Below are 71,205 nucleotides of genomic sequence, written 5' to 3' on the forward strand. Positions count from 1 at the left end.
GTTTTTTTTTTCTAACTATTATTCGAAACAACTTTATTGCATTTAAAAAAACTCACCAAAACGACATTATTTTAGGATTTACTTGGTGAGTTGCAATTCTGATAACTATATTCTACATTAAAAAAAAAACACCAATACTTTAAAACTACTTAGTCTCAATATTTGAAAAATAGCTTAAAAAAAATCGTTTTGATTGGAAAAGCACAACAATGAACTATGATGAGTCACGCAAGGTATGAAGCTCTAAGAATAGCATGGAAGGTTATTTGGATCCAATCCTTATCGTTTCCATTTTGAACTCTAAGAATAAGTGGGAAGAAAGAAACTATAGATTATTTTATTTCATGTTATTCAACAAAAAATAGCCATAGAATACATGATTTAAATAAAAAAAATTAAGGAAAATCAAAATATTGTTTCTATATTTTTTCAAGATTTACTTCAAAATGGCAACAAGTAATTGCCTCCATTTTCTAAAATTAAAATTATTTATGGGTTTAGATCTACTATTTTAGACAAGTTTAAGAAAAAACAAACACCTTTTATAAACTGCACTTATTAAAAGGAGTCCATTAACATCAAAACCACTCATTTTCGTGGCTGAAATTGGTCTCAATCGAGACTTTCTCTTTTCACCACCAGAATCTGATAACTTTATCTCTTCTTTTTCAAATCAAGAACAAAAAATAAGAAAAATAAAATTTAGGATTAAAATTAAATGTCATAAATGTTTAGGGACTGAAAGTGTGTAATTTAAGAAGTTGGAGGACCAAAGTATATATATATTTAGCTCCAAGTTTAGAAAAATCCTCTCTTTTTTTATTTTTTCATCTTAGTCCTCTATCTTTGAATCTTGTCATTCCTTGATAAATGTGCTTTAATTGGGTAATAATTTGGACCTATAAGGGTATAATAAAAAAAAAAGACAAATCATTGTGGCAATCCATAGTGATTTGTTCCTTGATGAACAGTAATAGAGAAAATTATATTTTTCCCATTCCTATTAGAGTATTTGTTAATGGCACCAACAACATTGACATTAGACAAGTTTGTTTTATATAGGAAATTTAATGTATATAAATATTAAACTAAACTAGATTAGGTAATTGAGTTATATTGAATTTTTTTGTTAGCCAAGATAGATTTTAACCTGGTCAAACTTGAGTAATTCAATGAATCAACATAAAACTCGACTGATCTAATAAAATTCAGACGAGATCTGATTATATCAACTCCAAGTTTTTTTTTCTTCTAACTATTATTCAAAACAACTTTATTGCATTTAAAAAAACTCATCAAAACGACATTATTTTAGGATTTACTTGGTGAGCTGCAATTTGGATAACTATATTTATATGTATTCTACATTAAAAAAAACAATAATATTTTAAAACTACTTAGTCTCAATATTTGAAAAATAGCTTAAAAAAAATCGTTTTGATTGGAAAAGCACAACAATGAACTATGATGAGTCACGCAAGGTATGAAGCTCTAAGAATAGCATGGAAGGTCATTTGGATCCAATCCTTATCGTTTCCATTTTGAACTCTAAGAATAAGTGGGAAGAAAGAAACTATAGATTATTTTATTTCATGTTATTCAACAAAAAATAGCCCTAGAATACATGATTTAAATAAAAAAAAATTAAGGAAAATCAAAATATTGTTTCTATATTTTTTCAAGATTTACTTCAAAATGGCAACAAGTAATTGCCTCCACTTTCTAAAGCACATGGATGGAAGATTGTTGTTTTCATGTGCAAGAAAAACCACAGGCAAATCGCCAAGAAAGAGGACATCGACGAGTGATCTTGACGTGAAGGACTCGGATGCTTCAGCAGAGCTTCACCCAACTGTAATATATTTTTATAATATAGTTTGTATTAATGTTACTTTTTTCTGTCTGATCCTTGTCTTGTCAGAAAACAATAAAGTGACGTGGATCTTGATTTGGAGATGGAGTTTTTTGTATTATTTATTGGAAAGATGCAAAAAATCGATCTGATAACAGCTAAGGCTCATGGGATGCCACCTTCTTTTTATTACATTAATTGCCAATCCTCATATCTCAATTATGGAACGGTGAGTTGGTGCCATAACTTAATCGGGTTTGATTTAAAAAAAAAATCATTGGGAATTTACTTGGTTAAATTTTAATATTTTATTTAAAAAAAATCAAAACAAAATATTGTTTTTACTTAGTTGAAATCGTAGCTTAAATCTTGAACTAGATGATAAACCGAGCTAAAATTAATAATTTTGTCTAAAATTAGATATGAATCATGGAAGAGGTTAGGTAAATCTTTTACCAAAATCATGCTGAAATTTTTGAAAGAGAAAACATAAGCATATTTTTTTGTCAACAAAACCAAAAACGATGCTTATTTTTTTTCTCTCAAAAAAAATTTTAATCAATAAAATGAGTTGATTTAACTTTGAAAGGTATAATTCAATTAATCAGATTTTAGATTTGCTTTTTAAAAATCACCGGTTTAAATTTTACAAACTTCAGGGTCATTAAAAACTTACATGGTTGTTAATTTCAGAACCTATAAAATTAGTTGAAGTACATATAAACTAATCTAAATACTCATATTAATAATAAAAAAAAAAAAAGTTGGTCTCTCATTAAAGGAACAAATATCAGGAGCAAAAAGTCTTGGTAATTTGATGAAATCGTCGAGGAGCATCCTCGTATCATAAATGCTCTGCCACAACACACTTTTGATAAGAAGATGGGAGTCTAGACATTATTATGTATTTGTTTTCACTTAATCTTTCCCTTGGTGATTTAACCCTCATTTTTCATCTCAATATGATTAATAAATTTTATTAGATGAGTGTCCAGATCTGAAATTTTCTCTTCGTTTCGTTTTTCTCGTAGTTCTCTTGTTAGAAAAAACAAAAACCTAGTTATCGCTAGTGATTTTTCATTGACGATCATCTCCATTGTTTTTTTGTTCTTTGTATTTTTTTTTTTGAGCGTTCACAAATCAAATCTATATGTTAAATAAATAAGAACTTGATTAAATTTATTTTTTAATATTAGGTTTATTAAAAATTAATTTTTTTCATTTTTTCATTTTATTTTTTTAAGAGATTATCTCAAACTTATAACCTGAATTGTGAGTTTGGCAGGTTAACTCGAGTTTTTTTTCTCTCTAATTCATCTTTTAATATTAGATTAATCGAGAATTAAGTTTCGTAGTTTGTTATGCTTTGATTTTTATAAAATTATCCTCATTTCATGACGTAAGTGATGAGTTTGGTTCGTTAACTTGAGTCGAGTACTTGAGTCGTTTTTTATGTCTTTTTTAATCATTGTTTTTCTATTTTATCTTTTAAAAATAGGTTGATTGGGAATCAAGCTTCATAATTTATTTTTGTTTTCATCTTTCAACATTGAATTTATTAAAAAATAAGCTTCATAATTTATTTCGATTTGTTTTCTGTGAGGTTGTTATGATCTCATGACTTAAAATGTAAATTGGTAGGTTAACTTGAATTGATTTAAATCGATCTAATATATTTTTGTTTTAATATTTATATAAAAAAATCTCATATTAAATATTTATTTTAAATCAAATTATATTTTTATTAATTATCCAGATTAATTTTAGATCGACCAAGCATATCAGTATATATATTTTTTGTCAAAAATTTTTTGATCCCACCATCCATATCAATAAAGGGTGGGCCAAAATCTAGTATAACACTAAAGTGATTCTTGTTCAATTGGGTCGGCCTAGGGCACAAACGAAACTTGGGCTCCATAATTTTATGCCACGTGGCTCTTCTTCAAGGGCTTCAGAAGATTGGGTTTTCTGTCAATAGCTCAAACCTGATGTTAGGGGATGCTTAGGCCTTCCCAATCCAATAAATGTTCGAGTAATACTTCATGCTCTCACAGAAGCCTACCCACCAAATAAACTACACTGTTCAGTGTCGAGTTTTCTCATCTTGACCCCTAAAATTGTTTGTTTTGTGCACTTCTGTCACTAAACTTCTTTCCCTTTTCAATTTAGTCCTTTGGATTCATTTTCCACATTGTTTTGTGAGCTTAGATGTTTTCCAATTTTGCAGCTACCTTGCCTTGCATCTCATTAGATGTTCTGTCGTTTAATTGATGAGTGATTTTCTGCACGATTGATTTTTTTTAGTATAGAAAAACAATTGAAAATTTGAAAGGTGAAGGGCCAAAATTAATATCAAGGATGGAATAGAGGCTTCTGTCATAGAAGACACGCAAAACTATAAATTAGGTCCCTTAAGTTTAACTTTTTCTCATTATTGATTCCCTTTTTTAGCCCTTGTCGTTCAAGTCTTAAAATTTTTTTTATTTATGTTTAGCCCCTGGATCCTAAAAGAGAAGAGTTTAAAAAAAAAAAATTAGGAGAGAGAAAGCTCTCTCTTGGCTGTGTTCTAAATACCAATAATTTTGATTTTGATGCTTATGAATTTCTATTTTAGATAGGATCTCAATAATTATTAATTTTGATTACAGGTACAGTCATGCCTGACTCTTTATATATATATATATATATTTTGATTAGTTTTTTTATTTAAACAATTGATATCCTTTCTCTTATTTTTTTTATTTTGTTTATTTTAACTTTTTTTATTTGAATTTTATTTGATACTCTCTTTTATATTTTTTTAGATTGTTAGGTTCATTTTTTTTATTAATAATTAATCTTTTTAATTAATTTTTCTAATTTGTAATACTCCAGAGAGATTATTCACAACACATTCTTCATCATGTGTGCATTACAGTATGTTATATACGGCTAAACATAAAATTTTAAGGTTTTGCTTTCAAAGGTTTTAAGGTTTTAGGTTTTTATACTGGAACCTACAGTAGTGAATCAATATTATGTTTGGTAATGTTATGCTTTTAATTGAATATTTATTAAAATATTTTATTTTTTTTTTTTTAATTTTTACATTAGAAAATATCTAGAAAATATTAAATTAATAATTTTTTAAACAAAAAATATTTTTAAAAACAAGCTGAACCATATTAAAAAAATCATAATTAAAAATCACCTTCATTACTTCAGAAATTAAACTCTTCACTCTATCTTACCAACATTTTTATATTATTCGTGACTCGATTATTGCCTGTATCGATTTCTTGAGTTTAGTTTTGAAAGTATGATAATAATTATTTACATCCCTGCATGTCTTAGCTGGACAATTTTAAAATTAAGAGTTTTTTCCAATGATATTTTAGAAATTAAAAATAATAAATATTGTCTCCGAAAACATGTTTTTTCTATACTTTTTATTTTGAAAGTATAAAAATTCACTCAAAAAATATTTTAAAAACATATTTATTTTTACATATAGTAAGAAAAATAATTAACATCCAAGATTAACTAGTAAAATAATTAAATCAGCAAATACTTTTTTTTGGCTTAATTTGAAAGTCTTCTTGACCACCTCTGGTTAATTATAACCCATTTTTTTTTGTAGAAATGAGCATGTAAAATCTCGTGAATAAGTTGGAATTCAATTTAAAATATAAAGTTATAATTGTTTTTATTAGTTTATACATTGAATAAGTTCAAGCTTTTTCGCAAACTTAACTTTATCCATATGACTGTTTAAACACATCCACGACATGTTAAAAGTTGAAGAAACACATTAAATATACCAAAATCATTTATATATATAAAAAATGCATATATTAATTATACATTTTGGATTAAAATGTCCAAAGTATTAGCTGTATATGTCATGAAAACGACGTTCCAGTAGCAATTTGCCCCTGGCTATGGCCTGTCTACCACCTATGCATGAGCTGAAAATCACTTTAGGAAAGCAATGGCGCATGGCATCATCCATGATGACTAGCAACTTGTTCGTTGCCTAGTGGCGAGTGTACTCACGTGCATGCACCCAGATCTTGATTAAGATTTTTGCTGACTCGTCTTATACTTTATTACCCGGATTTTGTGGATCGAAGCTGTCCAGAAGCAACCACTTCGGCTCCCAAGTATATCCAAGTTCCATTTCTACTACAAGTGTCAAATCAATCTTCCTCTGTGGATGGCAAAGTTTTCTTGCAAGTTTCCATTCCTAATGGAACACATTTTCGGGACTTTAAAAAAAAAAAAAGAAATGGCGCAGTGAATTAAATTTTAGTTGAATAATATTATTTAAAAAATTAGAAAAATAATACACTTTTATCTTGTCACTTCTTTACATGAGATTTACTAAATATCAATATTTTCAAGCGTGAAAAATAGTTGTTGCGCTTCTTATTAGTTATATTTATATATGTTGTGTTTTAGAAATGTGACAACTTAATATGTAGTTTCACACTTTTATTATTAATGTTCTAGCTCAATTGGTTAGTCAGTTAATTTAGTTTTATGAACTGATCAACCATTTCATATAAAAACCATAGTTTTATGAATTTTTTATTCTAAATATATTTTATAAGTGTCTATGATATAATTAGACTTGTGATAACGGATGATTTTAAGCAGTTGAGTTTGAGTCTATCATAACTAGATGAGGATCTACCATAAACAAATTATGTTGATGGCCTATGAGATGTATTTATTGACCAGTGAAACAAGTCTAGGTCTGAGAGAAGTTCTGATTGCGTCAAACTAAAATAATGACTCAAAATGACTATAATTTTTTATTCGACCGTTGAATTATGCTTTAATTTTTTACAGGAGTTTTCGAAGGTTTTTTTTCTTAGTATAATAATGGGATCATTACTTCGACTATCAAATCTTTATATTTTAAAAATATCACCTCGAGGTAACGATTTTGATAGTTTTATGATTTTTCTTATTATTTTTAAATTGATATACCAGTTTAATTGACTATTATAAACTGGTTGGCTGATTAGTTTTGAATTTAATTGATGTCATGGTTATGAACTGCGACATCAATTAAATTTTTTTGTTATTTAGAATTGCGACATCTAAAAATATGTTATTTCACTAAAACTTTTTACTGCAATGTTGCTATGTTATTTTTTATTTTGTATACTAATTACCCAATTTATCCACATTTATGTGAAAGATAATTTGGATAAACTCATCTCAAGAATTTAAACAAGAAATTTGTTTATTTTCCTTGGGAACCATGGACTTAAATTCAAAGGTAATAAGTTCAATCCAATGAGCCTTCCAATTTACTAGCAGAGAAAGAGAGGAAAAACTATAATATTTATGGCCTGATATGATAATGTATCTCTTTGTTGCAACTCCTTAAGTAATAACATGGTGCTTGTAGTCTATGCAATAATTAGAAAAGAAACATGTTATTCAGTGATGTGAAAATTGTGCAAGATTCTTTCATTATGATATCAACTTCCTTTACCATGTGGAGTGAATTTAATTAAATAAACACCTAATCTACACCTAGTCTGGTTACATCAAACCATAATTATAACTAGAAAAGATTATAATTTGTTATCTAACAGTTGAGTTCACTTAAATTTTTATAGAAATTTCTAGATACTGTTTTTCTTAGTATAATAATGAGATTATTATTTTGATCATCAGAACTTTAGATTTTAAAAATATCACCTCGAGGTAATGATTGTGATAGTTTTATGATTTTTTTGTTATTTTCAAAATGATCATCTGGTTTAACTTATTATTACAAATTGATTGACCGATTGGTCCTGAATTTAATTGATGTTATGATTCAGGTTGTGAACCGTAATATCAATTAAAATTTTGTTGCTATCCAGTACCGTAACATCTAAAAGTGTATTATTTCACCAATTTTTTTTTATTATTATGTTAATTTGCAATTTTTTTATGTTAGTTGCTTAATTTATCCACATTTATGATATTAACTCATAATTTAACCATAAAAAAAATTTATTTTTACACATGATGTTGTAGCATCATCTAAAATATATAGTTTTCGAAAGAAAAACAAAATAATCTACCCGATGAAACAATTCCCAACGGACAAATCTTCTACAGATTTCGATAAACTCGCAGCCCAATATTTTATCACATTGCACGTGGAAATTAATGGAGCTGGATCTGAGATCAGTGTTCTCTAACTCTCTCGTGCACGCTTTTAGCTAGAAAGTGGAGAGGGCCCACACACCCCCCTAACGAGAGTCTACGTGGCGATCTAAAAATAGCTGGATCTGCTCACCCAAAATAAACGTGACAATGTGTCATATAGAAATTACGAACATGCAGGGACTAATTATGCACAAAATTCCAGCAAAATTAAGAAACACACCATAGGAAAAATACTGTTTTATTAAGGATCGAATAATTAGGGATTGCTACAGTGATTTTTTTTATAAAATTGTTGCGCTTTTATAAGCAAAAATTAATGCTTAATTAAAGCATCTTTTATTAAGGAATTTTATTAACAAAGTGTAAAATTAAAAAAAAAATAGAAAACTAATATGAAAAATAGAAAAAAAGGGTTTTTCTAGGCTAAACATTTTCGACATTTAATCTTAGTACCACCCTCTTTATCCAGGTTAAGTTTAAAATTAAACCATATAAAAATTAATTTAATATAATCTATTTATCTTTTTCAATCTAAAAATAAACCGAATACAATAAAAAAAAACTTTACAAAACATTACACTTCACTAAACATGACAATAAATTTATGATTGGAGGAAATTTCTTTTGAAATACAGGTATAATCCTTGGTTGTGTTTTTAAATGAGTGTTTTTTTTTCTTGTTTAAATATTTTTCCTTCCTTTTATTCGCTACCCTTTTGGTGCCCAATATTTTTTATCACGTTATTTTAGTGACATTATCTTGGATAGAAGGAAATTGACGCAAAAATGAGCATTTAAGTTTAATATAAATTAAAATTCTCAAAGATAAATAAAAAAAACACTATAATTATAGAAAAAAATCTTCAAATACTTAATTTTATTCTTTCATATATTCACTTATCAAAATATTATTACAATGTTGTTATTACAACCTATATATAAAAAAAAAACTAAAAATTCATAATAATACTGAATATAAAAAAATAAATTTGGAAAACAATTCCCTAGAAAAACATTATTACGATACAAAATAGAAAAATAGAAAAAATAAAAATAATTAAAAAAATATTTATCTCCGTAAAAAACCTTTACATTAGAAATTATTGTAGAAAAACCCCTAAATTATCAATTTGGCAAGAGGTTTCTCACGCCTTGATCATATTTGTAGAAACATACCAGTTACACTTGTAGAATGTATTGCTTTATTGAAGAATATTTTATTTTTTAAAATAAGTTAGTTAAGGTAATATTTGTGATTGTAGTGTTAATTTTTTTTTAGAGTATTTTTTACTTGAAAATATATTAAAATAATATATTTTTATTTATAAAAATTAATATTTAATATCAGCACAATCCAAAATTATATAAAATCATATAAAAATCCCAGGTCCTGGAAATGTCTTGAGACCATTGGATAATGCCTACCATGATTAGCTCTTCCAGAAGCAAACAAATATATATATATATATATATATATATATATATATATATATATATATATATATATATATATATATATATAAAGGTGCAAAAATAGAAATGATATAAAAAAAAATCCTCTCATTTCAAGAGCAGTTTCACTGCTTGAATGAACAAAAGCTACAAAAGCTTCGGATAAAGAGAATGTACAAATGAAAGAAAATTCCAAAAATATGTTCCCAGCCCAAAAAGTTAACTGGGCATTCGGGTCAAATCACAAGTCCACTAAATCGGATCTTGGATCTTTGCATACAAAAGGGTGAGACAATAGTTGAGATGTCGTCCACCTCTTACTAGACTCCTTCTGCAAGCAACACTGAATGAAGTCCCGGAACTCCTCAGATGCTCCCTCCGGCAAGCTCGGCGGATCGCCGAAACAAATAGCACACATAAGAGTAGCCCAATCGGGTCTTTGACCCGGTGGAAGAAATGGAAAATGACCCAGATAAAGTTCCATCAGAGTAAGTCCCAAGCTCCAAATATCACCGGCATAACCATCGTAATTCACACCATAGGTATCAGGATCAAACCTCTCAGGACTCATGTAAGCACAGGTACCAACATAGGAATTACAAGCATCTAGCGTGCGTTGCATGATTTTACTAACACCAAAATCAGCAATCTTCACTTCCATGTCCTTGTTAACCAGCAAATTCGAAGGCTTGATGTCTCTATGAATGATCTTCTGGCCATGTAAATAACTAAGACCATGCAGAACCTGCCGCGCCACATGTGACAGCTTGGACTCATCAAACGCACCATATTTTTGCAGAATTGAATCAAGTGTCCCCAATTCCATGTATTCCATCACAATCCCGATGTCCCCAGATGGTTTTTCATAACTTCCATGGCACTGAACAATATAGGGAGAATCTGTACGGCGCAGGATCTCGATTTCTCTGTAGATCTGGCGGCGGACTAGTGGGTCACTATCTCCATGCACAACTTTAAGTGCATAAATTTGCGAATTCCTCTTATGCCGTACTTTATAGACCGTGCCACCATTACCATGGCCTAGCACATGTATTTTCTCAATATCATTGCACGATATGTTAGAGGAGTTGTTGCTGGTGGTGGTGGTGGTGGTGGTGGTGGTGGGGGGTAAAGGGAAGCGTGGGCGGCAGTCTGAGAGTTCGGGGAGACGGAGGTTAATCTGTCGGCGTTCACGGACAAGGGCCATGTGGTCAGGGAAAATGTGTGATGTTTTTGGAGTGGATGAAGGAAATGAGGAAGTGGCGGACTCTTATACAAGTGGAAACAAGAAAAGCACGTGGATGATTTATTTTATTTATTTATTTATATTTTGTTTTTGGAAGGATGGTGGAAGGAAGGGCGTGGTGGGCGTATAAACATGGAGAAGAGTTTTGTTTTCTAGGAGGAGTGCCGTTTGATTGATGGTGGCTACTTTTCAGTGCATCCCTTTAATAATAATAACCAGCCATTACAATTAATTTAATTTAATTTATTATCATTTTATAATGCTATAATTAAGTGTTATAAGTAAATGGTAATCATATATAATTATTGGTGTTGTGTTGTGGTTATCGAGTCATAAAATAGTCATGGTCCTAGAAATTTGTTATTTTTTAGTAAATTATTATTATTATTATTATTATTAAGATTTCTTTATTTATTTAATTATTCATAATTAATACAGGTAAATGTATATAATTTTGTAAGTACTAATCTTAATATACTGATCATATTAGTTAATTCATGTGCATTTATAGATATTTAAATTTTAAATTTTTTGCACATTACGCAACATAATTACCTTTCATAATTATAATTTTTCATTAAAAATTGATCAAAACCGTTTTGATGCCATATATTTAGTTTAATGCACCAGATTCAAAATTAAAAACTTCAAAATTAAACGAGTTTAAACTAAAATAACACTTTAAATTAATATTTTTAAAAAATACTTTTAAAATTTAAAAATTTTTATTTTTTTTATTTTAAATTAATATTTTTTTAGTATTTTCAGATCAGATGCATTCATATCAAAAAAAAATTTTAAAAATAAAATAATATTATTTTGATATATTTTTAAATGAAAAACAATTAAAAAAACAATTAAAATCATATTCCTAAACATATTGTAGGATAAATAATTTTCTATAAATGACTCTGCACCCCAACTCAGGACTCTCTTCCGTGACTCGTGATCTAAAAATATATTATCCACAATACAAATATTATTCACGCCCATCCAAATTGCCCACAATATTTTGCATAAAGTGGTTATAGTCCATAGTACAAATGTTACTACGCCCATCATATCCATTCTAAGCAGCCATTGTTCTTATCTTTTCTTCATTTTGTATCCCAAGATACTTTGCTCTTCCCTTTAAGCTTCAAGCTATGAGTTAGGTTAGATTTGTTGACCTAGATTTTGAAAGAATGGAATCGCTCTGCGCAAGATCGAGCCGAAGACATTTCAACTATATATTCCTTGCAAATGGTTATGGATTGATATTCTTGCAGAATAATATAAATCATAACCTAACCTGGATCTTCACTTAATAGTTTAAACTATTGGGTTGAGATGATTTTTTGATATGGTATTAGAATCTTGATGATCAAGCGATCACGAGTTCGAATCTCACCATTTATATTTATTTGATAAAAATTAAGTACAAAGTAAAGTGAGTATGTGCAAGTTTCAAGCATAAAAGACTTTCATTTGAGGAGGTATGTTAGAGAATAATATAAATCATATCCTGTAATCTTACCTAATAGGTTAAATTATTATGCTGAGATAGTTGTTTGAGATGTATTTATATAATGATGATTATAATTAATAACAAATAAAATAATGCAATTGGCCCGATTTAATCGAAGATAGGGCCTCTTGTTGATATTAATAATGTGGGATAGAGCTGGGATGCATGATTCTTTATAATATCGTGAAGCCAGCAGCATCAAGTGGCGCCAAAGTAGGAAATTAATGCAATGAATAAGGGATTAGGTTTAACTATTTTTTTCACTCTCAAATTACATAATCAAAATCTCTTTTTTTAATTTTTTACTGTAGCAGTTACTATATTCGTGAGAAATATGTGATTTTTAGCCTTTTGTTAGACAAAAACTTTCTTAGATTTTTTTTTAAATTTTACATATTTATCTTTATTTTCTTGTAATATATATATTTTTTATTTTTTATAATTGCATTATTTAGAAAACTTTCTTAGATTTTTTTATTTTTGTTTTTAAAACAACTATTTAGAAAAGCCTGTACATTTATTTTTTTTACCAAAATAATTATTAAAATAGCTAGTATCTTTCAAGTTGTAACCAATAGAACACAGTTTCCAATGAATATAATTAATTTTAGAAAATATCAAATTAATCTCATATTCTAAACTGATTCTCAATGTAGTTTGCAACTAAACTTTTCCCAATTAATCACTAATATTAATGCATGATGCATTCTACATGTGCGTTATATATAAGACGTGTTTGTATAGTAATTTTAAAGTATTTTTTCTTGAAAATTTATGAAAATAATATTTTTTTATTTTTAAAATTTATTTTTGATATTATCATGTCAAAATGATTCAAATACATAAAAATAATTTAAAAAGATTATTTTTTTTGAAAACTGTAATTGAAATACATGGTCAAACACCCCGTAAATCTGAAAATTCTTCCAAATTGGAGGATTAATTTGGGGTTTGTTCTAATAGTTTTCTAGCTATTTAAACATGGACAAGAAGATTCACGTTTAAGTGAATTTAACATCTCCTATTATAATTTTAATTCAAATTCAAAGACATTGATTGCATAATTTTTTTTTATCAATAAACATATTCAAATATAAACACTAAATTCTCTAGACTTTTGGGATCCTTGGAAATAATTAATAGTGTTCTTCCTCATAATTTCCGAGCTAGAAATCTAAACTAAAGACTCGAGATGTAACTGTTGAATACATTTTCAATAAATTCTCATCTCTGAGTCAACTCTTTGATCCATCCCAGTTGTGACTTACACTAGAGGAATCCGTGAGATCAGGTCGGACCCAGATTTCAGTTCAATAAAATTTAATAATTCAATTAGATTGAGCTATCAATCAAGGATTAACGAAGCCTGTACACAAAGAACTGCTTTGGCAAGGAAGAGTACAAGAAGCTGCTGCATCAACAATGGAGGGTGCTGCTAAAGGCGGCCATAGACATATACAAGGAGTCACTTGAATCTAGCCGTTTTTACATATCTTTCAAGACTTTGGAATTTCGATTATTTAAAATCCACCATGATGGTGATGATGCACATCGGCATCACCATGGAATATTTTATTTTATTTTTTTATTTTTTTTATGGTAGCATACAAGCAAAGCTAGAATTATTTTTGTTTGTTTTCAGCTTATTTTCTATGTGGTGATGCTTCCCTCTATCTTCCTATTTCTATTTTAGTTAGTTGATATTGAGTTCATAGTGTGCGTGGCAGACTAAATTGATGTAAATTAGGCCTTCATGCATCGTCTCCATCAACATCCATCAAATGGGAATATATGATTGATTTTTATTTTTTACATTGTCTCCATCAACATCCATCAAATGGGAATATATGATTGATTTTTATTTTTCTTCGAATCTCATGATTTATATATTTATCTCGTACAAGTTTCCAATGTAAATTTATTTGTTTAATAGGTTTAAAAAATTGTGAATAACCGGTTTTCATTTTAAAAATTAATAGTGAATAATGAAATAGAAAAAACAAAAAATAAGACAAAAAATAAAAAAAGATATTGGGTCACGTCAACTTTTCAAGCTCGTAACTCGAGTTATTAGATTGAAAATATCATACATGAAAAAACGATGAAACTCAATTTCCAACAAAATTAATATTAAATAATAAATTATCACTATTATTACTATTATCATCTTTATTATTATTATTATTATCTATTATTATCGCTATAATCATTACTATTATAAATATTATTTTAATTATTATAATATCATTACTATTATTATTATTACTGTTATTATTACTACCATTACTATTAAAAACATTAACACCGTTACTACTACTATTATTTTAATTATTAATAATATTATTTTCATAATTATTAATATTATCATCACAATTATTGATACCATAATCACTATTATCATCATAATAAATTATTATTATTAGTACCACAATTATTGATATCATAACCACTATTACCATCATAATAAACTACTACTATTACTATCATAATTAATTATATTATTATTATTGAAAAAAATTATAAACTTGATTTAAATGATAAAATTAAAAACTATAAAAACTTTGATATAGAAGCTAGGAAAAAAAATAAAAAATTAAAATTAGAAAGATCAAATCGAAAAACATTATATATATATATAAATTAGAATTGAAAAGTTAAATTAAAAACAAATAAAACTTAAAAAAAACTAAAATAAAAAAATAAAAATCAAAAGGATAAATTCTAAAACACCAACAACAACAAGGGCTGAATTTAGCGTTTTAAAGGTCAAAAAGAAAATGAAAGGAAAAATAAAAAAGTCACCGGTAATAAACTGGCCATGCCCGGTGTTTTGGCTTGTGGTTATGGTCTCGAGGGACCCGGAAGAGGGAATTTGAAGGCCGCGCGTGGGAGGCCAGAACGACTGCGCTAAGCAGATGGTGTTCCATTGCGAAGGCTTTTAAATGCGAAAAGTCCTATAGAATTAAAATTCTAATAAACGGTGCCAAACTGCCAACCATTTGAATATTCAGGCATTCGCATTTTCCTAGAAAAAAAAAAAACGTGCCTGTTATCATTTAAACATGTGATCAATAAGGGTCTGTTTCCCCTCTTTCAGTTATCCTCTTCCTTCTTCTAGTCTTGGGTCAATTTGACTCTAACTTCATACTATGTTAGAACAAAATAAAATAAAATAAATTATAAATAATAGGAAGTCGTATTTGTTTAATAGTTTTGAGCTCATCCTTCCGGGGAGCCTGTCCCTTCGACTCACCTTCCTAATTTGGAATTCTATTTTAATATTCAATTGTTTATTGCAGAGGAGAAAACAAAAAACAATTCAATCCGGTTAGCAGTTGCGTTTATCTTTGCTGTATGATACAATCTTCTACAGCACAAAACAAAACGCAAACATCGAAAGTATTATTTTCATATATATTTTTTTTAATTTTTAATTGTAGATCTCACCACTAAACGGCAAACGCAAACCCCACGGCTAACTCAAACATACTGTATCATACGCAAAGCATTTAGAAAATGAAAAGAAACCTTGAAAGCAATCCCCACCAGTGAAATTAAGCACTCAAAGGCTTCTTCACTGCAAAAATAATCTTCAAGCTAATAATGAAATAATGACAAATCAATGATGACGTATTTAAGCATGTACTCATGCTTTAAATTCTAATATTTTAAAATTGATTGTCAAATAACTATCTCAAAATCTTAAATTTCAAGAATGGTTTCGACTTCCATTACCCATCACTATTTTATAATTAATTTTGTTAATTTAATTATATGAAGTAACTGTTGTACCTGACATTATGATGGCAAAAAAAGAATAAATTCTAGAAAAGAATATAATTTTTAACATATTATTTTTTTTAGAGAAATATCTCGTTTAAGAAGTCATCATCTTTTATTATGATTACTATAAACCCTAACTGGTCAGTAGAGATTTTATGGTACGAGACTAGATATATAAAAAGAAAGATATTATCAACCGTTAGGCGTTCTACCCGAGATAAACTGCATCGCTGATTTTGTCTTAAATTGCCAAGGGCTTATTGTGTTTTTATATTTGATGGTTTGCTATAATATTTCTGACTCTGGTGTTAGTGAATATTCAGCTACGGATATTTTCAACTCTAGCGTTTATAAATATTACGTAGCCAAAAAAATATAGTATTCCTAACTCTGGTACCAGTGAATAAACCATAAAATAAATTTAAAACAAAGCATGCATATTTTTTATTTTAAAAAGAAAAAAAAATATACCAAATATCAAATATGCATTTCATATTAAAAATTCACAAATCAAATATATAGTGAAATACCTTAAAAAAATACATAATAAAAAAAGATTTATTTGATTAAATATCAAAATAAAAATAACTAAAATAAAGGGGGATTGAAGCAGCTGGGCCTGAGATCCAAGCTAAACTTTTTTTTTGAGCTAGGTTTGGACTAACTTATACGGGCTGGGTTGGATCTATTCAGCTCAGCCCAATCACTAGCCCAAGTCACTGACTTGGCTGGGCAGAGAAGCACGCATGACGCGTGCAGCACAGCAATGAGTTAATTAAGTCAAAGCTACAGTGCTAAGTGAAATTAAAATTGTAAAAACGGGGAAAGAAATGCATCAAAAATGTAAATTTTTTGAAAATTTTTTTTTGACCTTCAGACGCAGTTGGAGGACGAAGACATGGGGTAGTGCTGGTTTGGGTGATGCTCCCTCCCTGTTTATGTCTTGCCTTGTGTGATTTATGGTTTCGTGGCCTTTCTCTGCCTGTCCCTTGTTTCTTGTTTTTGTTCTCACTGGTTTTCTCCCTGGTTTTTATGTTCTTTTCGTTCTCTCAGTTCGTTGTTTTGTTTTCTGTTCTTCACGTTCGTCTTTGTTCTTTTTGTTCTCTCAGTTCATCATCCGGTTTCCCTGTGTTGTTCGCCCTTGGTCTTCCCCTCGGTTCCTTCTCTCCCCCCTGTTTGCGTCCTCTGATTTTCCTTTGTCCCTCTTTCTCTCTACTGGTTTCTTTCTTCCCCCCTGCTTTTCTGGTTTTTTCCCCAAATCGTCCTCAGTTCTTTATGGGTTCTCCTCCTCTGTCTACCGTTTTTTCGTGTTTTCGGCCTCCCTGTTTTCGCCTGTCCGTGTTCTTCCTTTTTCGTCTGTTTTTCCTGTTTTGTTCCCTGTTGTGTGCTCCCTGTGCGGTTCTCAAGATAATGGGGCACGTTCGGTCGTGTCTTTGAGAAGAGTTAGGACTGTTGGCCACGATATCGTGGCCTCCGGAGAGGGCGTCGTGGAGGACAATGGGTAGCTGTACAATCCCTGCAAAACCGGTCCCTGGGATGAGGAAGGAGGCGATGAACAGTTTTATGACACGGCGCCGTTTTCTACTCTGCAGTGGCTATTTAAAATTTGGTCACTGAAGTTCAGAAAGTTTGTAATCAAGCCCCTGGATAAATTATAATTGGAACCCTGCATTTTAGCATCATTTACAATATCATTATTGGATTTTAATTTCTTGCAATTTTAATCCAAGTCATCCTCAAACTGTGATATTTCTTCAATTAAGCTTCTCATTTCATTTATTAATCTAATTTCAAAACTACAATTTTGATTAGTGATTGGGAGTGAGATTTCCAATTAAACATGATAAATGATCAATTAAACTACAATTTTGATCCTAATTCTGCTCAATTCTGGCTTCTACTCTTAAAGTCTCAGTGACATATGCCACACAGCAACTGAATTTAACTTCCGAGGATAGATGACCTACCAATGCCTTAATATATCATAATATTATATTTTCTAAAATGAATGAAGAATATGATTCACTTAACATCATTCACAAATGCTAGGTTATTTGTAGTTGGTACAAAAACCTCAAACATTTTATATACACAATTCAATTAGAGATCAAATCTAGTAAAGTGGGTTATATTTTATACAAGATTAATTTTCGTTTCTTTTGATTCCACCATGGCCACCAAGTTCTTCTCCTCTTCATTTTCTTTCCTGGAAAATGTTCCTTTGTAGCCAAATAATGAAAATCTAGTTGCTCTTTATGATGCATCCACCTATGTAGATTAATCGGGGAATTCTTATAAAACAATATAAATAAATAAATTATGAGGTGTGTGATTCAATTGGTCAGATCTTGAGTTTGCTCCCTAAAGATTATCAGTTCGAGTTTTACAAATCTCAGGACCATTATAGACTTATATGGTTGTTAATTTTATAACTTGTGAGATTAGTCGAGGTGTGCGCAAGTTGACCCGGACATCCATGTTTAAAAAAAAAAAAAAAAGAAGAGGAAATTTAACCTTCCATAGAATATTAACCATAAGAATCAATTTTGGCAAGCCTTAACGATAAAGAAAGCACCAACCTTCCACGAGGTGAGCTCCAAAGTCAACAGTCCAACGAATAGAACTTCTATTTAACACCACAAAAACCAAGTGGATATGTCACTTCCCTTCTACTTACGCAACTTATTTTTTCTCCTCTGCAAGGAAAAAAACCGATGGTGCAGTTTCAAAATGAAAACGGCATGTTGTTTTAGGAAAGTGAGGATGTGGGGGAATGTCGCCTGACTCGATACAACGGGTAATCTGAAGGAATGGCCGGAGTTTAAGAGTTCTCTCGGACCAGGCTTCATTCCCCTCATCCACACCTTCTCCTCCTCCACCTTGATGTCTCATCTCTCGCCATGCTTGTTTCAGGTATTCTTTTACTGTGTCTTTTCTGTGAAAGAATTATTGATATATAAGCTGCCACATATATCTAGTTTTCCGCATAGAATAAACTGTGAATGCTTTGATTTTATGGCTTTTTAAAAACAATATTCAGTGAATTTTTTTTAGATTTAATTTCCAATCTGGGAATTATATTGGAAATAAACAGCTACACATGATCATGAGCTAACATTTGTGACTATTAGCTCGGTATTAATTTGTCATAAAGGAAGTAAACAGCACTAATTTAAAATCTTCAGTGATGGAAAACAAAAAAGCTAGTCGCTAATTACTGAAGATCCGATCAACAGACACCAATTTCAAATCGATCTTCCAACAAAAAGAGAAGTCTATAAAATATTTTCCAGGTATATATAACTTCAATACCTGAGTTACTTAATTTAATGCTTTGGCCTTTGTAATGCCAACCTTGATAGAAAGCCGAAGTGCATGCAAAACACTTCGAGGAATAACAAATGGTGATACATGAGGAAGTTAAAAACAGTAAACAGACACAGAATATAGAAATTCAATAAGAAAAAAAAGTTGTAGATTTGATATCTAAATTCGCAGTTTTATTTTATCTAAAAAAATACTCAAGAAGTTTTTCTTTTTAAAAGGTTTATAAAATCCTAAATAGATCATAAATCCTACCTTAACTCAAAAACAAAATGAAAACATGAGAATATAAAGGAAATAACCATAAAATCCAAAATAATTTATGAAATAAAAAATAACAAAAAAATAACAAAACTATCAAAAACCAAAGGTTTAGGAGAGATTTTTTATATTTAAAGATCCGACGGTCATAATTATGAAATAAAAAAATAACAAGAAAAATAACAAAACTATCAAAAAAAAACCAGGAGTCTTGATGAGATTTATGATATTTAAAGATCCGACGATTTGCGTAGCGATGTAGTAGCTATAATAGAAAAAACAACATCCGTAAACTCCTCTAAAAATTTGAATTCGATTGAATAATTAGATAAAAAATTATAGCCTTTTAAAACTATTATTCTGATTTAGCGTGACTAGATCTCATCTTGAACCTCGACATATTCCATTAATCCATAAATAATTTTACTAGTTATCAATATAATATAATATGTTTAGGCTAAATTATGATGTAGTGATGATAGAATTACACCTAACTACTTGAAATCACAGCCTATCTCAGTTCCGGCCTCATCAAAGAGTCAGTTCTAACTCCTGTCACGGCTGGGGCTGCAAACAATGCCAAAACTGGGTCAGGCTTCAATGGCTGATCTCAGCTTAACAAAAGAAGCATCAAAATTATAAAAAAGGAATGTAGAAAATAAATATAAAAATCTTCATTATTGCTAACATTATGTACTTTTTTAGCATCTGAAATAAGAAGTGATCTTGGAATATCAAGAGGGCAAGAAGCTCAGCATGGTGAGTGAGAAACCCATCTTCGAATATCCACTAGCAGCACTGCCGGAAGTGGACCAGGATATTCATGGCTTCCACAAAGGAATCAAACTAGCATGCGGCCATGTCTACTGAGCTTGTAGTGATTATAATAAATATGGATTTCTGAATTTCCATGTCCTTTTCTCCCCTTTAAGAGCATCTCCAATGGAGAAGCTAAATGGATAGCCAAAAATTAAAAACTAATATTTTGGCTTTTCTTTGCTTGTTTTGTATACTCCAAGGGGAGAGCCAAACAAAATGCTAAAATGGCTTTTCTCTTCCACAAAAGCTATTCCTACATATCTCTTCAAAGAGCCAAAACCAACAAAGTAGGGCCACTAAAAAAATAAACCAATTAAATGTAGCCATGTGGAAAAAAAAATAACATCAAATTTATTAAGAAATAATAAGACACTTGTTTCTTTCACTCCAATATAAATGGCTCTTCAAATGGCTTTTTTCCATTGGAATAAATATGGTAAAAAAAGCTATATTTACACTATTCAAAATGCTATTTTATCAATTTAGCTTTTCAAAATAGCTTTTTGCATTGGAGATGCTCTAAGCCATGCTTTTAACAGCTATAAGAGCATCTCCAATGGAGAAGCTAAATGGATAGCCAAAAATTAAAAACTAATATTTTGGCTTTTCTTTGCTTGTTTTGTATACTCCAAGGGGAGAGCCAAACAAAATGCTAAAATGGCTTTTCTCTTCCACAAAAGCTATTCCTACATATCTCTTCAAAGAGCCAAAACCAACAAAGTAGGGCCACTAAAAAAATAAACCAATTAAATGTAGCCATGTGGAAAAAAAAATAACATCAAATTTATTAAGAAATAATAAGACACTTGTTTCTTTCACTCCAATATAAATGGCTCTTCAAATGGCTTTTTTCCATTGGAATAAATATGGTAAAAAAAGCTATATTTACACTATTCAAAATGCTATTTTATCAATTTAGCTTTTCAAAATAGCTTTTTGCATTGGAGATGCTCTAACAGTTGTTTAATAAATCTCTTGTATTTCATAAAATAATACTAATAAATAAATAAATATCAAAATCCCAGTTGAAAAATCCTCTTCTTTCCACTTTCCAAAGTCATTAATTACTTATTTCAGGTATTCTTCTATATATATATATATATATATATATATGGAAGTACATGTGTGTGTCTATAAGGTAAATTACAGTAGTTTCTTGGAAGTTTAAAAGTTTAAAGATTTAATCAAAAACCTCACTGCATTTTAAAAATATATTATAAAACCTCCTTTTATACCAAAAATACCTTTACTATTTATAAGAAAATTAAATTAAGAACTTAAAAAAATAATGCTATATAAGAAATTGGACTTGATTTGTTTAAGTGCATGAAGAATATTTATTTTATTATTTTATTTCATTCATTTTCAGTTTCCTTTTTAATAATCCTTCTCCTTTTTCTTAAATTTCTTCAGTTAACTGTAGTTTTTTTCTCTCTCTAAATAATAATTAATGAAGTTTTTGATCTAATAAGTATCAAATATTCAATTCCATGTTACATTAGGATGTTATTGTAATATATGTAAGAAGTTACCTTCTTTAGTTTTCTACTTAAAATGGAACAAAAAATGCTTTCAAGTGCCCTTCATTTTTTATTTTATTTTATTTTAATTTAGAACTTTATAAGTTACATTTAAGGAGAAGAGTTCATATTAAATGTTTTTATCTTTACAAATATTCAATTCAAGTTGTTTTTTTTTGTTTCAGGTTGATTTTTGTTTTTGGAATGATTTTTGGTTTTTAGGTATATATATGTTTATCATAGTTTCTAAGATGTTTTTTAGGCGTTTTAAATTAAAAAAAATGAGTTGAAAAATAAGTTTTCAGGCTAAAAAACATCATGTACTGATTTTCTAGCCACCACAGTAACCAAAATCTAGGCAAAACTAGATGACGCATCATTTGTTGTCGTCCGCTGCAAAAAAAAGATAATAAAGGCCCAATTGTGTGGGCCCTAACAAATGGGTTAGATGGAATGGTCTGGCTTCCCAGGGCCAGTAGCACATGACATTTTCTTTTCTTTTTTAAATTAATGCTTCTTTTTATATGTTTTTAGTTCAATTTTTTTATTTATATTTAGAATGATATCGCTTTCTCTCTTTTATTTTGTTTAGAGAACCTCTTTTAATTGACAATTATTTTTTTTATTATGCATTTAATTTTTTAAGAGGTTTTTCCGTTACTTCTATAAATCTTTCTTTAGCCTTGGTGTCTGTGTTTAACTACGGGGCCAAACTATTTTTTTATGCAAAAAATAATATTTGGTTGTTGAAATAAGATAAATAATTGACATAGAAAAAACAGTTATGAAAAACTTATAATCTCGGTAATCAGGGTCAAGCTAACACAAAATATCCCGTCAAACCCGCAGTCTATATTATGATATTCTAATAACCCGATAAAAATAAATAAAAAGGATGATGTCTTTAAAAAAACATGCTCATGACTCGAGCCATTAGACTCGAAACACCTAATCTAGAAAAACTGTTAAGTTCAATTTATAACCAATCAAATATTAAAGGACGTAATTGAAAAAAAAAATTTAATTATACAAAATGATTTTAAAAAATAGCTATTAAAAGAATGAGGATCAAAATTGAAAAAAATTAATTTTTTATTTGATTGAAGGGTGAAATTAAAAATAAAAATCAATTTAGCGAGAGGGCAAAAAAGAAAAAAAAGAATCAAATAATGAGGATCAAAATTGACATAAAAATCAATGTTTTAATTGAAGGGTGAATTTGAAAAGAATAATAACTTTTACAAAAGGGCCAAGAAAAAATTTAAAAATCAAAACAATGAGGATCAAATAAAAAAAAATATAATACCATCAATTTGAATTGGAAGATGAAATCGAAAACCATAAAACTTTTACAAAATAGCAAAGGAAAAAAATTAAAAATCAAAAGAATGAAGATCAAATTGAGGAATATAATATTTGGTAAATCGGGATTAAATGATGAAATTAAAAATAAATAAAACTTCTACAAAAGAGTCAAGATCAAAAATTAAAAATTAAAAGAATAAGAACTGGAGTAGAAATACAATTAATAAAAGGGCTAAGTTGTACTTTTCTGGGGAGGGGAGATAGAAGAAGAGGAAAAAAAAGACTCACAGACAACAAACCGAACCACCAACGGAGACACGCACCGTATCAACAGGAAGAGGAGACGGAGATGTTTCTAACAACATGGTGAAAAGAGGCGCCACACATGCCATCTGAAGGGTATGAACGCCTCCAACGCGCCTCTAGGTGCTGTACACACGCGTCTATTTTTTTTTATTTAGCCAAATATAAAATTACCCTTGAGTTGACGTTGTAATGACAAAAAAACTATTGTGAAAAACCAAAAACACCTATTAACCCTAGACTTAAATTTTTATTTTATTTTAAGTGTATTTTTGTAGTTTTACTATGCATTTTAATTGTTTATTGCTTTTTATATTTGGTGAAAAACCAAAGTTCATCTTAGCCCAAATTATAACAACGAAAAAACTATTATAAAAATACAAAAACACCTTTTAATGTCAGGCTTAATTTTCTTACTTTCAATGGTATTTTAGTTATTTCACTGTGCAATTAATATTGAAAAAGATTTATATATCCCTAATCAATTTGAAAATAATAAATAAGCCATGTGGAAAGATTTTTATACCCTTGAAAGCCATTACTAAGTATTTTGGGTAGAAAAGCGAAAAAAACAAAAAAACATTACACTATTCTAAATATTTCTATAGCTTCAATGTTTTTAGAACACCAATTAGCTCTTTTCAACAAGAAGAATAAAAGCCACAGACAATGCCAATAACAATTATAAATTTTATGTGCATAACTCTTATAGTCATCATAACATTAAATTAAATATTAGAAAAACCTCAATTTAATCCTTAACTTACATACTCATTTTAAATTAGATATCAAACCTATAAATCTTATCACTTTGACCTCAAATTACGCAAACAATTTTGTTAATATTCATTAACTTTTATGTTGATTTTTCTTCAAAATGACGTCATTTCTTGGCATAAAATATAAACATTAGACGAAAAGAATTAACAAAAACATTAAGAATGCACTTAAAGAGAAATAAAAGATTAAAGAAATTAAGAACACAATGAATACTCGTGGTGATGAAGGAATGCACTAAATAAGCGAGCCCAACCAAAACACGGGTAAACCAAGAGAAAAGGATCCTAACCTGAAAATTAGGATCGAAACAAATTCACTTTGTGGTTTTTGTTTTAAATTTTTTAATACTAGATTTATCATGGATTGGATTTTATAATTTTTAAAAGGTAAAAATATAAAATAATTTATTCTTCACCTCCTCTTAAATAAATAATATATATATATATATATATTATTTTATCATTTAATATTAAATTTATTAGGAATAAAACTTTATAATTTATTTGTTTTATATAAGATTATCCTATTCTTATAATAAGTAATAAGTTTGGATGGTTAACTCGGTTGATTTGAGATTTTTAAGGATTTTTTTAATTGATTTTTTTATTTCATCACCCAATATTATGTTGATTGAAAATTAAACTTTATAATTTGTTTTAATTTTATTTTGTAACTTTTTTTATGATCCAGGTTATATATTTGACGAATTAACTATGATTGACTGATATTTTTTTAATTGATTTTTTTAAATTTTATTTTTAATATTTAATTGATTGAAAATTAAATATAAAAAATATCTTTTAATATTTCCCAATCCAACGGCCCATAATGAAAATAACAAAATCAAGCTTAAAAGATCTATAAAAAATATATATAAAAATAATAATTAAAAAAAACCTTGCTTGTTAAGCAAAACCAGAATAAAACCTCTACAGTCGGTCCCTTGAAGGAAAAAGAAAAAAAATCAAAGAGCGTGCAACAAAAAAAAGGAAAATGGCGTTGCAATGGATGATACTGACGTACGTGGTGGCAGCAGAGGCAGCTATAGCGGCACTCTTAACATTACCCTCGCCTAAGCTACTTAAGGACCGATTGGTTTCCCTCATCTCTCTCCTACTCCAGCCGGCTCTCTTTATTGTTCCTTTTGCCGGATTTCAGCTCCTGGGTTTGTTTTTCTTTTCTCTTTGAATCCTTTTGTTTTCTTTTCGGCTTTCTAAATTTTGGGTTTGGTTTTGTTTTTGTTGTGGATAGATATATATTGGAAGAATGAACATCGATTGATGTGTGCCGGTGAGAACTGCACTGCTTCTGAAAGAGATCGTTCTGAGAAATCTGTAAGTTGTTTTGATCTGATTGCTGATTTCTTCTTCTTCCTCTTCCTTCTCCCCTCTCTGTGTAAGAAACATTTCATGGGTTTGTTGCGATTTGCGATTATTAATAAACTTTATCCAGGAACCGTTAAATTCATTGAAGGAATTAGAGAAAATGAATAGAACAGGGACTCGGGACCTGGCAAATTACATTTTTTTTAGCTGGGATTGTGGAGGTTGTCTTAAATGGGTGGGCAAATTGCTAAGAATCTTATGGTTTTTTTGGGTGACCAGGGATGTGTTGCTTTATGTTATGGTTATAAAGTGTTGGATGCTATTCGTAACATCTGTTATTGCCTCCAAAGTTTTGTGTATATACAAGTCTTGTACTGTTAGTTTATTGCAACCTCGCTTGAACAGTTAAATGAGCCATTACAAGATGTGTCAAGCTATCAGAATAGAACAAAAGGTGTTATTTGGATTAAGCGGTTTAGTTGTTTGTCTTTCTCATATGTAAAATGATTGTATGATTTGGAAGATATGTAGATTATTATGTCTAGCATCATGAATGTCCAAACAGCTTGATTGTCATTGACTGCAAAAAAGAGGTATTGCCTGGGAGTCTGAAAGTGGTTGGTACATGCCACTGTTTCTGGAAGAACAGAATTGAGCCAGTAATCTCTCTCATTTAGGACTCTCCACTATGTGTATGTTGGAGATAGGGGCCATAGGGCAGGGTGCAGTATTGTTGTGAATGCAGTTAGTGTTAGAAGAAATAACTGCATGCTCATTTGAAATGGAAGGAACATACAAAACTCCCCCCCCCAACCCACTTCCCCAAGTAGAACTTTGTCTCATAAAGTTAACTTTCAAATTAACCACTGGAGGTTTATTGCATTGCATTGTTCTGAAAACTTCCAGTTCAAGTGGGGATATGCATCTCATAAGGCTCTATGTTAGGAGAATGTATTTGAATGAATGTTGCAAACTGCTATTCTTTATTATATTAGAATCTACATAAGCTTATCATTGAGGTTTTCTGTGCAGATTTACAAAGCTCAAAGGAATGTGATTCTCTGTGTTTCAGCATGCCTTCTCTACTGGTATGTCTGGTTTGAAAAATGCTTGATTTATTTATTTTCATTCATGTCATGTCATGTGCCATTATATGTGCCTGCAGGTGTGTTTATCGTATATGCAAATACTACAAGGAGATTCAGAGTTTGGAGGAAGTGGAGAAAAGGTACAAGAACCAGTAGCCTTTCCTCAGCTATCCATCCCCATTTCATTTCTAGGGGCAGAGAAGTAGTTATGCTGTATTTTGTATTGAATATTGACATTACGTCTATAAATATGAATATCATGTATTTGCAAGTTCCATCTCTTATGCATGCCGGGCATGTATTTCTCCTAGCATTAGGCTACTGCATTTTCTCTTGGGAGAGGACAGTACGATTTACGAACACTACTGGTTGGAAAAGTGCACCTTCTATTTTTGATATTGTTTTTGTTCTAATTTACCAGACGTTTTCCTTTTTGGTTTTACATTCTCCTCGTGTCCAGTCAGGGAAATGACTTCCATTGTGTTTGTTTCAAAAATCATGAAAACCAAAGTTCAATAATCCTCCCACACGTTTTGTATTTTTTTTAAATGATTTTGGATATTCTTTCCGTGAGAAACATCTGACTTGAGTTGATGGTTAAAGAATTTTTGGGCAGAAGTTAAAAGACAAGACCTATAAAAAACTACCTATATATACTAATACCAGGTGGTCTCTCCATGAAGATTTGCCCCAAGGAATACCAAAAAGTATATCCTTCTACGAGAAGGAAAAAAAATTAAAAAGGAAAACAACTATGGATCAACGGGCTAAAAAACTGAAGCATCCATTATGGGGCAACAGTAAAATGACGAAAAAATTCTAGCTAGCTTTTCAAGGATTGAGAAGTAGTTGAAACTGTTGCTTGGACAGTTTGGAAGGCACAAAATAAGATGATCGGCATGGATATGCTTCAAAACAACTGCAGCAGAACACTAGAAGATGGACCTGTGAGAAATCCAGAAGAGAAGTGGCAGATGGAAGCCAACGCAACAAGGCTATTACAGATTCAGTTCAGATGCTACAATGTTAGAAGATGAGCATAAAAGAGTTTGTATCGTTGTTAGACTCAGAGTGACAACCAATGGTTTCTGCATATAAGAGAATACAGCCACGAAATCTGTGAATGAAGCTGAAGCAGCTGCGTTAGTTTATGGCCTGCAGGTGGCACCGATTCTAGAATGGGAAAATTTAGTGGCTGGAACTGACTGTAGCTCTACAAACTGTTAGCAAGTTAAGGTCTCTTTCATCGGACTTTTCTTTTCCAGACACCATTACTTCCGACCTTATTGGTATTGTAAATGAATCTCCTTATGCCACATTCTCAGATCATGTAGATATGCTAGCTTGTGTCATCCTCACTCCACATGGCACCAATATCAACCATAAGCCAAAGCAGAGGCCATTTTATCTGAGGTGACCATTCTTTGCCATAATCGCGAATGCTTTGCTCATCCCTCTCACTGTCACCTATATGAATTCTCTCAATGCTGGAATTGAAGATTCCAACATCATCCTCACTATCAACAAAGAAAATAGAATTACTTTTGGCTTATGGATAGTAACGAGTGCACAGAGCAAATCTATCGCTGTCACTCAAAAACAGAGTATGATCGTCTAAATATTTTCCTATAATCCGACTATAGTCTGGTTTCCGATGCCTGAAAAATGTTTTCATCATGGTTCAAAACCACAGCAAACCCAGGCTTCTGATACACTACCTCATCGCCATAATCATATATCCCTCGCGCAAACCAAAGAATTGTTCTCGTTAGCTGAAATACATTATGTCCGAATAAGAACCACCATCAGGATTGAAACAAACTCTCCCGTTGTCATCAATGTAGACACCATGTGCATTGAAGTCGAAGGAATGAGATAAGAATTCTTGGGCATTGGACCAAGCAATCTTTCCCTCCACTATAATATTTGCCTAACCAGGAAATCTTAGAACAGTTTCAAGGAAAGGAGGGATTTGTGAGATAAATATCATTACGGACAATTACTGTCATATAGGTCACTGGACCTAAGGTACGCAAGCCAGCTATAAGAAGAAGCAACCAAATCAGAGTCCTCTGGCAACAGATTCTTCATGTCGCGGGGGAGAAACCACTTGTTTTTCTTTTCCTTTGCATGATCCTTTTCTCTTTAAGGTTGTACAAGGTGTAGGAAACTTAGTTTTTGGTGCCATCATCACTGAATGGCACTAATTCGTTTGACAGCAACAAGTATGCTTCATATCATTGTCGTCAAGACCCAATCCGTAGACTAACCGAAAGAGCTCGAGTTATTAAGTAACGAATCAACTTACAACTTACATGTCATCGGAAATTTTATTAAAATGACACTTTTTTTTTAATGTTTTTCTGATAAAGTTTGATCAGGTGAACTAAATCACTAAAAACTCGGCCAAATAAATATAACTTTTCAGGTTAATATTTTATCTAGTTCAACTAAAAGCCAAGTCCGAGCTTAGCTTTAGATCCTAAGTTTTCTGAGTTAATTTACTAGCTAAACCGAGTTTAATAACTATGAGTTATATGAAATAGAATGTTAATTTTTTTAGTAGAGGAAGAACATATAGGTAAAATAAGCATTGCCATTTCCAAATCTCTTCTAACAATTAAGAGATTTAGCTTAAGCAATAGTGGTAAGAAGATGAGATTTATGTAGATAACAACATGTTAGGTTTCTTAAAATGCATACACATAGCAGAAATAGTAAATTTAAAATTTCTCAGGGATCTTTTTAGATAGATTTAGAGTTGTTTATGATTTATATAAAGATTACATAAAAATCAGATGTTTTTTTTACCTTAAATAATTGCTTTAAAGTTTGGTTGTCATAAATCACAAGCCATCCAAGTATCTGGTCTCTAATGGTAATTCACACAAATCACTAGTAAGAAATCTCCTAAACCCTTTTAGAAGAGAGAGATTGTTATACCTTTAAGTGCTAACTCTTTTCTTTTATGCTTAGGTGTTTCTATATTGTATTATCTTGTTAAAAAAATAAGAGGCATAACTTTCTATTTATTGGGAAACCTAAAAACCATATAAATGGTAAAATATCAATTTGCCCCCTTAACTAATATCACATATATTATTTTATGATAATTTTAGAAATTTATTCAATCAATTCCATACTTGATTGTTTCTAGATTTAGAATTGTAATCTCCTATATTAATTATATTATAGTCCTCAATTTCTAAAACTTATTTACAATTAAGTCACTTAATTAATCATTTCATTTTAATTTCTTACAAATGGTTCTTATGTGAGTGACCCATTAGGTTTCCTAATAAGTTGGCCTAAATATAAATCATAGTTCTAAATAAAATAAGATTAAATAAATTAAATAATTGAAGGATAATACAATCTTAAACACTAGACATATCTAAATAATTAATATCTAATGAAGTTGCGAAAAAATCTCACACAGAAAATGGGCTTTCCACGGCTGTGATGTTAGGTCAAGATGTATGAGTTTGATGTTTGTGCTTAATTAGTTATGAGCTTGATTGTTCCTTAAAAAATAAATCTCTCATGGAATAAAAGACTCTCCGATGCTTAAATAAGTAAAAGTATAAAAGAAATAATATATGAGAGAATTGAGAGAAAACTTACAGAGAAAATATTTAGTGAATTTGAAAATGTTCAATATAAGAACACTCTTATTTACTTGATAACCTTAGGTATTTATAGACCTGGTTCATATCAACTCACCTTGGGACATGGAGATTTGAATGACAATATATTGGTGGAAATGTTGATGTCTACCATCAATTGTAGTGTGTAACCCTCTATTGGTAAAGAAGTGAGTGATCGTCAGTGATTCATTGGCTATAAATAACTAATAATCAAGACCAGAGGTTCAATTTTATATAAATATCAAGTTGCTATTCTTTATTTTTTTCTTTTGTAAACATATACAATATCATTTGCCCGTCAAGTATTTTAAATAGACATTTTTGAAAGATTTAGCTAGCAAATTTGGAGGAAGAAAATACTTATAGCAAATTTGGCGGGTAAGGATTTTGTAGCTGGCCTTATTAGTAGTGCCGGTTGTTAACTTGTCAGACACGTTTTGGGGCCATGCGTGGTCACCAAGAACAAATGTGTGAGGGCAAGAAGGCTCAAAGCGAACAATATCTGGCAGGTTGGGCCGGACTGTTACATTTGATATTAGAGCCAACCTCACTGGTTGTCCAATTATGCCAACGGGGTTGTCGGACTCCTTAATAGGGGTGGATTGTAATATCCCACATCGACGAGTGAGGACTTGGTAACTGGTCTTATTAGTAGTGTTGGTTGCTAACTTGTCAGACACGTTTTGGGGCCATGCGTGATCACCAAAAATAAAACCGTGAGAACTGTAAAGCCCAAAGTGAACAATATCTAGCAAGTTGGCCGAGCTGTTACAAAATGTCACCTGTTATGGCTAAGAGCATGTTATGGCTAAGAGCGTGTCACTATGGTTTGGCATATGAATGTTTGCGGCTAAGAGAATGTCATCATATAAATTGTTTGCATGAGAATTCTTTTCGTGTAAATTTTTGTCATTATTTCCAGAGAAGGATCCTTGATCCTTTTAGAGACAAGCAGTTGTGGAGTCTTAAAGAAGAATCCCTAATCCTTTTGAAGATAATTAAGACACATATAAAGATTCAATGGTGACACGTTTGGAGACATGAAGATCTCACCATAAATACTTTTATGGAGATACATTCAGAGACATAAAGACCTGGCATGGGTAATTTCTTGTATATTTTGATCTTCCTTAACCAGTTTTCGATAATTTCCTGGATGTTTTGGTATATTCTTTTTATATTTTTGTGATTTTCTTCTAGCATTTTTTTTTTTGCATTTTCTCTTTTCTTTTGATTTTTTTTTGGGGCTCTAAAATGGGCAACAACAAATCTTTGATTGAATCCTAGCATGAAACCCCGTGGAAGATAATAGTTGGTGACTCAACCCCACACGCATCGTCTATCCGCTAGCACAACCAACTTTTTTTAAATAATATTTAATAAATATTTAAATACAAAAATGCTGTTAAGTATCATTGATATTTACAAAAAAAAATATGGTAAAAGGATCAAAAAGCCATTGGAAGAGAGTTTAGTGAAATTTGTCTTTAGTGCTAATAAAATCATTTAACTGTTTTAAAAAAATTCAAAAGACTAAAATGCTCCTAATATAAGTTATTTTTTTATTCATGGGGAAATTATGTAATTTTATTGTGTTAAAAAATATAAAAATACTAATTGCCCCATATATAATTTGAAGAGGACAATTGGATCACGATGAAAAGACAATTTTGCTCTCCTTACCTATATCAAAGATTTTTTTGTTCAAGGAAAAATTTATAATTATATTATTACAATGAATATTCTTCTAAGTCTTAGCCAAAAGTAACGTGCTTAGAAGATTTAGGTTTTTTCTTAAAAATAATTAACAAGTATCTAGTTATACATAAATTTTTATATTATTAAAAAACTATAATTATTATGACTCGAACCTTACTTTATTAACAAAAAAATTAGATAGATATACAATTACTAGGCTTAGCTAAACCTATTTGTGTGACAATAATAATGGAAACATATTATTTAGATAAACCTTATTTTTATCATCCTCAATATATACTTGATTGATAAAAAAAAAGGTTATGTACTTATTTTTTAAAGTATTACGAGTTTTGATTCTTTGAGAAATTGAGGTTTTTTTTAATGCAAAATCTTATATTTATTAGAATGTGATTATTTGTGTTTTTGTTAATAAAAACTACTACTTATATATCTTTATTGCATTCAATTCATGTAATTCATGTAAGACTAACTTAAGTTATTGAGTGAGATAGATTTTGGTAACAAAAAAATAATAATGTGGAACTCATAATGATTTTAAACCATTTTACCATTTGAATATAAAGTATCGAAGATCCAATTATAAAGAAATATTGGGGGAAAAATGCTAAAATATGGAATTAAATTAAATTTAAAAACTCAATTTTTTTCATGATTTATTGTTTTTCAATCTAAAATTATCATCAACAAACTCTTATAACGAAGACAAACACATCAACACCAATATTATAAGATAATGTTACATCTCATCAAAGATTTCTGTGTTTCCCTCACCTTCCCTCAATATTCAAAGTGGAAAGAAGTGGAAAAAATCACTAATTTCTTTTTTGAAAATTACATCGTTTCACACCAAAAGACTTAAAATGAAGTCGTTTAATGAATAATATACAACAGTGCTTGGAACAGTGCATCTGAGTTAGGAAAACATCATTTTGCTTTAGTCTTTTTTTTAATTTAATAATATAATTTTAATTTTTAATAATAATTAATATTTTTCAAGGACGAAAGCTGCATATATCGTTTTGATTTTTGAATGGAAAAATTAAAACTTGTCCATGCATTTAGCTAGCCAGCAAATGTCAGTTTCAGTTCAAGAAAAAAGTTATAATGGTTATTTTTTAAATTATATTTTATTTAAAAATATATTAAAATAATATTTTTTAAAAACTATTTTGAAGAAAAAAAATTAAAATTCTTAAAAACACCTTTTAAATATAAAAATAAACACACTTTAATGTCATTTATGGTACAGCCAGAAAAAAAAAGAAGAAGAAAGTGGGGGTGGAAAACCCTAATTGACTAACAGTTGGGAATTTGCATTATTTCTTAATTTCCTTAATTCAACCTTAACACATTCTTCATTTTAATTTGACCATTCTTCAATTAAGGAAATGTATTTCTCTTTTCAAAACATTAAAAAAAAAAGAGTAAAAATAATTAGTAAAGGCTGCTGGAAAACGATGGTATGCATGTCCATAAAAAACGAGTAACAAGTAAAAACAAACGTGCTCCAAATTTAGGAAACACTGAAAGGTAGCCTTTTGATCATGTCATTTCTTTTGGTTACTTGGAAGCCAATATAGTGTATACCATAGTTTTTAGATCCAGCCTGATTCAAGACCCGAGTTTCAGATTTTAACCAGGTTATCAGGTTATCTAGATCAACTTTTTTTTTAAAAAAAAATCAAAACGCCGTCGTTTTAGTAAAAAACAAAAGTCAACTGGTTGCAACCGAGTTTTTAACCGGGTCTTGCTGGATCAACTTGCCGAGTCAGCTGGGTCACACTGGATTTTTTCTTCACCTGTTTTTTCTTCAACTCAACCCAGTTCCAATCCTGGATCAGTTTAAAACTATGTTATATACACTTGATCTATCTCATTTCATACGTGGATAAATTCACCTTTCAAGCCCGATCTTAGCCAAATTATTAAATTTAAACTGAATCAAGAATTGATTCATGAATTGAATAGGTTGATCTGATAAAGTTTAAAGCAATATATTTTTAAAATTTAAAAATAATTCAAACAAAATCTTGATTATAACTATAAGTGAAGTTAAATTAATTTTTTTTTTAAATCTAGTTTAGATCAGAGATAAAGTTTGCTTATCAAACCCAACTTAATTATAGTAAGATTAACTTCGTCAGAAATCCAAATTATCAATTACCTAATTGTCTTTTTTGAAACCACGAATGCAAACTACCTACATGGTATCTCTTCCGTGTCAACGTTCACCCACGAGCATATATCGATGAACATGTTCACATAGTGCTTAATTACATTGAAAATTATTAATTAATTTGGTTTTTTAATAACAAAACACTAAAAGAGAAGGGTTTTTAATGTATCCTCCTCACAAATCATTATTTCAATCATTGAAATAGTGATTTATTTCATTCCTTTGGTTTCTTTTTTTTCCCTTCAATTTATATTTTATTTTTTAAATTCAACTTCAACTTCATCATTCAATATTAAATTTATTAAGGAATTGAATTTTATATTTTTTTAATTTATTTTTTATGAGATTATCTCAGTTTCATGACCTGAACTGTAAATTTAACGGGTTAACTCAATTGACTCAAGTTTTTCTCCCTTTTTCTAATTTTTTTTTTAATTTCAACCTTCAATATTGGGTTGATTAACACCGGGTTGATTTGAAATTAAGATTCAAGATTTATTTCAATTTGCTTTTTATGAGTAGTTAACCCGGGTTGACTCGAATTGTTTTTTATCCTTTTTTATTGCTTTTTTTTTCCAATTTCATTCTTCAACATTGAGTTTATTGGAAATTAAACTTCATAATTTATTTTGATTTACTTTCTATGAGGTTATCATAGTTTCATGACCCAACATGTTAATCCAGAATGACCTGATTCGATCCAATATGTTACTGTTTTAATATTTATAAAAAAGCATCTTGAATATTTATTTTAACTCAAACCACTTCTTACAGGTCGTTCAGATTATCTTTATACCGGACAAGTCATCCTAATCATATTAAAACAATTCGAATATATTTTCTACTACAAAGACATATTAGCAATATTGAAATATTTTTTTATATTAATTTTTTTTACATGACCCGCAACGCAACATAAATTGGCCACATTATACAATTATATCTAGAATTTAATCGAATCTTAATGACTAATATACAGTTATATCCATGTTTTGTTTTTTTGGCTACGTAATATTTACCAACACCAGCATTGGAAGTATTCGTAGTTGAATATTCACTTACATCAAAGTCAGGAATATTACAATCAAACTATCATAGCATAAACTAACAAACTTTGAGCAATTTAAGATAAAACCAGCAATGCAGCCTGCCTCAGGTAGGACGTTTAAGAGGTGATAATATCTTTCTTTTTATGTAACTAGTCCCGTACCAAAGAATCTCTGCTGGCCAATTAGAGTTCCTAGTGACCATAATACTAGGTAACGACTCCTTAAATAAGACTTTTTTCCACCAAAGAACAAGATGCCAGAAACATGTTCTTTTCATCAAAATATTTAAAGCTGCTGCAATGTCGGGTGCAACATAAAGTAAATCAAAAAATTAAAAATTTTTAAATTTCTCAGGCCTAGCTTGTCAAAAATTATTTCAAAAATTACAAATTCAAAAAATTAACATTGTTGGGAGGTAGGACCCAATGCTTTGGCAGTTTTTGAAAGTGTTTTGGATCTGGCTTGAGCGTTGGGTCTGCTGTCAAGCCAGACCCAACAGCTTTTGGCAAAGAAGGCAACACCCCCAACTCTTGGGTCCTGCTTGGGGCAGGACCCAACTTTAATGGGTTGAGCAGGACCCAACACCATTGGGTTCTGGTGTCAGCAGGACCCAATAGCCCACAGTCAAACACTTTGTTGGGTCTCCCAACAACTCTAGGAAGAGAATGCAACGCCCTCAACCATAATCCTTGACCAAAAACATAGCAAGGAACACCCCCCATAGTGTATGACTGCTGGGTCTAACTACACAGCCATACCTAATATCCTTGAGTATAGTTGCGCAGCCAGACCCAACACCTTTGAAAGCGATTTGGCTTTGGCTGTCAAGCTAGACCTAGCAGCTCTTGAAAGAGAAGACAATGCCCCCAACCACAATCCTCGACCAAAACTAAGCAGGGAATGCCCTCCAGGATGCTACAATATCGTTCACAGTACAAAGACTCTATTGCTATAGTGTTGTTCACAATGCAATGTGTCTGTGTCCATAGTAACTATACATTGTTTGTATAGCACTTTTTCAAAACGTTTTAATATGTAGTAAAGCAACTGTGCGAGTTCACAGTTAATTATCTTTTGGTCTACAGTGCATGTGTATATAATAAATCTACAATAAATTATCTTTTAGTTCACACAATACATTCATAAATAATAAAAATTCCACGCGTTTTAGAGTTCTCTTAATTTTCTACAACAAAAACATAATAGATTTTTTTATATTACATTTTTTTACATGACCCGCAAGGCAACATAAATCAGCCACGTTATACAGTTATATATCTAGAATGCAAACGAATCTTAATGACTAAGAGTCAACTTCTCTAGAACGTCAACCTTAATTTGAAACCACACAAGTCCCCATTTCACTTTTGGAAAGAAGAAGAAGAAGAAGAATTAGAATTTTGGGCCCAACATTTGAATTTATACAGCATTTATTCAATCAAGCAATAAATCAATCATGTTTAATAACGCCTAATATGTAGGCAGGACTTTCTGCTTACAGACGTGATGAAGTGGTAACACAAGGCCTAGCCAATCAAATTATCTGCGAGAGCTCGAAAAGGATTCCAACCTCGTAGCTAGCTAGTTCGTACAGGAGAATGAAAAGAAGAACATCATTGTAAACGTGTAACACGTTTTAATTAAGTTTGCCACAAATTTGTATTCACAAATTATGAAAACTCATACTAAAAGCACAATCATCATTTGATAACACGTGTATATAATCTTGTAAGGAACAGTATAGTATATATTGAGGCCCTGTTCCGTATCGCGAGACAAGTAATAATACACATTATAATTTTGCATGGTTCTATGAATTTTTTTTTAAAAAATCTTGGTTAAAAAAAATTACAATTAATGATTTTTTTAAAATTTATTTTTTCAAACTGTAACCATAAAAATTATTATAATTTTAAATAGCAAAATATAATTTCAATCATGCTGCACCGTACTCTCATGCTAACCCTTAATTTGGTTCAATCCGTGAAGTGAGGTTAGTTAGTCAATGAAGTATGAAAAGCAAGGGGAGTCTAGAATTTCAATGCTCACAAGCATGGTAAAATATTACCTACCATAATTTTAAATTGTTTTGATACATTAATTTTAAAAATAATTTTATTTTTAAAAAAATATTATTTTAATATATTTTAAAAAAATAATTTTTAAAATAATTTTCATCGCCATCGTAAACACCCCTTGAATGGTTTTAAAATGCTTTTGTGCCAATTGTTCAGTAGGACGACACCCATTTAAAAATAATAAAAACAAATTTATTTGATGGGTTGATGACCTTTTCTAAGTTATTTACGTATTCAATGGCAAAACGAGTTGAATCCTTAGTCCCTCCATAGTTGTCTCCTAGCTTCTAGCTAGCTGTGAACAAACTCACGATTTGACCCGTTAATTAGTTTGAACAGATCAAAAATCCCCAGTCTTCTAAGTTATTGTAGGTTTGAACGTGCAATATTTGTCTGCGTAAACAGAAGAACAGAAACTAGATGCCGGTTGAAGTTGATTTATGTGTATGACAAGTTCAAAAAACAACAGTGAAATATTGTGCACGCTGAATGATTAAGAAAAGAGAAGAAACTCCCCGTGAAAGAGTTGACAAGGAAAATAACATCCAAATTAATTTTGATTAGGTCAAAAAGGTGGTATGGTGGCCTGCATTTCTCCGTCCAGCTTACAATAATTTTTATTCTTTAATGAATATACTTCAATATAATAATAAATACATACATTTGTAACCTTAAAGAGTATAATTTAATTGATCATATCCTGAATTTATTCTCTAGATATTATCCATTCATATGTTATGAATCTCAAAATCACTAAAAAATTATATAAACTTTAATTTTAAAGTCTTAAAAAATTAGTTAAATATACAAAATTAAAGATTTTAATGCAACGCGTCCCATTAACAAATACATCGGTAACAAGTCTCAAGTTCAAATCTTTTTTAAGCAATAAATAAATAAATGTATTTAAATTAGTAGTTATGTATATACTATGTACTATATTCTAGAAAAGGAGTAAGGGATCGAAGCAGATTCTGTTAATTATGTAGTCAAGTCCAATCATTCATACAATAAACAGGAAAAGAAATTATAGTGTATAATGTTGAATATTTTACCATTTCAAATTACAAAATTGTTCTGAAAAAAAAAAGAGTTTGAACGGAATATTCCAAAATCTTCAGTGTTTCAGAATGACCGTTTTAGATTTTTGAAATCAACTGAGTCAATGCATTCCAATCCAGCTCTGTAAGGATTCATCAGTTTCAAAAGTTCTGTCGCCTTCTCTTTGGTCTCACCACCACAGCCACACTGTAAGAGCAACACTAGCTTCTGAAATATACCTACTTGAAGAGCCTCAACCAGGACATTCACTTCGTGTTCCTTTTCATGCTTGCTAAGCTTCCAAATGGCGGAGACTGAGAACTGGGTTGCCAATTCTGATACCCTTAAGATTTTCTTCACCAAGACTGGACATGTTAAAGCATTCCTAGAGGCCTCTTCTTTACCTTCTTCACAATCACAAAGTACGTCAAAGACACCTAATGCTGTCTCACTTGTGCTCTTTTCTGAGTCTACAATAACTTCTAATAACAAAGAGACCAGGCCCATCTTGACGAATTCTGATTTGATCTTTGTGCTAGTGGAGGGAGGAGATGAGAGTAGATAGAATATTACCATAAGAGAAGCTTTGGTGATTGTAGGGCAAATTGGTTCCTTAATGAACCTAAATAGCACTTCATTCACCTCTTCAATGGTTGCCAGTGCTTCTGCATGCTTTTGGTCTGAAGAAGCAAGTTCTTTCAATGCAATCATGGAGTCTTGCTTCGCCGAAAGATCTCTACATTTCAAGAACCACACCAAGCAGCGTAAAGAATCTTGCGATCCTAAACGTGCTTGTGCTTCCGTATCAAGTGAATGTTGGAAAAAAGGAAACATCCAATTCATGTTGGATAATATCTCCTCCAACAAAGTAGCATTGCTTTCAAAAGAATCCCTCGCAAACGCTTCAAATGCAGCTGCAAGCACACGAATTGCTCCATTCGCTACAACACAACGCCTATTACGCTCGCTTTCACTGCCCCATTTCTTGATTTTGTGCACCAACTCTAGGCACCGTAGTCCATTCAAACTCTTCACTGAAACCTCCAAACTAAGAAGAACCTCCGAGACCTGAATCCCCGAAACCGGAACTCTAGGTGTTGGGATTCGTTCGACGCCGTAGTTCCGATTCGCCACACCCCAATCTTGAATCATTCTCCTAAGACTATGATTAGGAATCTGATCCAAACTCCTTAGCACTTGATTTGTTGCCGGGCACGTAAAACTCCCACCTTCAAGCCACGCTTCAATGCTCTCCCGATCATACGTTATCCCAGAAGACAATGTCACCGGATCTTTCATAAGATCTAGAGATATTGGGCAAAGAAACTGTTTTGGTATCACCAACTCCTCGCCTTTCTTCAGCTTTTCCTGAGCAGCTCTCTTCCTTTTCCAGCTAAAAACCATTTCCCTTAGCTTGCAGAAGAGATGTGAAGCTCAGTTTCCTTGATGTTTAGCTATTCAAAAGATGCAAAGGTTTTTCTTGACAGTTAAGAAAACTATGAGATGGGGGTTGGTTGAGTTGGGTTTTAAAGAAGCAAAGAAACACGGCATGAATGCGCAAAAAGTGTAGCTTTCAAGCCGCGTTTAAGGTTTTGCGTTCATATGGATGAATAGAGTACTGTAATGGTAGTATATGCGGATACTTCATTATTTATTTGTGAAGGATATTTTGAATATTGAACGTTGACAAGAGAGGGGAAGACCATTGTTTATCGTTTTGACGCGGTGATGAAGATTCTCCTCTTCTAATTTCTTTTTTATTTTGTGATTAAAAGAATGTTTATTTTTATATTTTAAAAGTATTTTTAAAAAAATTAAATTTTTTATTTTTTATTTGCTTTAAATTAAATTTTTTTTAGTGTTTTAAGATATTTTGATGTGCTGGTATTAAAAATAATTTTTTAAAAATATAAAAAAACTATTTTAATGTATTTTCAAGAAAAAAATACTTTAAAAAATAATTACTACTACATTTATAAACACTATCTAAAAAAATAATAATGGCCTTGTGGTCCAATAGTACTAGGTTTATTTATATAAACTTTTATAATGATTAAAAAAGTATTTTTATAAATTGAATTTTATAATTTATATTTTATAAGATTATCATAAACTTGTTAAATTTGACTATAATTGAATAGCTGAAATAATCAAATAGATTTTACTCTATCAATATATGAACGGGTTTAGCCCAAATCAAGTAGAGTATGAAAAGGTTCACAGTCGGAAGACTGAGGCACCTACATGAATGAATTATTATAAAATATAAAGCCCAGCTTTTTACCAGACCACTTATCTTTCACAATACAGAGCCTCTTTTATTTTTATTCATTTGTAAAATAAAAACTTATTTAAAATTTAAGAGAGGAAAATATTCAACCAAATGAATGAAACTCAAAAATATTCTAAGCTTGCAAAAACGCTTAGCACTACTGATTATGTTTGTTTTTCCCATACAACCATATTTTTAAAAAAATTTAATTTTTTTTACTTCAAATTAATTTTTTAGTGTTTAATATCAAAAATAATTTTTTTTCTAAAAAATATTATTTTAATAAATTTCTAAAATTAACACTTTGAAACTAATATCTATCATAATATCAAACACAAAATAAAACAAAGAGAACTCCTTTGAATATTACAAGTAAAGAATATACAAAACTAGTAAAAATATATTCGAAAAGAAATAATAATTGTTGTTCAAAGTGTTTTTTTTTATAAATATATTAAAATAATATATTTTTTTTAATTTTTTAAAATAATTTTTAATATTAACATATTAGAACAATCTAAAACATAAACAAATATATAATTTTTAAAAAACACAATTTTACACGTTAACAAACACTGCCAATTCCCATAGAATGCCACAAACAGTCACATTATTCACAAAACTGGTTTTATTCGGAAACTATATACAAATGGGATAAATCCCCCTTTCCCCCGACCCAAAAAAAAAAAAACACAATTATCAGCTCCCCAAATCAGATTGTGGTTACTTATGAATCAATCAACCCTGATCCTAACCAAAAAAATCACACTGCAATGTCAAATTCACCTCGTTGATCTCCTGGTTCAAACAGAACAGTTGGCTTATTCCTGTCTGATAAATGGAGAAGAGCTCATTTCCGTGCTATAAAACGAGTCATCCCCAGTGATTCCATACATGTTATCATTCTTTTCTTCATCCCATTTGAGGACCTCCCTTATGTACTTGAATGCTTCGTCCACTGAAGCACGTTCCCTAGCTCTGGTCTGCGTTACAAACAACTTTTGGCCACTAATTGAAGAATATAACTCCTTGAATTTCACTGCCACATAATAGTAAGCTTGCTGAGCCAGGGATTGGCTCTTAAGATGGGGCCTCAAAGGGCTGAAGTCCTCAAACCACTCACAGGTAGACAGAGGGACCTGGCTAATCTTGTCCTCGAATGCATCATACTTGTTTAGCAAGAGCACAAAAGGGGTGTCCCTGAAACAAGGATGCCTAACCAGGCTCTCAAACATGTCTCTGCTAGCAATCATTTTGTTACAAAGAGGACCTGCACCATGGGCCCACATCTGGTCGTAGTCGCTTAATGCAACACAGAAGATAATTGCCCTCACATCTTCAAACATTTCCAGCCACTTGCAACCATCACGCAATCCCTTTGAATTTATGCGAATTAGTTGGTACCTGAGGCAATGGGAAATTCCCAGAGAGATGACAGAAAATTACTCTAAGCAGCGGTGAAGGTAATAGATGATGCAGAAAGAAAGAAAGAATGAGGATTTTTACTTGGTCAAGGGAGGTGGATAGTCAATGTTTTCATTATATATCTCAGACATAGGGCTTCTATCATCAAATGAAAAATCCATAAATGCAAGACTGTTATTCTGTGTGACTCCTTCAGCATATAAAATGTCCTTCTCTGAAGGTTCGTACTCGTTGCTCGATATCTCAATGGCCTGCAAGAAATAATATCATAATACGTTACTTTAATATATTACTGAGTAATATATTTGACACAGCAAAACATTGGGCATCTAATCTACAATGATTATACTCCCATTCCAAAAATTCCAGAAAGGATGAGATAGGGGGAAGAGACAATATAAGGAAGAGCTGCACAAAAAAGAACATGGACAACTTCTAACCCTTATAAATAAACAAAGCAAGAGTAGAGATGCTTGAGGCATACCCGGTCTAAGAAATATTTGGCAACATCGAGAAGATGATGCAATTCCTCCCTTCTCTTGTACGTTTCCTGAATAGCATGGTCCTTCCAGATCTCATCCACAATAGGAGCATACTCACGTGTTGCAGCAGGAAAAAATGCATCCAAGTCTCCCGTGGCCATGATATCCAGTAACCAGTCAGAAAAATGCTTGAAGCGTTGATTAATCGAGTAGATGCAGTTCTCTCCTGGTTCAACTTCTCTTTTACCTGAAATTATTCCAGGCTGAACCACTTACTAAGGTTTATTAAGGCTGAAGGCAGCATCTACTTGCATGTTATGCATATTCATATCATTATGGAAAGCAAGGATTTAACATCTAGCATATTGTTCGCAATCAAATGAATAGTAACTGTTCAAATATTTATTCAAAACTAGGAAAACTTCATGCAAAAGTGAACAGGGTTCTGTGTTTTATTATAAATTAGAAAGAATAAGATGACAAAATACTAGTATAGAGACCTGAAGCGCATTCTTCAGAATTGATTGTAGCAGTACTCTTCTCCAACAAAGCCTCCTCTTCAAACCTCTCTCGTCCTTCAAGCAATATGCTAAGATATCTGTACATATTGCTTTGAATCATGAGTTTGATGTCCTGCAACTCTTTAGGAGTGAACTTATTCCCATATAAGAACTTGCCCTGTTCCATTGAAAGAGGAAATAATATCAAGATCACCAAGAGAAATACGATAAACATTAAACCAGCACCCATCTCCGTGCAAAGAATTATCACAAGTAAAGCAGGAGTTCAGAAGAACAATGTGCCAAAGACCATTAGGAGTAACAACATATTTACTTTTTCTAAACAGCTATCACATTAATAGATCACTAAGGATATCATATATGAGGCACCCCAATAGACAGTTAAAAATAGCCCAAATAAAGATAATTGTTTTCAGTTTTGCACTGATAGCTTGTATCTATCTTAAAAATTTAAAAGTTAAGCAATAGCGTAATCACACCAACTACTCAAATTACATGAATACCTGCTTTAGCTTCCAACAAGTGAGAGGAAGTAATAGGTATCGATTACATAGAAGAGAGGGGTATAGTTAACCGTGTTTTCCATAATAATAGCAGCAACATGAAATGATGAAAATACTAAATAAAACCTAATAAAATGAATGTGTGCAATAAAATCAAGTTGAAACCTAATAAAATGGATGTTTGTGATAAAGAAAGTCAAAACAAGAGTGATAAAACATGAATGTACCTGCTTGAAAATGGTACTCGTTCCAGATCCTTCCAGCCCAAATAACAGAAGTTTCTGGATCCTTCCTTGTTCCAAATACTCAGGCATAGACCTTCCTGAAAATGTAGTTGGATCTTCTTTTGGCCTGTTAGGATTTCCAGGCGGCACAGGCAATGAAAATATTGAACAGATGAAACGAGTAGATGCCTGCCTACCAAAAATCAGATGACAACTGTATAAAATTCATTTCAAAACCGTTGGTTGAATTGAAACTTAAAAACTGATGGGAGGGATATTATCCACAGATTAAGAGATAACCTTTCCCCATATGTTTCCCTTTATGTTATTCTGGCCTTCTTCCTCATAAGATCCATCATCATACACCCAGAAATGAGTATCCCTTGGGCACTGTACGTTTGCAAGCTGAAATGAATGTCATCAGTTTAAGCAATGAGACCAAAGCCTGACCTCAGCCAAACTATCAGAATTGAATGATGCAGCCAATGAAGCATAGGCAAACGTATCATAAAACTGCAAACATATCACAACTGTATAGACATCAAGTATAAAAACTAAAACAGCATGTCATCAGTTTCCAATGTTGTGCCACTTTGGAAATGGACAAGAACTAAAACACCAAGGGCATGTTTGCTTGTGCAAAATTCTCAAATCTTCAGATAATTTTCAAACAAAAAAGAATTCTTTTAATAGTTAGGAATGTCAACAGTTTTTTGCTAGCCACCAACAAAGACTAACATCTCACTCTGTCTCCCCAACACACACACACACACACACACACAACCATTTCTCCCATCCAAATCTCTCTTCATTGGTAGGGGAATATCAAAGTGGATTGTTTGATGCCCTAGAAGAGTGAAAGTCTTGAAAAAACACTATCACCGCACTTGGCACCAAATGAAAAAAAAGGAAGTTCTAGCTCCATTACTATAATGTGCTGGCACATTAGCAGGTATTTGTTGGAGCAGGTTCTTCCCTGCAGTAGTTCATAGATGAAATTCTATCGTTAATTTTCTATTTCCACTCATGGATTCTATAATCTCCTTCCTGATTTTTATGAACCCAGTCATCATCTATCTAAGATCAACCTCCTCCCAAGTTAAAAGCTATCTTCCATGTTAAACTTTAGGTCAACTAGACTCATGAACTTCTATAAGACTATTCCTTGCATCACACTAAACTTCATGCTACAGTTTTCAGAACTCATACAAATCATGACTATAATTATGCATTTCTAGAGTGGACTAGTTTCAAACACTAGATTCATATCAGTCATGTATAGTATTTGAATGTAGGATCCAGTCACCTCATCCCCAGCAAAAGCACTAGGCTTTCTAACTTGGTTTTGGCACAATTACTAAGTCACTTGTACACCATGATTACGAAATGACACACACAAACAAGGAAATAAAGATACCTTCAACACTCTGAGCTCAATCGTGGTAATTTCACGGCCATTAATATAAACCTTCGTATTTCCATTACTAGCATCCGGCCGAAGCTTACCACCAACATTCAATTTGGAACTGATAATCCTATCCGGTTTCTCTCCCTCCTGAAATCCAATATACAAAAACAATTAACACAATATAAACCCATTTCAAAAACCAAATAAACTTTAACAGTCTTTCTTTCACCTTCCCCCAAAGCCCCGAATCCTTATCATACCAATACTTTCCAGGCTTCAACTTCTGCGGCGGCAACGCACACCCCAAAACCTCAGCCAATTCCTCTTGTCTCAACTGCCTCCCATTCACAATCAACTGCTCCGGCCTCAACTGATTAGCAGCACACTCCTTCTCCGCCTTCATTATCTGCCTAACCTCCAAAGGACTACAAACCCTCGCCAAAATCCTCGAACATTTGCCTAAACTCGACCTCTTCGATTCCTCAATTGGTTTTCCAATACAACTCACACATTTCCTCCCTTCTGGCATTGATCCCATGGCTTTCAACATACAATTGCTACAATACCTCTTCTCACAAGCCAAACACGTTTCCCTCTCCTTCAATCTGTTCTTCTTACCACACCTACTACAAACTCCACCCTTCCTCTTCACTCCTTTACTCTCTTCCCTCCCTGTCGTTGTCAAATCAGATTGCGTGGAGGAATAGCCATCCTCCTCATCTTCTCCTTCCTCGGTCTCCGAATCTTTCGGCGTATTAAACGTAACAACATTCCCTCGCCTTCCTCCTTCACTCGTCCTATCATTTTCCTCTTCATAATTTCCTTCCTCTACTTCTACTCTCGCTGGATAAAATCTTCTAGCGTTTCCGTTGTGGTTGTTAAATCTGGTGAATCTTGAAACTGGAGAGGCGACAGGAATGCTTGGTCTTGATTTCAATTCTTCGGTGGAAGCGAGAGAGGAAGTACGAATCGATGATGAATTGAGATTTAACGGATCGACGCGAGGGACTTCGTAAGAAACTGGAGGGCCTTCGTATTCGATGGCGATTGAGTAATCGAGATGATCTTCGTCTGGTAATGGTGCTCCTGCTGGTAACATCCTCCGTATTACTTCTTCCCACGCGTTTTCTTCCCCTCCTTCTGGTTCTATCGTCGTTTCCATCAGAGATTTTGTTTGTTTGATTGCTGAGAAAATGAGAGAAAGTGGGAGAAAATGGAAGAGAAAAGGAGGAAGCGGTTAGTGAATCTACAGTGGAAGAAGAGTCAAAGAAAGAGAGAGAGGAGACGGAGTTGGGTAACGGAAGAAGAAGTCATGTCAGGTGGTTGCTTCTTATTCCGTTAGATTTGACGTAACTAATGATGGATAAATAAGAAATATTTTTGTGCAGGTATGAATAAGTCTACAAGCTATGTTCAGGATTTCAAATCAGTACCCAAATTATAGATTCTGTCTACTTTACTATCTACTTTTCATGGATCTGGCAATTATATCCCTCGATGACGTTTTATTAAGAAAATCTTTAGGAACTTGGTTTTATTTAATAACATGCATCCAATCAATCCAAATAACGAATTAATTTGTATTTTAATTTTCTTACTTAATCATGTTGACGTAAAATCTCCACGACTAATTTTTTTCTTATTTAGCCACAACTAACCTCCAATTATAGCTAAACCACATCGCTGACTTGTTTTGAGGAAAAAAAAAATAACAAGGCTAAAATTGGAAGATTAGTAGTTCTAAGGGTAGGTTTGATATTTCATCATAGTTGGGGTATTGAATTGTAGTTAGCCCAAAAGTTTTGACTGAAGTTAACAGAGAGTTGGCAGCCCGAAAGTCTTGGTGCAAGCTTGAAGCGAAAAGTCAAAAGTAGTTCAAATGTGAGCAAGTAACAAACTAACAAGTGTTCAAGGCAAAAATGTTTTTTCGTCGGTTGACGTTTGCTGTTAACCCGCCGGCGTGTCGTTTTAGTGAAAAGTCAAGTCAGGTGCAATCTTCGTTAGTTTTATTTATATACTAGTACTTGCTACTTGGCGTGTTTTAGAGCGCGACACAACATTTAACTATCCTATTTGATCCAACGACTGATAATTCATGGATAGTTTTAGTATATTAATATTTTAAATATTAATGATTTCTTGGCGTTTTATCCTAAAAAAAACATATTAAAAATAAGGATACTGATAAATTCATTATAAAAATTGTTATTCTAAGTTCTAAGTTCTAACTACTTTTTCAAAATGACTATTAAATATTTAATTATTAAACTCATCCCAACCTCCAAGATAATTTGAAATTTAAATGATTTAGAGTTTGATTGGTATTATAGTAACAATTATTTTACAAAGTATTTTTTGTTTGGAAATACTTTGAAATAATATTTTTTATTTTTAAAAATTTATTTTGATATCAGCGCATCAAAATAATTTAAAAATATTTAAAAACTTAATTTAAAATAAAATAAAATATTTTTTTTATGAAAATGCTTTTCCATCGTGAGCCCTAATCCCTTATCTAAGTTGAGTTTTAGAAAAATAAATAAATTTAAGATTTAACAGGTTTGACATGATCAACCAGTTAAGATATAATTTGATTTTTTTAATTTTTTTAAATTAAAATAACATTGTTTTGCTTTAAACTCATAACTTGGATCATATGTCTAAAATGAGATACTTAAGATTGAAAAGGAAATATTAGTTATTTAGAAAAAAAAATCATTAAGTGGGACAACAAATTCATTAATAAATTTAGCAATACTTTTAAATTAATTATCCTACCTTCAGGAGTTGTTTTTTAAATAAAATTTATATATTTTTAATAAATTATAAGTTAACTATCTAGTAGGTGGTCTAGTGGTAAGAGTTTAGGTATAAGGAATTTGTTCTCTCTATGATCTCAAGTTTAAGCATTGTGGTTGTTAATATAATGGCTACTGGAAGTTTACATGGTCGTTAACTTTAGAGCCCGAAATTAATCGAGATGCACGTAAACTAGCTCGGACACCTACGTTAATTAAAAAAAATACATTTTATGTTTATGGTTTATTGTTTCCTTATTTTGTAAGTGTAAAGATTGGTAAGTCTTCACTAGAGAGAGAGGGAAACAAAAAAAAAAAATCAATCTTAATTAGATGTTTCAAGTTCCATATGTGTCGACGGTAATCCTAAATCGTCGAATATTACTTCTGTTTTTTTCTTCTATCTTTACCAATTATATGTTTCTGATGAAATTTATCAATAATTTGCAAACCCCTTCCTTAAATGCCAAATGAGGCCTTATGAACAGGGGGAGGAGTCGTGAATTATTTTTAGGGAGCCAAAAACTAGGAAAAGTTTTTGGGAGGTCAAATTTTAAATTTTACTGGTTTTATGGGGGGATATTATTATTATTATTATTATTATTTTATTTTATTTTGCAGGGTCAGGGCTTCACTAGCCTCTCATCTCCGCCACCTTTTTTTTTTACATAAAATGTTAAAATCTCTGTAGGCTTTGGTGGTATAAAAAATGTTAGTATTATTATAACCACAAAAAAAACATAAAATAATATAAAAATTGTTTTATTTTTGAAAATCATTGATGTATATTATTATCCGTACTCAAATCTTAAACATAAAAGATATGAGATGACTAAGACTTGTTAACTTCTAAAAACTACGATAAAAATTTGATTATTAGATTTAGTTTAAATTTTTTTAGGTAATTTTAAAAATAATTTATTTTTAGAAAACCACTAGATCGTTGGCTAGACTATCAAATCTTTTATAATCACATTTTGAGTCCTAATGCTCCTTTTATAACATATTTTCTTATTTTTCCTATATTTTTTTGATTCTATATTTTGATTTGAATTTTTTTATATTTCATTTATGTTTTTGAATTTTTAGTTGTTTCCTAATAAATCTCATAAATCTCTTGAGAAGACAACCATCATATACTTTATTTTTTGGAGAATAAAACTACAAATTCAAGATTCATATCTACAAACTATCTTTGCTTATTAAACCTTCTTTAGTGATTCTTGTGTTGTTGTTGTCCTACTTAATTAGCTTCTACCCGCATCAAAAAATAAAATAGACCATTACAAAGAAATGGGAAGTAATTGAAGTAATCATACAATAATTTCATCTTTGAGTTGTCATTATATCTATACCTTATTCGTTATTTATCAAGTAAAAAATTAAACTATTTATAATATATTCATTGAACATTGATTAATTGAATTTTATTTATTATTTCATATAAAATAATAGAGTATATATAGAAAGAGGATTAAAAAATATAAATATTTTACACGCACTTATATATAATACTGCATATATCCTGGATTGAGTTTAAATTAGATTTTAGATAGAATTTGATAATATTCATATTATTTTCACTATTAAAATATCTATTTTAAAAAAATCACCCACTTGAATCGGTTCAAGTCAATATTCATCTAGATGGGGTTAAATTAAGCACTCTTAAATTGAAGAAGGCTTCAAGTCCAAAAGAAATTCTTTGGAGGAGCTTAGTTCGGACTATTTGGATGAAAAGAAATTTAAATCTAATATCATGAGACAGTAAGAAAATAAATTATTATTAATTTATAAGAAGGATATAAATAGTTTATTTCAAACTCAATTAATAAATTATTCAATATCTGTACAGGAAAGTTGATGAAAATATCATTAACGTAGAATTAAAAAAAGAAAAAAGAAAAAAGAAGGAAATAATAAATGAAAGAAATGTAAAGCCACAAAAGGATGATAGGCTCAAAATGAGACGCGTAAACTCATGACAAGGAGATCTATGATTTTGAGCTTTCATGCTCACCACAAGCACATTCCACAAGCAAAAATATATGTGTTAGGGACGGTGGACATCTAGCCCCAAATTGGGTCCCATATTTCAAACCCTAGATTGGTCTGCCCTTCTCACTTTTTTTTTTGTCCTCCTCTAGTACATGAAAAAAAAAAAATCTCTACACCCAAATTACCTAACAACCCCTTTATTTAAAAGATATATTATTAGCTATCCAACAAATATTGGGCTGATAAAATATAAGTAGAATAACTAGTGGGAGTATCTTCCTTTTGAATGATTGATTGTCTTGACAAATTATTATTTGTAAATAAAATATAATAATGGACCTTCGATTGATCAGGGATATTTGCGTATAGTTTGTACATGATTTTTTAAGTCCTGTTTATTTTTGTATTTTAAAAATATTTTTTAAAAAATTTAAATACTTTTATTTTTTACTTCAAATTAATATTTTTTTTTGGTGTTTTTAAATAATTTTGATGTGCTGATGTCAAAAATAATTTTTAAAAAATAAAAAAAATATTATTTTGATGTATTTTTGAGTGAAACGTACTTTGAAAAGCAACTATAATCACATTACCAACACAAGCAACATAGTTTTTGTTAGGTTTTGGAGTTTTGGTTGTTGGAATTTTATTCATAGATATGATTTTCAAAAAGATAATATTAGAAATGTGAAATGTGAAATAAAAAGAAAGTCTTTTCTTTTTATTTACATTTCTTTTTTATATATATAAAAAATGTTTTTTTTTGGCAAAGCTTTTGCTTGCCACATTAATTTCTATATTTTAGATTAATAATAATAATAATAAAACATTACTTGCTGATTCATTAGCTAAAAAGTATCTTTATTATGAAAATAAGCAAATCATTAAAAAATCTATTTGAAGATTGGACTAACATTAAACCACCCAATGGCAAAAGTGAAATTAACTAAAACTCAAGGGTCTTTAACTTATCTTGTAACGTCAGCAACGTTTATCACAATCTTACTCTTATAAAATGGAGCTTTTTGCCCTTTGATTACCTCTGTAATCCGCCAACCTCCATATCCACCAGCTCAAACAAACAACAATCAACCTCAATTTCTCTCTCTCTCTCAAAAGAAAAGGCTCTCTTCCTTCTATCTTTTGACATATAAATTTCTTGTTTTCCTTTCAGCTACTTAAAAAGGTAAGTAAACATCATCAAATTCAAGCTAGAATCAACTTTTTTTTTTAAAGGGTTTTTGATGGAATCTAACAAAAGGGTTTTTGGGTTTTGTAGAGTGGTGTAAATGGAAGCAGCTACAGCTACTGTTATTGGATCTTCAATTGGGATCTCTACACCTGCAAAATCTGTTGCTAGATTGGGTTTTTTAGCTACCAATAAACAAGATTTTGTTCGTTTTCCTATTAAGGTATTACCGGTTAGCCTTATTTTTGGGTTTATGCATGAATTTTGTGTCGGAGGAGAGTATATGTCTAAATTATGCAAGTTACTGCAGCTTTTAACCCTTTATTATTACGAAGTCGAAGGTATAATTTTTCTTATGATTCAATTTAGTTCTTGCAGTTTCATGCTTAAGAGCTATCAGTAAATGAAGTCTTATGTTTTATGCAAAAGATTTGTTCTAGGAGATGGATTCCTATGTGTGGTTGTGTTGGAATTTTTGTCAAAAAATGAAGCTTTTAAGAATTGTTTCACGTGAAATTTTGAAAAGTTTATAATTTCTTTGGGTTTATTTGGGACGTTGAAAGTTTACTTTGCTGTTGGTTTTCTGTATTTTGAGACTATGTATGGAAAGCTGGTGTTTGATTCCTCATTCCTCTTGTGTTATCTGGATTCCAGCGTCATTCTTCAGTTTCATACTCAAAGCTGGGTCATAGGAGAGTGGCATATGGAAGTAGGAGATGTATGGCAGTGAGAGCATCTTCGTCATCATCTTCAGATTCTTCAGGGTCGATTGTGCCAATTGCTCCACTTCAGCTTGAGTCTCCGATAGGGCAGTTCTTATCCCAGATTTTGGTTAGCCACCCTCATCTTGTGCCAGCAGCAGTTGAGCAGCAGCTTGAGCAACTTCAAACTGATCGTGATTCTGAGAAGCAGAAGGAAGATCCTTCTGCTACTGCCACCGACTTGGTATTGTATAGGTTAGTTTCACGATCGTGGTAGATAACTGTGTTTTACAGGTGCTACTATTGATGCCGAAAATTGAATCTAATGTTGGGTTTTTGAAATTATTAGGAGAATTGCTGAAGTGAAGGCTAATGAGAGGAGAAAAGTCCTGGAAGAGATTTTGTATGCATTGGTTGTGCAGAAGTTCATGGATGCCAATGTTTCTCTGATACCCACCATAGGCCCCTCTTCCACAGAGTCATCTGGTCAAGTGGACACTTGGCCTAGCCAAGATGAGAAGCTTGAACAACTTCACTCGCCTGAAGCATATGAAATGATTCAGAACCATCTAACTCTCATTTTAGGAAATCGGGTGGGTGATTCAACTGCTGTTGCACAGATAAGCAAACTCAGGGTTGGACAGGTCTATGCAGCATCCGTGATGTATGGATACTTCCTAAAGCGAGTTGATCAAAGGTTTCAGCTTGAGAAGACAATGAAAATCCTGCCAAATGGTGTGGATGAGAGAGAGAGTGATATTCACAAAGCTGTGGGTCAGGATGTGAAACCTGGTGGTCGAGGGTTATCCTATCAAGCTCTGTCTTCCCATCCTGAAGCCATTTCTGGTGGTATCAGTCCTGGAGGATTTGGACATGGATTAAAGGCTTCACGATTGCGAAATTATGTGATGTCTTTTGATGGGGAGACACTTCAAAGGTATGCGACAATAAGATCAAAAGAGGCTGTTAGCATCATTGAGAAGCACACTGAGGCCTTGTTTGGAAGACCTGAGATTGTCATAACGCCTCAAGGGACCATTGATACTTCCAAGGATGAACTAGTTACGATCAGCTTAGGTGGTTTGAAGAGACTTGCTTTGGAAGCTGTTACTTTTGGTTCTTTCCTCTGGGATGTAGAGAGTTATGTGGATTCGAGGTATCACTTTGTTCTCAATTAAATAATGTTCACGTGCATGCAGGCCACAAAAAAAAAAAAAATGTAGTAGACATACAACTGACCAAAGTTAAATGCTATCTATGTATGAGTGTAAAGCTGGTGGTAACTATAAATAGATTTGGGCTAATTTTTCTGTATACAGTTTTGATGTTCTGTTTTCCTGTCTCGATTTGAATCTGTGCATTACCACATGGAGTTATTCTGTGCAAAGCTCGTCCTTGAACTCTTTTTTTGCGCTTCTGAATTATAATCAATATATGCAAGATGTAGTCGTGATGCTTTGAATTATTTGTCACATACCTGAGTTTGATAGCAATAACAAAACTGCTAGATGTATATTTTTGCTCTAAATATAAAGTCATTTTTTTGGTGTAGCATATAGTCTTATTGAACTAAAAAGTGCACATCATGTATGTCGTGAATGTACAAGTGAAGAAAACCAAGAATTTAGAGCAAGAATGGCTTGAATTCACCTGGAAAGAAATAAGAAACAGAAAGCCCAGTCCTTGAGTTATAGTGGTTGTTTAGTGGGGAAAAATCATTGAAGAAACTTTAGCCATGAATTAACTGTATAGCTGTAAATATTTCATAGGAAACCACTCTTTAAATGGTCTTTGATGGTTGCTAGCTGCAGCAACCAGAAGTAGATGTAGATGGTATTAAGTACTAGTAACATTGATTTTCTCTAGCTAATGGCCAAGGGAAGCTTAGATGGATTCAGAAATCTGTTGTTGTGTCTGTACCAACTTGTTCTGATATGGATTAATCTCAATCCATTTATCATTCGTCTTGGTGGATTGATCTCAGCCTTTTGCCATTCAATTGTCTTATCGAACATGGCGTGGTCATTCCACGAGTGTAACCAGATTCTGTGGGTTTCTGTAGTCAGATATAACACTTTTAAGTTGTCATCACGGGGAGAAAATTAACATTGTTACCATCCACGTACGCATAATTTGCTTAGTTAAATTTTGAAGTTCAACTATTTTTCTTTCGATAGGTTTCTGTAGTTACTCTCAAATGTAAATTTCCCGAACCTGGTTTGGCAAGAATGTGCTCTTGATGTGATCGTATTAGTATAGTTACGCAGCAAACAGTTGTATACTTGTTTTTTTAACAAAAAAAATGAGCTATAAAGAGAAATTTCGAGCCTGAAAGGTAAACATCAGGGTTTAGATTTGCCATTGCTTATCGTTCTGTTCTCTTTGTGAAATATTAGCAAGGGTTTAAATGTTTCACGGTAATTACTCCATTCATCTCCTGGTTGGGGTTCTCAACGAACTGGATTAACATCTCCATACTGGCATTCTTAGAAAAGCCAAGATATATCAGTTTTTGTTTCAAAATCGACAGAATGATTAATCACTGCATTATATATTTGATGAAGAGTGGAAAACACCTGTTTTCCATAATGTGGTCCTAGATGACAGGGTTGAGCTGCTTAAACATGTTCAAATTGTACAGAACTTTGCCAAAAACATCATAGAATACTATCTTTACATGTGTCTGCCTTAGTTCCAGGGACATGAAACCTTGCCCATCATAATAAAACTTGACTCCTCCTTTGTTTAGTTGATCAATATCCCCTTTCCATGCCTTCGAACCACCTCCACTTGTTAAAAATTGGATTTGGCTGCATAAAGAGTCAAGTTCTTAAATCTTGGTGATTTTCGTTTCAATCCTTGCTGTGAAATAATGTCAATCTATGTTTTTTATAAACATACCTTGTGCTGCTGGTTATGTGTTCCAAGCAATGATCATGCCCATTTATGTACATTTCAACATTGTTTGCCTGGACATTCAAGACGTGGTTTGTTAGAGAAACGCTTTGTTTGTGACAATCTCAATCTCTTTAGTAAGATTAGCTACCTCAAGAAGCGGGAGAAGTTGCTTCTTTAGCTCATTTGTTTCCCCATGATGGCCAATGCTTCTGATAGTATGATGCCCAACTACAATCTTCCAGTTAGCAGTGGAGTCCTGCAAAGCTGATTCCAAGTCCTGTTGCCAAACATGAAAAAGATGTAGGATTTGGGACAGAAAACAAAACGTCGACTGCACAGTGCTTGCATAAATGTACGAGGATGATCAGAATGAATAACCTTCAAGAGGTTTGAAAGATAGTGCTGCCTTGGCATCACTCCTCTCCAATCATAATGATGGTGCTTTGGCTTCAGAAAGTACTTGTCCACAAATGGAGTGGTGTCGATGAAGAACAATTCCACAATTTCTAAGAGGATGTGGAGAGAAGTTTGAATTTAGTTAAGCGAGAGGCAGTGTTTCAGGACAAAAACCTCAGAGAGGTGTGAGGTTTGATATCTACTGGCTATAAAATGTTGAATAATTTACTGTTCATAGTTGGAGATGTATCTTACCTGCGTTAAGAATGAAAGATCTCAGGCAAATCCATCGGCTATCTATATTCCTCAGGTTCGGACTTAATTGAGCCTTGACATTTCCCCGGTAGTCATGGTTGCCTAAAACTGAAACCAGAATATTTTTCAGAACACGAGATAGGGTAGGACTCCCGCATTAGCAAAAACTAGGATTCATGTATTTGTGCATTCTTTTCATTATAAGAATTAAACCCGGTCTAGCAGATCAATAAACTGTCAACCTAGACCATGACTTGTGCTTCGTTGTTTCTTTTCTCAATGAAACTCAGCCCCGGCTAGGTTCTGGGTTATAACAGGCCGATCGAGGTTTCATAACAATTCTTTTGATTACAGGACTTACCACTGTACCACTGCTTTTGAAGGCTCTTTGCAGTATAGATTTTGCTAAATGATTTCTCAAACACAGGGTCATTTATGCTTCTCAACCCGTCCTCGTAAAAGTTGTCTCCAGTAGAAACAACGAAATCAATGCTCAATTCTTCTCCTATTCTTCCCATCTGTAAGAAACTTGAGAAATCAAATGAATGTTCTTGCATTGAATGAATTATCACCACATATTTCCTCCATCAACCCACAGCATCAGTTCATATCTAGTAAGCATGAGACATCTATATATGTATATAACATGATACTGAGTGTTAAGACTTGAAAGATGGCTTAAAAAAAAAAAAACCTGAAATGCAACATTGGATTGATTATAATTTCCTTTTCTTCCCCAGTCTCCAACCACCAAAAAGCTAATTGAGCCATCCTCCTTGGTAGGTTGCTTGAATCGCTGAAGCTCAGCTAAGGCACAAAGAACATACACATGCAAGCAGGCCATCCATACGAGGTGCATTGAACTGAAATGGTGACTGAAACTAGCCATGATATCCTGAAAAATATAACTTTTTAGTTATCAGCTGTGGTTTGGGGTGCAAAAGATGTGAACTCAGGTAACCTCTTTGAAGAGCATATAATGTGGTACCTGGACACAAAAATTGTGGTGTCTCTAAAGATGTTCAAAGTCGAAAAAACCACCCGTTAGCTAGCTACAGATAGTATCCATGCAGATTCAGGATAAGAGATTCAATGAGGGCAAAGGAAACTTCATTCTATTAATGGACTAAATTCATCAGTGGTCACCATCAAAATCCACTTTCCTGGAAATTTCTTGTTTTGTCTTGTTCAATACCAAAAGAGACGTAAACCTATGAAAGAAAATCATTGATGAGCAAGAGAATTCAAGGAACGAAGATGGATTGAAGGTGGTGGTGCTATATTGGCGCTTGCTTGATGTCACAAGGCTGGTGTACTTTTGCCCTGACCCTGACAATCCATACTAAAAAGTTGGCTCTGCAAGTCTATCACCATTGGGTAAATAAACCTCGCCAATTGCTCACATTGGCTGCAGAATTATTTGCCACTCACCAATCTCATCCTTTGACTCTACCGTTAGTTACAATTAAATTGCATGTAGTTATCAGGAAACTGGATTGGTTCTTGTGTTGGAGCACTGATTTACCAATTTTTTGGGTGCAATATTATTGCAAGGCCCTTTTTCCTTTCTTTCTTTTTTGTTTAATAAAAAATTCAGTGGGGTTTGGTAAATAGTAAAAGCAACGGAATCCCATGAAGATTGCTAGAAGCTCTCCATCAATTTAATCATTTTCATGACATTCTAGACTCTATTTTTTTCTTTTTTTTTTCTTTTTTGAGGTGGCCCTAACTCACAATTATCACAGCGCTCAATGACAATGAAACATGAGCTCAATAATGATAGGAAAAAAATAAAAATTTATAACAGTGACAATCAGTTGGCTATGGATCCCTAGGTTGATGAGTGGAGCAACTTTGTTGTAGTCCATCTATGCAAAACAGTGCCAGAAACATCATAAAATGCAATCTCTGCTTCATTCTGAGTCAACTGCACAGACATGAAACCTTGACCATCGTAGAAGAATTTTAGACCATCTTTGTTTTGTTCTTTAATGTCACCCCTCCATGCCTTAGACCCAGCTCCACTGGTTAGAAATTGTATTGGACTGTCAAAAAAATGTCCATCATTAGTAATATTTTCAAGAACCCTTTCCACTAAGCAACACAGTAATCACTTAAGTTGTACCTCTCTGTGTCACTGATGTGTTCAAGGCAATGGTCATGTCCATTCATGTAAAAATCTACATTATTGGCCTGAATGTAATGAAAACAGCACCGAAAGAGATTCAATCTTGTGTTCAAAATTACTTCATCAGCAAAAAGTAAAACAGAACTGCTTTTCAATGATTGTGTTTACCTTCAGGATTGGATGAAGCTTGCTGACAAGTTCCTCAGTGTCGCCATGATGTCCAATGCTTCTAATTGCGTGATGACCCACAACAATTTTCCACTTTGCACTTGATTCACTCAATGCCAACTTTAGATCCTGATCGAAAAAAGGGTATAATCCACTACTTAATTATCCAGAGCTCTATCTAAACAGTTGATAGACCACTGATTTAGTGGCTATTAAAGTGCATATATTGTAAAGTCGATGCATTATTTTGAAAGTAAAACAATGAACATACCTTTATTAGGTTTGCAATATAAGATCTAGGAGATCCAATGCCTCTCCAGTCATAAGTATGGCCCTCAGCATTAATAAAGTAAGATTGGACAAAAGGGGTGGTATCCACAAAGAAAATTTCAGCCAATTCTGCAGAAAAACAGAAGAGAAGGATTTGAGTTATTAGATGAATAAATCCTAAATTAACATCTAAATTTCAAGTGTCAAGTGGTCATAGTTGGTATAGTCTTTATATATATATGAGATGAAGGAAGCACTTAAAATGTAGAAGCTGCTACCCACCAGCATTGACGATGAAAGATCTCAAACATAGCCACCTGCTATCAATTTTCCTAAGTTGTTGGCTCAATTGTGCCTCTGCATTCCCCCTATAGTCATGATTTCCCAAGACTGCAGAAGAGAAGAGAAAGAAAATTAGAAAATTCAAATCAAGTAAGATCAACATGTAACTTCTCATTTTTATTTGTGGAAAAAAATCATTCAGCCAGTCGCCAGGTTTGGTACTCACCACTGTACCACTGCTTTTGCAGGCTATTTGCAGTGTAGATTTGAGTAAATGATTCCACAAATGCTTTGTCTTGGTTTCCAGTCAATCCATTATCATAGAAATTATCACCTGTTGAAACTACAAAATCTATGTCCAGCTTCTCTCCAATCCTTCCCATCTGTATCCATGCAAATCAAAGGAAGATTAGCAGGTACGTGTTAGTTGATAAAGGAAAGTTCTTTAAGAGATGGGAATGTCAAGTACATGTTGCACGACTCTCTCACACACGGAAACATGAAATAAATCAGAAATAGCAAAGAAGCTGGAAGAACCTGAACAGCAACTTCAGACTGGTTGAAAGCACCTTTTCTGCCCCAATCTCCAAGCACCAAAAAGGAAAGAGTCCCGTCAGTTTTTGCAGGCTGTCCAAATCTTTGAAGCTCTGCATGTGTAGAGACTAAGCACAACCCAAAACTACATATCACCAAAACAAGGCATAGAGCCATGCTTTTGTTATTGAGAATGAGACCTGCCATGTCTCTCTAGCTAGAGCTGAACAGAGAAGAAAAGAAGGATGGACAGAAGAGAATCTTGCTGGGGATAATTCTTTGTACCATATAGCAAGCAACTCGTGAACTTGTTTCTCTACGCTGCAGCGAGTCCTGTCCACGTCCCTATTGTTTCTTGAGTCCATTAACCTATTTTTATAGACCAAAATAGCTAGTTAATTATTAATTATGAAATAAGAAAACTATAGATTTGAAAAGTCGAGTTTGGCAAGGAAACTATGACATCTCTAATGATTTGTTTTTTATTGCGTCAGCGATTATTTTGAAGTATTTTTTATTTAAAAAAATATTTTTAACATTAATATAATTTAAAATTATAAAAAAATAATTTAAAATAAAAAAAATAAAAAAATTTCAAAAACATCTTTTAGACAATAAATCAAACACACTCGAAGGCCATGTTAGGTGTTTTGGATTCAGAACCAAAATTAGCCAAGCCGGTAGTCGGTCACCATGCCTCATACGGACACTAAAAAGTAGAGCTAAATATGACAAGGGTAATTGATGATATAAGCCTTAATTATTATTATTATTATTATTAATTCATGTTCGTTACCTTGACTTAATATTGAAATCAAAAGTCTCGATTTTAATTTTTTTCATGAATTTTATTTTAAGGTAATGTTTAATTACTATTTTATAATAAAAACATATAAAAAACATCTTTTCTCCATCTGTTTTTTTAAAGTAGAAGAATTCACCAAAAAACAATCATTGACATAAATTTATTTTGATAAATTTATCTTGATAAATTTATTTTTGTTTTTTTAACTAAATATATTTTTATTTATTTTTATATTTAATTTTCACATATTGAACCTTGAAATCGATTTATATTATTGAATATATATATATATATATATATATATATATATATATATATTTACGATTTAGCAAAGACAAGAAGTCCATTACTTCACCACCACAAATTCATGAATACCAAGTGTTGAAGGTTTTCACAAATAATTCACAATAATTTGAGGTTAGTATTAGACTAAGATTATACTAGATAACACAATTACTATTTATATGTGGATTAAAAAATCATTATGTTATTAGTATTTGTTTAACAGAGATTATTGACAATAACAGTTGTTTAATATAACTAATACTTTAATTAGCAGTTAACTAATATAACAACAATTTCTATTAACAGTTAAGTTGAGTCAAATATATTATTTTTTGAACACCTTTTTACAAGTTTAAATGTCTTAAAAAACGTAGGTAAAATATTTGATACGTAGTGAACGTTTGGACACCACGCCGTGTTCTTTAAAAAATTATTTTTTTTAATAAAAATTATTTTTTTATATATATTTTAGATCGTTTTGATGTGCTGAACTTAAAAATAATTTTTAAAAAATAAAAAAATTATTTTAATGTATTTCAACACGAAAAATACTTTAAAAAAACAATCATCACCATACTTTTAAATAGACCCGTAATCTTTGTGGCATAACTTAAAATCTTACCACGTTAATATTTTGGAATTTTCTTCATTATTTGTGTGAGTTTTAAGCATTAATTAGGCAGGCAAAACACAGAAAAACCTCAGAGGTTTCTGTACAGGTAGTAATTAACAAAGTGTAACAGGCACAAACGGTGGGCAGTTTTCAAGTGGAGAGACTGGAAAAAAAAAAAAAAAAAAAAAAAAAAACAGGAACAAGGGATATGCGAATATGCCGTAGGATCATGTCCGAATAAGGAATTAGATCCTATAGAATATTCGGTGGAAATTAATTAAGATATTTGTGTAGGAGTATTGAATTATTCATATCTATTAGCTTTATTTAGGGCAAATTAAGTGATGCAGCAGAAACCTGTAAAGAAGCCGATAAAGGCAGACACGCCAAAAAGTCTCTCAACCCACTCTTCAACCACCGTTTTTACTCGAGTATATTTTTAAATATATTTAATTATTTTAAATTATTACTTTATATTTTTTTATTTTTTTAATGTGATCTGCTAAAAATAATTTTAAAAATAAAAAAATTATTATTTTAATATATTTCTAAATAAAAAATATTTTAAAAAATAATCTCTGCTAAAACCTCAAACACAGACCAACCTTCTATGTTTGATTATGCAAATTATTTTAAGGTTAGCAGCTATAATGAAGAACACCATTATTGTAGTCCATCGAGGAAGAAGATACCTCTCTTGATTTTACTTATTTTTTAATTCAAGGTATGGTCTTGATTTTATTTATTTTTTTAATTCAAGGTATAGTACTGATAATCATCCTCGTGTTGCATTGGCTTTTTGTAGCCCATCGAGGAAGAAGATACCACTCTTGATTTTATTTGTTTTTTAATTCAAGGTTTTTTTTTTTTTAATTGAAGGTATATTACTGATAATGCATCATGGTGGTGCGTTGGCTTCCTGTAATCCATAAGGAAAAAGATACCACTCTTGATTTTATTTATTTTTTAATTCAAGGTACAGTACTAATAATGCATCCTCGCGTTGCTTCGGCTTACTGTGTTTTTTTTTTTTTTTTTTATATATAGTAAACAACTCTTTAATTTTGTTTTTGAAAATGTTTGATATTACACTAGTAATTATAATTATTAAATTTGAATGAGTTTGATGGGTTGATTTAAAACCCGGTTAACTTGGTAACTGAATCAATTTAGATAAGGTAAAAAATCAAGATGAGCAAAATCCCGGCAAAACCTGGTTGACCTGTGACTCGGCAAAATCCGGTTGAGACCCAATTGTTTTTCATATGTATTTTTTCTCTTAACCAGAAACTATTTTTTTATATATTTTTTAGTTGGTTATTAATTATTTTTAAAGTTCATTATACAAATACTAGAAAAATATTTTATTTTTTCAATATGAAATTTAAAACATTTTAGTATATATATTTTATGCTCATAAAAAAAATTATTTTTTAATGTGAGATTTGAAGCCTTTTAGTATATATACTATATATTCACAAGAAAAAAGTTATGTTTTTTTTAATGTGAGATAAAAAAAATTTTTGATTTAAATATTTTAATTTAAAAGAATAACATACTACCCTATTTTCTTTTCAAAGTAGAATAAAAAATGTTTCGAAATAATTTATGAAACTTCATTATTTATAAAATATATAGCATATATTTGCATGGATTGTTTCTTAATTTTTTCATATGAAATATTAAAATTTTAATTTTTCAGGTTGACTCAGGTCAACCTGTGTAACCCGGGATCTGGCTCCTAGGCCAGGTTAACTCCCAAGTCGGGTTTGATAACTATGGTAATAATAGTTATTTTTTAAAGTATTTTTTGTTTAAAAATATATTAAAAAAATATTTTTTTAATTTATTTTTGATATAATACATTAAAACAATAAAAAAACATAAAAAAATTAATTTAAATTAAAAAAATATAATTTAAATTTTTTCATAAATATTTTTAAAACACAAAAATAAATATACTCTTAATATACATACAGTCGAATTCTTTATATGATGAAAGAGGAGAAAGAATTGTATTATTTATAGAATTATTTTTTCATGCGTGATTGCCACAACCACTTCATGATCTTATAAATCTTGTCATATATCCACGCGTAGAAATTGATACAAAATATATCAAATATAAATAAATATCCTCTTCGAGCTATCTTAAGATCATATCCTAACATCAACATGTTGTATTTATAAAATAAAATAAAATAAAATGCTAGTCTGGATCGAAAAATCAAGAGAGAGGAAACATGACCGACTATTTGGGGTTAATTTTCTCAAACATGTAGCAATGGAAGATCAAATTCTAAAAAAAAAAAAAGAAACAAAAAAAAAGACCTCCTCGTTCATCATATATTATATTTAACAAAAGAACTGGGCCCGAACAATGAATGACCTTTGCGATCATAGTGAGGCCCAGAGCCCAAGAACCATGCCCATATGGCTAAGCTGTTGTGGGCTTAGCTTGAGACCTTCGAAAAATCAAGAGAGAGGAAACATGACCGACCATCTGGGGTTAATTTTCTCAAACATGCAGCAATGGAAGATCAAATTCTTTTTTTTTTTTTAAAAAAAAGATCTCCTCGTTCATCATATATTATATTTAACAAAAGAACTGGGCCCGAACAATGAATGACCTTTGCGATCATAATGAGGCCCATGGCCCAATACCATGCCCATACGGCTGAGCTATCGTGGGCTTAGCTTGAGACCATTCGGAAGACAACAAACGCAATAAAATTCCATTTCGCAAATAACTGGGTTCGTAATGGATTAATCGTTGGGCCTGCTGTGAATTTAAACAGCCTGGATCTACTTGTTAATGGGCCTTTAGTGTCTCCGTCAAATGACACCCGATTTTAGCCCAACCTGAAACCATGGCCCAGATCTCATCTTATCTGTCTGCAGTCTCCATCTTAAACACCCCACATCCCTTTTATTTTTGTGCAAACCTAAAAAATATCACTAAATGTATTTTTATGTAATTTTTACTTATGATTTTTTAAGAGTTATCAATTAAATGTTTTTTCTTTTCTTTATTAACAAATGATGTCATTTTATAAGGACTTAACGTGTTTTTGGTAATTGATTTTTTTTTTTATAAAAAATATAATTAAGAAATCAAAATGTTTTAGTGATAAAATCGTAAGAAAAAAAAAATTGAGTGTAAAATTGATAATACTCCAATAAATTGGCAGTGCATTTGATGTTTATTATCCTTTATGTTTTATCATATAATCGACCATGTACCATGGTACATCTGAATTTCATATGTTCAAGGGACGTCTATTTTATGATTTTTTTTCCCATTTAAGTATACATCTTGTCAATTTCATACATAGCATGACATAAGATATCCATTTCTTAAATATAGTTAAAATATATGCAAAGGATAGCTCAACAATTAAGATTTGAGATTTTTTTTTTTAAAAAAACCCAAATTTAAATCTTAAGAAAAGAAGAAGAGAATTAAGATGAGAAAAGATTACCTCCAATCTTATAATCTGTATTTATTTGAATAATATTATGGTGATGAGGGAGTAATTAGTAACATTATATTAGTTATTCCCTGATTTATATTAAAAAAAAACATAAAAAAAAATTATGACTCATTAAACGTGATAAAAATATTTTCATCTATAATTTTTTTTTTGTATTTTTTTTCATTAAAGTTGTCACAAGAAGTAACCAATATAATATTATTAATTATTTAATGAGCATCATTAAATAGATTGAGTTAAAAAATAGGTGTTTGGCAACCCTTTTAAAATCAAGGTTCTGAAAACCTAGTATACTTAAAAAGCTTGATTTTAATGCCTTTTTTAAAATCATGGTTTCACGCAATCCCAAAAGAAGCCCTACTTGCATTTTGGGTTGAGTAATGAGTTGTCACTTGACAATATCACGTGTATTGTTATATGCTATTCTTTTATTTTTAAAGATCGATGTTTTTTTTTCACAAAATTATTAGAAAGTTAAAAAAATTAAAAAAGACTAAAAATAACCTAGTTTTTTTTTACATTATTTTTTTATTTAACTATTTTTTTAAATAAACCATATAATGATACTAATATATTTTTTTATACTAACTTGACGCTGTGATATTTTTTAATATTACAATAACATATAAAAAATAAATTAAAAGAAGTTATCAACTCTAAATTCCCACAAACACATTAAATAAAGATTAAAATATAAAAAAAATAACTAAAGAAAAACAATTGTCAAAAAAAAAAAACAATAACAACAACACCATGGATTACTAAATTTCCATAAACACATTATTTAAGAACTAAATTAAAAAAAAATCAATAACTAAAGGGAAAGAAAGTCAAAATTAATGAAAAGAAAACAACAACACTATGAAATTACCAAGTGCTAAGGGTACGGGGAAAGTTGTTTTCTCCGCATCTTTTAACTCTATATATACCTGATCTGTATTGAGTTTTAATTTTGTTTTGGGACCATTTTTTTTAAACATAAATTTGTTTTTGTTCTGTTTGATATACCTTGATATAGAAGTTGGACCAGATGGACAAAATGCAATGTGAAACACTAGCAATTTAGCTGTTCTGTCTGAAGATTAAAACAGAAGTAAGGGATACCATCGAAAGAGTGGAAAAGCATGGAGGGATTCTATTGATGGGTCTTTTCACGATCAGTATGGTTAATGAGATTTGGCCTCTACAAATCAGTGGGTACGTACGTGTGGACCAATTTCAGAACTGAATAGGGTCCAGGGAACGAGAATTGGTTGTCAATCAATAAAGCCATAAAGTTGAAAAAAAAAATGCTTCCAAGATTTTCTTCAGCCAAAAAGAAAAAGAAAAAAGAATCGCTATATAATATGGTATCTGGGCAAGGCTAAGCATATGTTATAAGAGGTTTGATCTTGGGTTAATCGCAGGTTATGGAAATCCTCGCCTGACCTAAATTAGCTCTGGCACTTAATTTGTTGTTTTCTTGTAGCAAATCTCCACATATTTAGTCGACCTTGGCAGATCGTTTTGGTCAAATTCTTTTGTTGGTTTTCTTTCTTCTTCTTCACAATTTTCATTAGCATTCATTTGGCATGAATATCCTTGTTGTATGGAATCGCACTAATATAATTTTTACATGAAGATTACACGTATATGAAATTTCCCAAGGTTTAAGCATAGCAACACTCTCTCTTAGAGATTTAAAAAATCAAAAACGTAATCTTGATAAAAAAAAAAACCCTAAAACATCCATATATATATATATATTATAACCCAAGCCTGTCTTCTTTATTTCTTCAAATCCGTAATTCGCAATCTCTTATCTCCGTGACCATTAACTTTATCCATAAAATAAAGTGAGTAAGATGCTCACCATATGAGAAAAGAAAAGTATGGGCTGTTGAGTATTTGACGTGGAAGGAAAGGATGGGAAAAGATGAGGGAAAAAAAGGAAAGTGGGGGGAATAATTAATGGGAAATATTGGAAGAAATGATTGAAAGGGAATTTTTTAAAAAACAAGATTCTAATCTGGTTTCCAAATACAACTGATATAGTTAATTAATAGGTTCATGTACATTCTTTGTATGCATTCATGTTGCCTTTGTTCAACGTGCTTGCTCCCTCCACCCTTCCTTTTTGTCGTCATTTATTGAGGGCTTTGGTATTCTTTTCCTTACCAAATTAATAATACTTATTGCTTGTTTAATTTTAGAAGAATATTGGATATAAAATTCAAAAGCAAATTAAGAAGACTTGATGCTTGCTTAATTTTGTCATGGATTTGATAATAATAATAATAAAAACCTAAATGTAAAAAAATATGATTGGGAAGGAAGATGATACAAAAATAATGTTATAAAGGCATTTTAGATATCAAATCAATTACAGCATTATAGTACTTTTTCGTTGATTGAGTTTGCAAACTTTGACTTAATATATAAAGTGTTATCAACTATATAGTACATAAAATATAATTTTTTTAATATTAAAGATAAAGTGTTAAAGTATTTATAATTTGAGAAATTATAAGTATTTCTTTTCAAACACTACAATGGATAAAGTATCCACTAAAATTAAACACAAATTTAAGGTTTGTTGGGGTTTTGCAAATTCAATTAGAAAATAGTAATGTTTGTATAACTTGTGAATCATTTCATCAACAAATACTGAAAAAAGGGTATAGGTTATAATAATTATTTATTTGATATATACATTTATATTCAAACTGTTGAGAATCACATTTTGCTCACATCGAGGATGGAATCGTATAGCCTAAACGTTAATAGTCCTCCCAATTATAATCCCAAAAGGGCAAAAAAAAATAAAATTAATTGCAGAATCTCCATGACCAAGAAAGAGCCAATGTTAATATGTTATACTAACATGCTCTCGTTGACCGCCATTGGCAAAGCACACAGAGCGTGGACAGTTCAATTCAGATTCAGACATTCAGTAATCAGTTCGATCGAAGACTGATAGACTATGTAGTCGTATAGCTAGCTCTCCAAGGCAATGTCACAATCTATCTCCATAATCTATGTGACATCGAAAGCTCAGTCACAACCAGTTTAACCCCTGCTCAAGCTTCCTCCTTGAATCCTGACCACCTATGAAGGGTAGTGATGTTTTTTATTTTGTTAGCTTCGGATTTCGAGGTGAAAAAGGAAACCAAAAAAGTCAAAAAGAAACTCAAATCCCAAATAAAGGCGAAGCATTGAAATCCCACCAATTTTCACCCTAAAGCTCCGCCAAGGTCTATTCCATAGACTTTAGTCGCAACCACATTTCTTTCTTTTTTAGTGTCAAAAAGTTTAATGGGATTGTTGAGTTGAATATTACTATTATAAAGCTTCTCTTTCCTCCTCCTCATCTTCAATCATGAAGCACTCGATTGCAAAATCATTTCTCACTTGTCTCTTTCATTCCTGTATACACTACCCGTACATTCTTGGGACTTGCCCTCCTTTCTCTTTCTATGTGCAGCCTAGCTACTAGTAAAATCAAAGCATTTAGTAGTTCGGATAGTAAAGGATGCATGCAGAGCAGTTAGTTTTTACTTGCAGGAAGGAAAACTTGATGTTTTGTCCCAAATTCTTCCGGTTTGGATTTTGAAGGAAATTTTATCAATGGGTGGTGTGGTGAGGAAATCCCTCATCTTATTAGCCCTATAATTTGAGCTTTGAACAAGCAATGAATAACGAGGTTACATAAAAAGAAAGAAAATAATAGAATTATATTATAATACTACGATCAGAACGTATTATGATATCCTTCTTTAGAAGGAGTTTTTTTCGAAGAGGTATTTTATAATTAGTCTCGAAATTGTAAGTTCAGTTTTCTCAAGTTTATGGAATTAAGATTTCTTTTAATCTTTCCCCTTTTTGAGAGGATAGTTTTCCGTCTTGGAAACATTCTTTACATCAATACTTCATTAAAAACATAGGGCCCTAGTAGCATAAGTGCTTAAAGTATTGCTGGTAGCAAATGGTTGCTGTGGCCTGCATGCATGCCCACCCTATAAATTCTGCAGCATGAGCAATGAGAACCTCTTTTTATCATATCCACCACATAGTTGGTAAGCAATGGCTGTTCTGTGTGCATGGGAAGAAAGATAATATTAGCTGTAAGGCAATTATGACATGAAAGAGAGTGGGATGATCTTGACCACCACAGGCCATGAATTTCATGACTGTTGTGTACTTCAAGATGCTGATGCTTAGAACCACCAAAATTATGAGGCATAGTACGTTTTCTAGCCCAAGCTTAAGAGCCCATTTGGAAAAATTTAATAAGCCATCTCAGAAAATTGAAACAGTGAAGCTAATTTCTGTGCAGATTGTAATAAATGATCAGTTAAATTCACGTCTCCTCACTACAACCCAAATGAATTGTAAATTTCAATAAATCAAGTTGTGTGATTGAATAGTTACATCTTAGGATTTTACAGACTTTACAAAAATGCATCCAAGTGGATTAATTCATACTATAAGCAATATATATATATATATATATATATATATATATATATATATTCAATTTGAAGTTAATTTTAGTTCTAGTTTCACTATTAGCTATTTAGAAAAAAAATCTTTTTAATATTTGGCAAGCCTTAATAGTTGGAGTAGCTGAAGCTTCCATCATGCAATATATGTATTGAAATCCTCTCATATGTATGAAAGATAACACTTATGATTAACAAAAACTCTAAAACACGTAGAAAAAATATTGTACACCCAGATATATTTTATTATTCATTGCTATAGTATTGTTGTTATTCAATTTGAGACCCTAGATAAATATATATAAAAATATACAAAATACAAAAAACAAAAAACAAAAAATTAAAAAAAAAGTTGTAAAAATATAAAATACACATCAATAGGAAGAATATGAAAAACATTCAGAAAATTATCAAAGACCGGTTGAGGAGGATCAAAATACCTAAAGTTAAAAATTTGACAACATATTTTCAACTTATGAAAACCCTATTGGCAAGAAAAATTCAATTTAAGAAGGAAAAATTCAAAATTAGATTTTTTCAAGATTTAATTTAATTTATTGAGGGCTTAATTGCAAGAAAAAATTGATTTTTGAAGTCAATTTAGGCTTTAATTGGAAGAAATTAAAGTTTGGAGGTTAAATTATAATTTTAAAAGTTAATTTGATCAAATCAGGGGCTTAGTTACTTAAATAATAAAGTTTGATGTGCGATTAGAGACTTGATTGAAGAAATTCAAAACCAATAACCAAACCGAAAAAAGGCACATGTATGCAGGGGTTTGAAATTGATCAAATCATGGGCTAAATTAAAAAAATTAAAATTTTGTTGATCAATTGAGGATCAAATGCATAATTTCATAACCAAGAACTACAATGAAACAAGCAGTCAACTTTGGGGTTGTCAATTGAGTTTAGAAGGGGTAAAATTGAATGAAATTAAAAGTTTAAGAGGTAATTACGAGTGCAATTATTGGAAAAACAAGGACTAAATTGAAGTTGTCAAATACCAAATTAAAAAACCCTAATTTTTAGGGTTTAACCTAAACAACGCGTCGTTCGACCACTATTTAGCTTCTTTTTTAGAAGTTTTGACTGATCAAGTAGGTACCTTTATATGAATGAATATGACGTCTTCAGCCACCTTAGGGGCTCTAACCATCATCATTTGATTAAGAAACACCTATTCTACAAAGATCAGCTACTCTCATAAAACATTTACATCCCATTTTCTTTGATTAACTCAATAAGATCTTGTCCTTGATCATACATCATTGCATTGTTAGATTCTGAGCTAATTGAGTTGACACCTTAAAACAAATGGATGTGAAGTTATAGACTTCAAATTGAGCAAGGTTTGATCTAAATGAAAGGTGTGCACTCAGGTGTTCTTCAATGATTATGATGTCAAAATTCCTCCAACGAAACCTCGAAAGTGGGTAACTCAGTCATCGATGATTGTGATACTCATTTTGCAAAACCACTAATCTTTTTCATGTGTTCACACTTTAAGCCTTTTTAATGGATTCTTATAACATGTTGTCCACGTTTCTTTTAAGATCAAAAGACCAAAAAAACAAGCTTTTTGATCTCTAGGTTTGAGAAAACCATTAAAATCTTTAAAAATTAAATTGTTGCAAAACCACCATTGTAAAACTAGAATAGGTACAGAGCTCATAGCTACAAAACATACTAAAATTCTTCCATTTTGATTAGAGGGCCAATCATTGATGATGAATGAGGATCAATCTTTTATTAAATCTATAAAAATTCTAGCTTGAAACCTATAAATACCTTTGGAAATCAAAACCAAATGAGGGGAAAAAAGGGGACAAAAAAGAAAAGATGACGAGAAAATCTTGATAAGAAACCTAAGTGTAAAGGTTCATGAGCCAAACATAAAGGTTTCGTAAGTTTTGAAAGGATATTAAGTTGTTAGAGGCAAAAATTTTCAAAAGGAAACTAAAGAGAGAGTAAATGTTTTAGATATATTTTCTAATCCAAAAGTAGAGTTCATATGGCTTACTTGAGGTGTTTTAGAGTGTGCTTGTTTTTATTGCTGCCTCTGCTTTTGGAGCAGACCACAAAAACAAGTCTTGGATTACATTATAAACACAAGTTTCTGTTTGAGGAGCCATTACAATTTGCGTTTCAACTGTAGGATAAAAAAAAGCAACATCAAGCTGTTTTTTTTCTGAGTTGCAAACACATATTTTTTCTCCACACAAAAGAGCCATTGTTTTCCAAACTTCCTAAAATACCTTGTCATCTTCCCAATCATCTCTACTTTTACTAGCATCTGGTCATCTCACTTAACATTATTTTGCTTTTGTTCTCCTTTCATCTTCCTTCCTTCAGATCTGACCGCCTCAAGTAGGTTTTTCATTTCTTGTATGCAATATATGTTATATGTCAAACCTCACCTTACTCTATGTATGAAGAGAACTCAAACCTCATAAATAATTATAATTTTGTTTCAATGCAGAGATGAATTTTTGAATTGCAATTGTTGGCCATCATACATTAAAAAAACTGACTGTTAGTTAACTTCTAGCAATCTAGATTGTTTAGGCCAGTTAAAAAACTCAATCATTTTCAACCTTTTATTTAAAATTATTATTGTTCACCGTTATAAATTAGTG

General features: G+C 31.3%; 7 protein-coding genes and 1 long non-coding RNA gene across 8 annotated transcripts; 3 read left to right on the forward strand and 5 right to left on the reverse strand.

Moving 5' to 3' along the window:
• Positions 1-9,556: 9,556 nt before the first annotated feature.
• On the reverse strand, positions 9,557-10,743 carry LOC133675479 (mitogen-activated protein kinase kinase 9-like). Its single transcript, XM_062096872.1, has one exon. It carries the CDS (start codon positions 10,668-10,670, stop codon positions 9,705-9,707), a length of 966 nt encoding a protein of 321 aa, XP_061952856.1. The 5' UTR covers positions 10,671-10,743; the 3' UTR covers positions 9,557-9,704.
• Positions 10,744-18,580: 7,837 nt separating this feature from the next.
• Positions 18,581-20,499, forward strand: LOC133675466 (uncharacterized). The gene is made up of 2 exons (XR_009835423.1): positions 18,581-18,912; positions 20,290-20,499. It is a non-coding gene; the product is annotated as an uncharacterized LOC133675466 (long non-coding RNA).
• Positions 20,500-25,176: 4,677 nt separating this feature from the next.
• Positions 25,177-27,120, forward strand: LOC133675464 (uncharacterized). Its single transcript, XM_062096851.1, has 4 exons — positions 25,177-25,476; positions 25,563-25,645; positions 26,669-26,724; positions 26,802-27,120. The coding sequence occupies exons 1-4, from the start codon at positions 25,305-25,307 to the stop codon at positions 26,878-26,880; spliced, it is 390 nt and encodes a 129-aa protein (XP_061952835.1). The 5' UTR covers positions 25,177-25,304; the 3' UTR covers positions 26,881-27,120.
• An 11,287-nt stretch (positions 27,121-38,407) lies between these two features.
• Positions 38,408-39,947, reverse strand: LOC133675779 (U-box domain-containing protein 21-like). The gene has a single exon (XM_062097254.1). The coding sequence runs from the start codon at positions 39,839-39,841 to the stop codon at positions 38,522-38,524; it is 1,320 nt and encodes a 439-aa protein (XP_061953238.1). The 5' UTR covers positions 39,842-39,947; the 3' UTR covers positions 38,408-38,521.
• A 1,318-nt stretch (positions 39,948-41,265) lies between these two features.
• Positions 41,266-46,605, reverse strand: LOC133675863 (extra-large guanine nucleotide-binding protein 3-like). The gene is made up of 8 exons (XM_062097385.1): positions 45,502-46,605; positions 45,282-45,419; positions 44,165-44,269; positions 43,868-44,053; positions 43,117-43,294; positions 42,619-42,863; positions 42,216-42,385; positions 41,266-42,113 (listed from the first exon to the last, which is right to left on the reverse strand). The coding sequence occupies exons 1-8, from the start codon at positions 46,432-46,434 to the stop codon at positions 41,531-41,533; spliced, it is 2,538 nt and encodes an 845-aa protein (XP_061953369.1). The 5' UTR covers positions 46,435-46,605; the 3' UTR covers positions 41,266-41,530.
• A 4,485-nt stretch (positions 46,606-51,090) lies between these two features.
• LOC133676135 (UV-B-induced protein At3g17800, chloroplastic-like) lies at positions 51,091-53,272 on the forward strand. The gene is made up of 4 exons (XM_062097727.1): positions 51,091-51,254; positions 51,348-51,480; positions 51,912-52,213; positions 52,308-53,272. Exons 2-4 carry the CDS (start codon positions 51,358-51,360, stop codon positions 53,134-53,136), a joined length of 1,254 nt encoding a protein of 417 aa, XP_061953711.1. The 5' UTR covers positions 51,091-51,254; positions 51,348-51,357; the 3' UTR covers positions 53,137-53,272.
• A 1,218-nt stretch (positions 53,273-54,490) lies between these two features.
• Positions 54,491-56,986, reverse strand: LOC133676137 (purple acid phosphatase 3-like). The gene is made up of 8 exons (XM_062097729.1): positions 56,496-56,986; positions 56,202-56,402; positions 55,869-56,025; positions 55,508-55,615; positions 55,235-55,362; positions 55,005-55,133; positions 54,860-54,927; positions 54,491-54,768 (listed from the first exon to the last, which is right to left on the reverse strand). The coding sequence occupies exons 2-8, from the start codon at positions 56,394-56,396 to the stop codon at positions 54,555-54,557; spliced, it is 999 nt and encodes a 332-aa protein (XP_061953713.1). The 5' UTR covers positions 56,397-56,402; positions 56,496-56,986; the 3' UTR covers positions 54,491-54,554.
• A 149-nt stretch (positions 56,987-57,135) lies between these two features.
• Positions 57,136-59,251, reverse strand: LOC133676136 (purple acid phosphatase 17-like). The gene is made up of 7 exons (XM_062097728.1): positions 58,893-59,251; positions 58,582-58,738; positions 58,356-58,463; positions 58,075-58,202; positions 57,804-57,932; positions 57,633-57,700; positions 57,136-57,552 (listed from the first exon to the last, which is right to left on the reverse strand). The coding sequence occupies exons 1-7, from the start codon at positions 59,094-59,096 to the stop codon at positions 57,339-57,341; spliced, it is 1,008 nt and encodes a 335-aa protein (XP_061953712.1). The 5' UTR covers positions 59,097-59,251; the 3' UTR covers positions 57,136-57,338.
• Positions 59,252-71,205: the final 11,954 nt, after the last annotated feature.

Source organism: Populus nigra, chromosome 16 (genome assembly GCF_951802175.1).
Source record: "Populus nigra chromosome 16, ddPopNigr1.1, whole genome shotgun sequence".
NCBI lineage: Eukaryota > Viridiplantae > Streptophyta > Magnoliopsida > Malpighiales > Salicaceae > Populus > Populus nigra.

What these genes read in the sequence shown, in the direction of transcription:
- LOC133675479 (XM_062096872.1), bottom strand. Translation starts at nt 10,670, where the DNA reads ATGGCCCTTGTCCGTGAACGCCGACAGATTAACCTCCGTCTCCCCGAA.
- LOC133675464 (XM_062096851.1), top strand. Translation starts at nt 25,305, where the DNA reads ATGGCGTTGCAATGGATGATACTGACGTACGTGGTGGCAGCAGAGGCA. An exon ending in GAGATCGTTCTGAGAAATCT is followed by an intron (nt 25,646 to 26,668) that starts GTAAGTTGTTTT and finishes TTTTCTGTGCAG; the next exon opens with ATTTACAAAGCTCAAAGGAA. An exon ending in TCAGCATGCCTTCTCTACTG is followed by an intron (nt 26,725 to 26,801) that starts GTATGTCTGGTT and finishes ATGTGCCTGCAG; the next exon opens with GTGTGTTTATCGTATATGCA.
- LOC133675779 (XM_062097254.1), bottom strand. Translation starts at nt 39,841, where the DNA reads ATGGTTTTTAGCTGGAAAAGGAAGAGAGCTGCTCAGGAAAAGCTGAAG.
- LOC133675863 (XM_062097385.1), bottom strand. Translation starts at nt 46,434, where the DNA reads ATGGAAACGACGATAGAACCAGAAGGAGGGGAAGAAAACGCGTGGGAA. An exon ending in TTGAGCTCAGAGTGTTGAAG is followed by an intron (nt 44,270 to 45,281) that starts GTATCTTTATTT and finishes CATTCATTTCAG; the next exon opens with CTTGCAAACGTACAGTGCCC. An exon ending in TATCCACCTCCCTTGACCAA is followed by an intron (nt 42,114 to 42,215) that starts GTAAAAATCCTC and finishes CCATTGCCTCAG; the next exon opens with GTACCAACTAATTCGCATAA.
- LOC133676135 (XM_062097727.1), top strand. Translation starts at nt 51,358, where the DNA reads ATGGAAGCAGCTACAGCTACTGTTATTGGATCTTCAATTGGGATCTCT. An exon ending in TTGTTCGTTTTCCTATTAAG is followed by an intron (nt 51,481 to 51,911) that starts GTATTACCGGTT and finishes TCTGGATTCCAG; the next exon opens with CGTCATTCTTCAGTTTCATA. An exon ending in ACCGACTTGGTATTGTATAG is followed by an intron (nt 52,214 to 52,307) that starts GTTAGTTTCACG and finishes TGAAATTATTAG; the next exon opens with GAGAATTGCTGAAGTGAAGG.
- LOC133676137 (XM_062097729.1), bottom strand. Translation starts at nt 56,396, where the DNA reads ATGGCTAGTTTCAGTCACCATTTCAGTTCAATGCACCTCGTATGGATG. An exon ending in TCAAAAGCAGTGGTACAGTG is followed by an intron (nt 55,616 to 55,868) that starts GTAAGTCCTGTA and finishes TTCTGGTTTCAG; the next exon opens with TTTTAGGCAACCATGACTAC. An exon ending in ATCTTTCATTCTTAACGCAG is followed by an intron (nt 55,363 to 55,507) that starts GTAAGATACATC and finishes ACATCCTCTTAG; the next exon opens with AAATTGTGGAATTGTTCTTC.
- LOC133676136 (XM_062097728.1), bottom strand. Translation starts at nt 59,096, where the DNA reads ATGGCAGGTCTCATTCTCAATAACAAAAGCATGGCTCTATGCCTTGTT. An exon ending in ATATTGCAAACCTAATAAAG is followed by an intron (nt 57,933 to 58,074) that starts GTATGTTCATTG and finishes TTTTTCGATCAG; the next exon opens with GATCTAAAGTTGGCATTGAG. An exon ending in AGCTTCATCCAATCCTGAAG is followed by an intron (nt 57,701 to 57,803) that starts GTAAACACAATC and finishes CATTACATTCAG; the next exon opens with GCCAATAATGTAGATTTTTA.